This window comes from Bidens hawaiensis, unplaced genomic scaffold (assembly GCF_021521415.1).
Source record: "Bidens hawaiensis isolate Kalapana, Puna unplaced genomic scaffold, B.hawaiensis_p1.1 tig00025376_1, whole genome shotgun sequence".
Classification (NCBI taxonomy): domain Eukaryota; kingdom Viridiplantae; phylum Streptophyta; class Magnoliopsida; order Asterales; family Asteraceae; genus Bidens; species Bidens hawaiensis.
The window spans coordinates 16,969-89,057 of record NW_027494050.1 but is presented as its reverse complement, the minus strand read 5'-3'; the positions used below and the strand labels follow the sequence as shown (position 1 = coordinate 89,057).

The 72,089-nt window shown below is 34.7% G+C and overlaps 2 protein-coding genes and 4 pseudogenes across 6 annotated transcripts in view; 3 read left to right on the top strand and 3 right to left on the bottom strand.

Annotated features, from left to right (window-relative positions):
- LOC143571443 (mediator of RNA polymerase II transcription subunit 33A-like) overlaps positions 1 to 7,964 on the bottom strand; it is an 8,024-nt gene extending 60 nt beyond the window's left edge. The window contains exons 1-12 of the mRNA XM_077056867.1: positions 7,617 to 7,964; positions 6,120 to 6,230; positions 5,689 to 6,036; positions 5,271 to 5,587; positions 5,098 to 5,189; positions 4,124 to 4,484; positions 3,438 to 3,648; positions 3,077 to 3,191; positions 2,760 to 2,921; positions 1,665 to 2,304; positions 1,384 to 1,590; positions 1 to 1,305 (exon numbers count right to left, since the gene is read on the bottom strand). The exon at positions 1 to 1,305 is cut by the window's left edge and continues 60 nt beyond it. Coding sequence (XP_076912982.1) covers positions 185 to 1,305; positions 1,384 to 1,590; positions 1,665 to 2,304; positions 2,760 to 2,921; positions 3,077 to 3,191; positions 3,438 to 3,648; positions 4,124 to 4,484; positions 5,098 to 5,189; positions 5,271 to 5,587; positions 5,689 to 6,036; positions 6,120 to 6,230; positions 7,617 to 7,897 — 3,966 coding nt within the window. The 5' untranslated portion in view covers positions 7,898 to 7,964 and the 3' untranslated portion in view covers positions 1 to 184. The remainder of the gene's footprint in view (positions 1,306 to 1,383; positions 1,591 to 1,664; positions 2,305 to 2,759; positions 2,922 to 3,076; positions 3,192 to 3,437; positions 3,649 to 4,123; positions 4,485 to 5,097; positions 5,190 to 5,270; positions 5,588 to 5,688; positions 6,037 to 6,119; positions 6,231 to 7,616) is intronic.
- A 7,791-nt stretch (positions 7,965 to 15,755) lies between these two features.
- On the top strand, positions 15,756 to 19,423 carry LOC143571429 (E3 ubiquitin-protein ligase SP1-like). Of its 2 annotated transcripts, none has more exons than XM_077056859.1 (9): positions 15,756 to 15,875; positions 15,987 to 16,082; positions 16,164 to 16,301; positions 16,823 to 16,888; positions 16,992 to 17,104; positions 17,749 to 17,859; positions 18,343 to 18,386; positions 18,472 to 18,562; positions 19,147 to 19,423. In XM_077056859.1, the coding sequence occupies exons 2-9, from the start codon at positions 16,047 to 16,049 to the stop codon at positions 19,247 to 19,249; spliced, it is 702 nt and encodes a 233-aa protein (XP_076912974.1). In that variant the 5' UTR covers positions 15,756 to 15,875; positions 15,987 to 16,046; the 3' UTR covers positions 19,250 to 19,423. The 2 variants fall into 2 exon arrangements, with proteins under 2 accessions (XP_076912974.1, XP_076912973.1); XM_077056858.1 differs by having other exon boundaries at positions 18,454 to 18,562.
- Positions 19,424 to 31,603: 12,180 nt separating this feature from the next.
- On the top strand, positions 31,604 to 38,553 carry LOC143571437 (RNA demethylase ALKBH10B-like; annotated as a pseudogene). Its single transcript, XR_013142094.1, has 7 exons — positions 31,604 to 32,025; positions 34,849 to 34,978; positions 35,771 to 35,888; positions 36,201 to 36,316; positions 37,139 to 37,254; positions 37,927 to 38,099; positions 38,187 to 38,553. The product of XR_013142094.1 is annotated as an RNA demethylase ALKBH10B-like (transcript).
- Positions 38,554 to 39,345: 792 nt separating this feature from the next.
- Positions 39,346 to 46,425, bottom strand: LOC143571442 (sugar transporter ERD6-like 7; annotated as a pseudogene). The gene is made up of 17 exons (XR_013142096.1): positions 46,276 to 46,425; positions 46,127 to 46,189; positions 45,961 to 46,050; positions 45,179 to 45,238; positions 44,962 to 45,093; positions 44,803 to 44,878; positions 43,874 to 43,938; positions 43,660 to 43,752; positions 42,664 to 42,744; positions 42,500 to 42,583; position 42,309; positions 41,679 to 41,785; positions 41,511 to 41,570; positions 41,340 to 41,393; positions 40,643 to 40,702; positions 40,447 to 40,561; positions 39,346 to 39,461 (listed from the first exon to the last, which is right to left on the bottom strand). The product of XR_013142096.1 is annotated as a sugar transporter ERD6-like 7 (transcript).
- Positions 46,426 to 49,498: 3,073 nt separating this feature from the next.
- Positions 49,499 to 51,736, bottom strand: LOC143571441 (putative LRR receptor-like serine/threonine-protein kinase RKF3 pseudogene; annotated as a pseudogene).
- An 8,763-nt stretch (positions 51,737 to 60,499) lies between these two features.
- Positions 60,500 to 68,419, top strand: LOC143571440 (autophagy-related protein 18g-like; annotated as a pseudogene). The gene is made up of 7 exons (XR_013142095.1): positions 60,500 to 60,832; positions 63,856 to 64,320; positions 64,436 to 64,861; positions 64,997 to 65,239; positions 66,035 to 66,790; positions 67,560 to 67,796; positions 67,909 to 68,419. The product of XR_013142095.1 is annotated as an autophagy-related protein 18g-like (transcript).
- The last annotated feature ends 3,670 nt before the right edge of the window (positions 68,420 to 72,089 follow it).

Here is a 72,089-nt window from a genome sequence, read left to right as displayed (position 1 = left end):
GAGTTTAGTTTCTAGTTCGGTTTAGAAACTAGGTTAAAAACATGTCGATGTTACTGTTTGTAATAAATTTAACTAACGATCTGTTCGGTGTGTTGTCATATTGACTGCAAATATCTGGAAACAGAAAGCCGAAGCCCGCTTATATGTACACATATTAAACCTACCTCACGAATCACTGATTAACTTATATAAGAACACTATAACCCGAAGATTCAATAATCATTTCAGCGACCGAACCCATCGCATTCACTCCCGAGATCTCAAGAAGCGTCAAAGCCAATTCCTCCTCGTCCCACTTCCTTAAACCCTTGCTTAACCTCTTCAAAACCGTCACGTCAACCTCCATGGCCCACTTTGGCGCACACGTCACCATCAAGCTCACAAAACCCGACACATAAGCCCTCCACGTGGCTCTATTACACCCGAGTGAAATCTTCCCGTCAAGTGCACTCGCCATGAACTCCAAGTGGGCCCCAAGAATAGCGGGCCGTTTTTTACAACACAAAGAAACGGGCTCCACGCCCCAACCAAACGCCCCGGAAAGGACCGCGAAATACGCCAACGCGTAACCCATTAGCATCCCGATCATCCCGCCCGAATCACCTTTACTTTGATCCGATTTATGACCCGATATGAACCACGAGGGTAGTGTTTCTTTAATTAAAGATTGTATTAAGTTTAACCGGCCCGTTATCCAAACTAACGACGCCCCAAGTGAAGCTGCTAGTTTGATACGACCCATGGCTGCAGATAAAGAAACCTCACCGTATCTCATCACGAGCCCGTTCGACTTTTTAAGTTTTTCAACCGGTACATCGGTTGACACGATATCTTTAACCGTATGCATTAACAGTGACACGATTTCTTCAGTCATGAACATGACATCTCCAACACTACGATGGACCCGTAAGTAGAGAATACCAGGGGCCACAGGAGACATCCCGCCTGAGCTGTTGGACCCGAACCCATGACCAAGAAGACCACCGACACAACCTCCTGAAAAAGAGGGCGGTTGAGTGATGGCTGATTTAAAACACATCCTAAGAAGCTGGACCACCGCATTATTGTTGTGGTGGAAGACGGTTCGTGATGCAGAGAAAACAAGGTAATCAGTCCAACGTTTGGCTTTTTGGGCCCACAGTGAGGAAATGATGGCCATGCAGGGCCACGGGCAGTTCGCACCTAGGGTGTTTAGGGCTGGGGCGGCTAGGTTTAGAACAGATTCGGAGACTCGGTCAACTTTGTAGGTGATTGTGAGGCTTACTAGGGCAGCTAGGGGCAACGGAAGAGTTGGAGTGGTCCCCCCTGCAAAAATAATATCAAAAACTATAAACTCTGAAAAGAGTCAAAAGACAAAAAAGGTGATTTTGTAAAAAGCCATACCTGCAGAAAGACTTGGAACATCGACTCCAGTGGCAGATAATATTTTATTTATGTTATTCTCGACCATGGCTAAATTGGCTGCGGGACTTGGCCAATCGGTCCCGTTCATAGATGCTGGTTTCCAGAGACCACGTGTTGTTTCGGCTGAAAGGTAACTAACAATAGTTGCCATTGATGCAGGTAGAAAAATAGCAAGTTCTCTGAGTCCTGATATTATTATTCACAGCAATAAAATAATTAGATGTTTACACGTTTACGGTGTAGAATATGAAGATACAAACCTGTAATAAGTTCAGGGGGAGACAGTTTTCCATGTGCACAAGCGGTCAACGCAGCATCAAGCACAAAAGGAACAGCTTCTAGAATCTCCCAAGCGGGAAGATTAAGTCGATTAGCACAATCCTCGGGTATGGACCCACACGAACCGCTACTTCCGGAAGCAGAATGACTCAACGACGGACCGACTTTATTAATATTTCTAAACATCATACTCAAAAGCGCATCAAAAATCTGGTACACGGAAGTACCAGGTTTGAGATCAGATAAAGTTGAAGCCATACACACTTGGTGCTGTCGGTGCCAAAATGTTAACTTTGGGAAGGAATCCAGGAATATTGGTTCTGAGGATGACAAACTACTGAAATGTCCTCTTCGGGTTTTTTGGTTGTTGAGTGGATTGTTGCGTGCTAGTAAGAGGAATTCGGGGTTTAGTTGAGATCCTACGGGGGTGACATCACCCATCATATTTTCAAGAGGTGGCTGGTGAAATCTCCATAGTTTTAAAAGGAGAATAAACGCGTTTGAGAATACAGAAAGAGGAGACAAACGTTCCCCGTTTGGGAGAGTCCAAGAAACGGTGGTGGGTGAACATGAGCCAAACACCTCACATATGGGCATTAATACCCCAGCAAGATGTGGAGCCTGTAAAAATAGCGTATGCATTAGATAGCTTACTTTCAAATTTTGAGTTATGATTTTTGTATTGTTTTTTTTTTTGAATTTTTTAGGGGTTTTTAATTTTAACAAAAACCCTCAAAAAAATCATAACTCAAAATATAAAACAAAAAAAGTAAAAAAACTAAAACGTTTCGTCCATTGTCTTCGTAAAAAAAACGACCCGAAACCCGTTTTGACCCATTCCGACCCGGACCCGTTCTGACCCGAACCTGTTGACCCTAACCCGTTCCGACCCGAACCAAAACAACCCTTTTTGTAATTGACCCATTCCGACCCTAACCCGTTCCGACCCTAACCCATTCCGACCCATGACCCGTTTCGACCCAACCCAACCCATTTGCCACCCCTACTTTCAATATACTATAAAAAGCAAATAAGTGCAAGAATAATGAGCACAGGAATAACAAAAGTTTACTAACCAAACCATGTAAGGAAAAGATCTGAACACAGTCGATAGATGATATTCCAATAAGAAGAACGTTTAATAGAGGAGCATAAACGATCAAATGGCTCTCATTGCCTGAATAATCCACGGGAGTTGGAGGTGATAACAGCTTAATAATGAAAAATCCAGTATGTTCCTGTAAACATTTTCAACAAAAGGGTTTAAATTTCAAAAAGTAAGGGCTCAAGAAATACAGGTAGCAAAATAAGCAAGTCGAGCAGATGGTGTAAACTACTAAAATGTACAGGTGGCAAAGGTGTGAACAAAAAACCATGAGTAAGAAATAATCACCTGTATATTCCACCCGCGAGTTAAAGATGCTCCACATAGGACAGTTGCAGCAAAAATCTTCTCTTCTTCTGAGCCATTGATTGCAATTCCGTATATTTTCTCAATTTCTGCTAAGCTTCCATTCAATCCAAATGCTAAAATTCAGTAGCTAACCACAACTTAAAAATAATAATATTACACAAGCCTAAATGTTCAGTTATTTACATGGTAGTCAATAGTCATGCATACCGTCTGCTGACAAGCAACAAATAGTATAATACAAAGTAACAGATCTAACAGAACTATTGATCTCGTTCATAAGTTAAAATCACATAGGGTTAAAACATATAATCAATACTTTCAAAACAAAGGGTGAGCATACCTTGAAGCTGGTGTAGAAACCAAAACATGCATCATTTGAGAAGTTAAAGGAGACCCCTTCATCAATGTTGACCAGCCTGGTGTTTGCCCAGACATGGTACGAGGTATTTGGTTACTGTGGCCCTTGAAATACCCGGGCCATAAATATGTTGATGTGTCTAACAGATTCCTTGCGATACAAGCTTCTACGATAAGATGCCTCATGTTTACGGCTGCAAATAAAAGAAGTATTTGACTTACTTATGTTACTGATATCAATCCTTAAACGACTAATATTAATCCATAACTATATAATAATAATATAACTAATTATATGAGTTCTAACAAAACTACATATAAAATCTATGCGGCCTTTTGATCGATTTCCTTTTAAACTATCTTTTTAACCCTTTGACTAATTAGTAAAAACATAACCAAAATTAACCCATTTATAAGTAAATCGGCCACCTTTAATCTTGATGCAAGATAAAGATAGAAGACCTCGATACGTGTAATTTTTAATTGAAATGACTTACAAGGTTTCATGAGTTACAGATTTCGGCATGTTTCCTTTTAGACTAATTTTTATATTACCTATTTGACTCGTTAGGAAAAAAATAATAAATTAATTAAAAAACTCTGGGATTGACCCATTCATAAGTAACTGGATGGAAATTGCTACCAATATACTGATGAAAGATTACTCACCACAAGTGTTTGGCATATCATTTAAGGTGACACCATCAAGAAAACCACTTCCAACAGATATACCGGAGGCAACCAAAATAGCTTTTGCAGCTGCTTGGTTTGCTATGGAAATAACTGATGGTGGTGGAGTCAATAAACCTTCAAAATCACCCAATTGTTGTAAACTAGCAACTAGGCTTTTGCGACAGTTTCCAAGAACCTGTGTCTCATTCCCATGATGCATATGTTTATGATCGTTTTCCTCAAGCAAAGCGTTCTCCTCTTCATCAATAATATTACCAACTGCAAGAGTTGTTGTGCATAATAGCAGGCATAAACATGTGTCAAGGCGAGGTACTGGACCCTCAGCAGCTTCTCCTTCCTAAAATACCATTTTAAAAAAAAAAGGAAAAGAAACAACGCATGTGAGGCATCTAAATAAGTTGAGCTGGCAATGAGAAACTACACATTTTGATGTCTAACAAAATTATTAGAATGACTTCATGACTTGAACTAATTAATTGGTCATGTTAAAAAGCACATAATAAATAAACTAGTTTAATTTGTAAGATGCTTTTAACACCTGTGTCATTCAGACATTCAGTACACAAGAGCATCCCTTTTCTAAAAAGTCAAATCTCAATATAAAGTTTACAATTATGTTATATGTGTGTATACAGTACGTAAATGTGTGTGTGCATATAGATACAAAGAAATGTATATAGACTTAGAATCCAGTGAGAAAAAAAAACAAATATTTACGGAACATGAAAAAATAAAAACTGATTCACTAATTATTTAACTTTAATTTGCAAACGTATATATTTGAAATTCGTAAAAACTTTTGAATCAATGTTAAAATAGTAAATCAGTTTGCTCCTCACAAATATTTTGTTACTCCTTTGATTCATACATCACACACGTCCACGCATATTATATACATATATCTTATTTATCTATTTATAAATATATTATGTACTGTTATGCATTTTTACCCTTTGTACAAGCCGCAAAGCTGCAATCCATAAGCCAAGAAAAGTGTCCTGCCAGGAGGCCTGAGTAATTGCCTGGTGAGCTTTCAGGAGATCTGAAATACAAATCCACTTGTTTAAATAACATTTCAAATTATAAAATTTATATATGTGAAACTTCAAATAAAATTTTGTACCGGTAAGAGTTTCAGCTGCACTGGTAGTAGCCACTACATATCCATCCATAGTGTCCTCAAGAAATAAATCGAGTGGAAGCAAACGGCTAACACCATAACTTTGCCCTGGCCCTGCAGATGATATAAGTGATCCAGAAGCCATTACTGCATGAAACTGTTGCAAAGATGATGCTTTACATTCCTTAGACATTAGTACACGGTTATCTGATGTTAACTGCAAAAGAGCCTCAGGAGAAATATCTTTTGAATTTCTTAAAGCTGTCGAGTTTCCTACAAGCAGCCTCAAATGATGCATAAAAGATTCCCAATGTGCAGGCCTAGAAGTATAGATTAGAGGTGATTCAAGTTAACCATATAATCAAGAAAAGAGCCACGCACTAACGGAATATAGTAACATATTTTGGCACTTGTTCCTTACATATTCCGACGTGCCAATTGCAGAATTCTGGAAGTTACTTTATCACGGAAAATTTCTCCAATGATCTCAATGGCTGTTATGGTATTCATCGTGTACAGCCCTTGGTGATAATCAACTTTATGCTCTCCATAATTATTATGATCATCGTTATCCATGTCCACTGATTTGGTTGGCCATGGAGATTTCTTTTCAGACACTAGTTCCAGCAAGTTTTCATCATCGAGTGAGGCGTAAAGTAGCTCCCACACCACTGAAAATATAAATTCAACCAAAACAAGCCCAGGTTCACTGGATTCAAAACCAAATATCTTGTTGAGGTGAAGAGTGTCATCTATAGATTCCATGATCCTGCAATTACATAAAAGAATGACATTCTTATTATGTTCAAGTTATTTCCAAGCTCCCTAACCAAATAGAAACAAGAACCTTACTTGTGATAGTTTGGACCGTTAATTTCAGAAGCCAAAGGAAAAATGTGTCTTTTAAGGAGCTCCAAATAAAGCCTGTAGGCAGCGGGATGGCGTCTTCGACTTGGGATTACTCTATGATAACCAAAAACATTTGAATCAAGAAATAATATCTAACAATAAATAAACTGTACAAAAACCTTTTACTACAAATTATGCAGTGTAAACAGACCATTACAAATACCACCAATTATGAAACTATACCTCTTAACTGGTAGTAAGCCATACTTCTAGAAAGTAAGATGACATTTCAACTTAACTATCTGGTAATCTATTGAGTAACCTACTTTTGCCTTCTGTTTATGCATAAATAACCAATTTCATATCAGCTTAATAATGAACATAGTAGAAAAATTTATATACACTTGTTGTACACGGGAGCCTAGTGCAGTAGGCACACCCTTTTAGAATTCGCTATACGCTCACCATCACCAAAAGTGATTATTCCAACATCAAGCATCAATAACACATCCAAAAACAAATTCAAAAAACCCTTTGTTGTCAAATGCCCTTCCGGCGTACGCCTAGACCCTCTGGTGAGAGGTGAGGTGTAGAGAAGGCACCTCGCTGCCATCTATTATTCCAGGCGATCAAACCTACAAGCGAGATTTTGGTCTCCGCTAAGATCCCGACCAAATCCTGAAAATTCTAGCAAAATTTTAAAACTCCAGGCAAAAGGGTATGGAACATCCAAAAATGGCCTTGAATCAGCCTAAAACACGTCTAAAACCAAAAATAAGCCTAAAATATGTCTATAACCCCCGGAACTTTTACACCGTGGCACCGTGCGCCTTGCATATTTTGGGCCTTCCCTTTTTAAGTGAATTGCGCCTTTGACAACTATGCATACACCTAGTTTTATTCCAAAACATTACCTAACTAATCAGCATCATCATCATACTCAGTAAATCCCACCAATAGCAAAACTATGGTAGGGTTTGAGGAGGGTAAGATGTAGACAACCTTACCTCTACCACATAGGAATAGAGAGGCTGCTTCCGGTGAGACCCCCCCGGCTCGATAGTAGTTTTGCATCAAGCCTTCGACATAAGGCATATAACACTCAACCATTGGGACACTGGCTGATTGGTGCATGTACCCTAGTCTTTCAGCTATCAACGCCACCACACGATGCCTGATTAACCTTCCGCCACTTTTAACGTTATTTTCACGAGATTAGTAAAATGACGTCAAAATTAGTGCAATTTCACTTTAGCCCACCCGAGGAGGGTTCACACAAACATTACCGAACTAAATACCTAAAAAAATCACTTTTAAATCTCACATACAAATTTACAAATTTCAAATTACTAAATTGTCTACTTGTCCTTGTAGTATTAATACACTCAAAATACTAATATCACAATCTCAACTATTACACAGCTCCAATAGTGTAACAATAACACCAAAATTAATCAACAATTACAAAATCAATTGAATCAGTATAAACACAATCAAAACCTGTTCGACAACAACGCGAGAACGAGCATAGGCGGAACAACTCTAATCGACAACGCCTTCTCCAAAAACTTCCACGCAATCGGCACATTATTCGCCCAACAGATATGCTCCACCAGCAATTCAGCCACCGTAGTTGACGGCATGGACACTCCAGCTGACCACAAGCTCGACGAGAGCTCAACGGCCCACATCAACGGATCGGCGTTCTTAATATGAGCTGATTTCGTCATTTCCATCACTCCGGCGTACAGAGTCGTGGTCGCCGGTACCGTAACCGCCATGGTTTGCTCGGTACCAGAGCTAGGGTTTGTAGGTAGTTTGGATGAGGAGTTTTAAAACGATGAGTAATCGCAGAGAGATGAATGAGTGAATGAAGGTCGTTGGAGTGTGAGAGGGGTAATAATAATAATAATAATAATAATCAGAATAAGAAGAATAATAATCAGAATAAGAAGAAAATTAAATACACAGTGTGGTCACCGGTACGGAGGCGGGCCGGGTGTATATGGGGTGAGTAATTAATTATATGAAAAGATGGGTACAATCGTTGTTACGTGTACCTTTTTGCTTGAAAGAAAAATAAGAAGAGTCGAGAGAATGGAAAAGACTAGGTAACGTAAGAATTTTATTGACATGTTTGGTTATCATGTAGGTATGAAATATATTATTAGTTTTTATTTTTAGATAAGCTAAAAAACGTCGGAATAAAATAAAATTGGTAGCGAGTGACGGTGGGATGGTGGTGGTGGGCGGCGAGCAGTAATGGTGGTGGTGGGTGTGAAAGTGGTGGGCGGGAGCCGGAAGCGACTGTTGGTGGTGGTGATAGTGGGTGGTAGTGGCGGTGGAGATGGTAAGCAACGAGTGGCGGGCGGTTGATGATGGTAGGTTGATGGTGGCGGTAGGGCCGGCCTAAGGGGTGAGGCAGGGTAGTCGACGGCCATAAGCCCGACACCCTGTTAGGGCCGAATTTTTTTTTTAAAGAAAATTATATGTATTTTTATGAAACAAAAATATGTATAATCAATGTTTCAACATATTTATATAACCACTAGCTTAGTTTAATGGCAAAGAGGTATGACCTCTAACAAGAGGTTGTGGGTTCTAGTCTCATCTGATACATTTTGAAGTTTATTTTAATACAAAACTTTTTTGCACAACTCAAATCATAACCAAGTAAGTTCACTTAAAATTAAATTGTTTAAACTAACAAAATGTTTTTTTACTTGAGGCCCAAAAATTTTTTTGCCTTTGGCCCAAAAAAAAAATTCGACTTCTCGGAGCCGGCACTGGGTGGCGGTAGTGGGCGGGCTAGTAGGTGGTTGGTGGCAGGCGGCGAAGGCGAGTGATAGTGGTGGCAGGCGGCGGAGGCGGGTGATGGTGGTGGCTGGCGCCGGAGGCGGCAGTGGGTTGGTGGTGGTAGGTGGTGGTGATAGTGGGTGGTGGTGGCGATGGTAAGCGACTGGTGGCGAGCGTGGTGATGATGGTGGCAGTAGTGGCGGCGGTGGTGTGGGTGCTTGGTGGCAGGCGGCGAAGGCGGGCGATGGTGGTGGCAGGCGACAGAGGCGGGTGGTGGTGGCAGGCGACGGAGACGGGTGGTGGTGGTGGCTAGCGGCAGAGGCGGTGGTGGTGAGAGGGCAATGAGTAGTGGTGGTGGGAGAGTGGTGGAGGTGATATAATGTGAAAGATGGATGTAATGGAAAAAAACAAGGGGTGGATGGAATGAATTTGAGGTGTTTTAGGGGGAATGGAATGAGCATGGTAATGGGTGATTTCATTCCATCGACCAACCAAACACATATTTTTTCATTCTATTGTAATGGTTCATTCCATTCCGCATCTTATTCATGCATAACAAACGCTACCTAAGTAGTCGATGTTTAATAGTTGGATTCTAATGTCACGGGTTTTAAAATACGAAAAGAGGATTAGTAAGTAAGTAGGTGATGTTTACTAGTTGGATTCTTTGACCGAAGAGTTTTACCTTACCGTTATGTTGTGCCTTTGGGGTGAGTGATCACGGGCGCTGGCCTTAGGAGAGAGTTTTTCATGGATCAAAAGACGAGTTTATCCTAATATAATGAATTTAGTCAATAGCTCGTTTGGAGGATTCGTTGGCGTTCAAAAAAAAAATCTAAGGCTATGCGTAGTGGAGGGGCTACAAATTGGGGCGTTTTGCGCCGTGTGACGCCAGTCAGCAAGGGGTGAGAATTTGTTTTTGGGGTGTAACGGTGTAGGGGCTACAATAGTAATATAAAAATAAGATATATATAGGGTTTGGATCAAATACAAATGAAATTAACGTCCTAAACGTGAGAATCAAGTAGAGTAATTATATATACAAGTAGAGTAATTATGTAATTACATAATTACACACATATTAATAACATAATAATAATTTTCTTCTTCTTCCGGGGCGATAAGATCCTACCGCCCCGCCCTTTTTCGCCCCGCGTGAATTTGAAATCGATGCTCAGGAGTGTCGCGTACGTAGTGTGCGATAAGCTATTATAGGATGAGTATTTTTTTAGGAAAATAAGAACTTCAAGTGAATTTTATTAAAAAACATAGATATTACATCAACATAGCAGGTAGGCGAGCAACAAGCTGCACCGCCACCCCTTTCTGAATTGCAAACCCTAACCTGCTAAAAACATAACCCTGCCCCTTTGGAGTCGACACATTGCTATGCACAACCCGTTGGACCCTAGTTAGGAAACGGATAGCTTCCGGTGCCAAGGAGCCAAAGGTATCAAAAGCCAGAGGGACAAAAACATGTTGGTTCTCTTCGCAGGCTTTAGCATGTTTCTCCACCTTCTTCGTTTCAGCTATTTTCATTGCTTGCCCAGCTACAAACCCATTATCCCTCAAACCAGCTAAAGGAGATACCCCTGTGAGGTCAACACAAGCGTGTTATCCCCCGGCCCAACCAAAGACAAGCAAATCTGCCGGTCGTAGAGTGGATCTCCCTTCCGTGGGGTCTGTAAGGAAGTTTACGGGGGCTTCCTTTTTAGCTGATATCCCAGCTCGCCTTAAGATGTCCCAAAGAACGTCCCGCACCCAATCATGTCGGTATTTGAACCCAGGCATCTCCTTGCAATGAACCGCATGCTCTCCGAATTTATCCAAGCAAGCCTTACGGCAGATCGGACATGTTGCGTCTTCTGGGTACATTGGGACCATCAAACGGTACTTAAGAATGGCCCTATACTCAACCGCAGACATGCTTTGGCCCAAGCCATCAATCGGGATAACGGTCAAAAAATCTTGGGCATGAGGACCTTGTAAGCATTCAATAACCGCCTTCTGTTGGGGGGGACAATCCAAAAACTTCTCCCGGGCTCTGAGCGATTTTGCCAAAAAGGGCATTTGCCAAAGTTTTTTGAGGCTTTGGTGGGGGCGGCGTCCTTATTAGTGAAACCGCCAATGTCAAAGTCTGGGAGAGCGCCATTTAGGCGTTCCAGGGCCTGCACGTAGTCTGAGTCCAGGTCGACAACTCCGCTATTCCTTAAGATGTGATTATGTAGTTTCCAAGACTGAGCCCTCGACGCTACAAAAGCGTAAACCCCAAAATCATGAGCCGAAAGAAGGCCTAAACCCCCCAAGCGCATCGGTAAAGATGCAAGTTGCCACTGAAGATCACCAAAGAACGGGCCTCCACATACAACTATGTCTTCGATGGCTTCTCGAAGCCCCTTATCAAAACAGGATACCGCATCATCCATCATATGGGGGTGGCATGTTCGTAACCCAAAAAACAACTTAGCAACCCCCATGCAAGACCTAAGCAGGAGGAGTTCGATCTGGGGATCCCTAAGGCAAGGTAACAGTTTCATAAGATCAACCGCACGAGATGCTCTCCGCCTCGCCAACTCCTTAATAAAGTAGGGATCTCGACTAACAACCCCTCCAAGGAGCTTTACCCCTCTCTCTGGTCTACCAATCCCACTAGGGAAAAGCCCATCTTTAACTTTCACTCCATTACACGCTAGCCAAAAAACCTCGGTTTTCTTAATATTAAGTTGAAGCCCCAATGATGGCCCTTCCGAGCTGATAATGTTTAGGGCTTTAGCGACATCGTTGGCACCACCAATAATAGTCCCATCATCCAAGTACCAAGCATGAAATGGGAGATTACAGTCATTTTGTACCCAGAGAACAAGAGGGTGTAATGCTAAGGCAAAGAGGAGGGGCCCAAGGGGGTCTCCCTGCTGAACCCCAGTAGTAGCCCCTATACAGTCATCACCAACGTACAACCTAGCCGGCTGGGCATAAAGGAACTGGACCCATAGATAGATAGACGGGCAATGATGATGAACCTCCCGGAGAAGGGTTGTGCGGTCGACCATATTGAAGGCGTTGGAGAAGTCCACGGTAAGCATAGCTATAGAACCGTCCGCGTGAAAGGAGTTAAGAAACCGGTTCGCGCTGTGAAGCACCGCCTCTGCCCCATTAGGGGTCCCTACCCCAAACTGAAAGTCCTTTAAATACTGAGTCATTTCCTTCCCAACCATCTTCATAGCCACTTTAGAAACCAACCTACGCCAGATAGCCCCCACAGCAATGGGCCGAATTCCATTATCCGGCTTTAATAAAGGGGTAAGGGGGGCCGAAGCAATAAACTCAGCGAGCACCTTGGGGCACAGACCCCCTAGCCATAAGTTGACGACTTCAGTGATGGCTGAGAGCAGACCCGTGGAAGTCACTGATCCCTCACCACTAAGAGCGTCCAACAAGTGTTGCGCCCACATCCCGTCTCTCCCGCACGAGGTCCTTTTAGGAAATGATCGGATACATCTAAGCACACAGTCCCCATCCACAGAGAGAGTAGGCAGGGCGACAGAGCTAGAAGGTAAGGACGGAGGCAGCACCACTAGGTGTTTATCAATGAGGGCTTTCATGGTTGAATCTCCGAGAGGGGCAACCCCACTTGAGCATAATACCTTGACTGCAGCTGTGAAATGACCATCCCTGACTTTCCTGAGACATTGTTTAATATTGAGGCTGTTTTCAGAACCCTCCTCCCCTCCCACCTCTCTTTTAGAAAAAGTGCTTCCCCCCACGTTATCAAATAGAGAAAGAACCAAGTTAGCAAAACCAGATCCATCTTTCCACACCGCAAGTGCTTGCTGAATGCTACTACATTGCAAAGACTTTCGATTCCCTGACCTGCGTTCCTGCCTAGTGGAAGGTTTCATCACCCTTAAAGTACAGCGCGGCAACAATAGTAACTTGACCGAATTCTCAATCAAGCCTGGTGAATCCACTACCTTGCGTAAAGCGCATGCCAAAGTCTGAGCAAACGCCAAACGACAACTTGGGGGATGCTCTTAACCGTTTGAATGGGAAGGGAGAAAACCCGTTCCAAAAGGGATACATCTCCAACCACTCCTACAGATGGACCTAGGTCCCTATCCACAGACACACGATTAGGTTTCTGGATCCCAACGATGAATTCTCCAGCATCTCCAGAATCCACAGAAAAAGAATAGACACCATCAGCATGCTTGCACCCCCTGCTAAGGGCATGCAACGTCATGCACCTCCCACATAACCATTTATCCCCCGCCCGAAGGGCTTCCCCAACATCTATAAAAAGGGCCAAATCCTTGGAGATAGCATCTTTTAAAAGGTTCTTCCAAGTATCCGTTTTGAAATGAGTATCATTACAGAACTCTTAAATTATTTAAGAACTTTAATGAACCCTTGAAAACTAACGTTTTCTATGAATTTTTTTGTATGTTTGTGTTATTTGATTGTAGCTTTATCATTTTTAACCCTTGAAAACTAACGTTTTCTATGAATTTTTTTGTATGTTTGTGTTATTTGATTGTAGCTTTATCATTTTTATATCTATATTTACGATTACAATTTTAAAAATTAGTTTTTATACATATCTATGTTTTTTTTACACGTACGTAAACTTGTGATTAATATGTGTAATAATTTTTTTTTGTATAAAATTTGTTAAAACTACTCTTAAATAATGTTAATATATAAAAAAATGAAAAAATGTTTGGTTGTTAAGAGTTCTTAATTTTTTTCGAGTTCTTAAATGATACCGACCCTATATATATATATATACTATTTGTTTGTTATATTATTTCTCATTGTTATTGATTGGTTGATTGATGTTTTTAGGGATGCGGAGGCTCTCAAATCGGTGACTCGAGTCAATCAGTTGAAGGATTTGGGTTAGTTATTCCATTATTCTGGTTATTTCAATATCATTAATTAAAGTAATCAGTTAGATTGAATGGAGTTAGAATTAGGTTAGGCACCTTTACAGTGCGATAACCGAAAACCGACGTAACTGAACCGAAATTAACTGAAAACTGAATTAACCGACAATCCAAACTCATCCGAACCATTCACATTTTTATATATAACTAGCTTGTGTTCCTCAGTTTCGATGTTTGGCCTTGCTTTTATAACCAAGCTTATAGTTTTTTTAGTTGTTTTTTTTTACAAAATAAGCTTAACTTGGTGTTTGGTTTAGCTTTTTAAGCTTATGCTTATTAGCTTATACTAGACGGGTGCCCGCACGATGCAACGGGTGTTTGAACCTGCTAATCACGTACAAATATAAGTGTTTATGGTTCGGTTAAAACCTTGAAATTGTTTAAATCGGTCATTGGTTTATATCGGCAACCGGCCATATGAAAACAGAAAAGACTGTAAATTAACCTAATTGCAATATGATTCCTTTTGTAATATTTGTTGTTCTTATTTCACGTCTTAGATCTTCCATTAATATTTACCATTTATGTGGCTAAAATTATCATTTTTTATTTATGATCATCTCAAGTATCATATTATGTTGGTTTTTAGTTAAAATTGACGGTACAGTTAAATTATTAATTATTTTAAACTAAATTTATTATTAAAGTTTGAACTGTGAAACCAAACTGGAACCAGACCGTTAGTTACGATTCGGTTTCAACTTTCAATGGTTGAGTTTGGTTTTGGACGACAAAAAATCAGTATTAACGGTTGGACTCATAAGTTTAACTTAAAAACCATCAAAACCGACACTGAACACCCCTACGTAACATATTAATTTATTTAAAATGAAAAAAAATTACAACAATATCATATCCAAATAAAAGAGAATAAAATGCTCGTTTTTATGGTGCAATTTGTTTATAAAAATATTAACATATGAAAAGGCTATAGTCGTTTAAAAATCATGGGTGGGAAGTTAGTTTACAAGTTAAATTAAAAACGTAATATGGTTAAAGATGAGGGACCAAACTTGTAAGTTGAATGAATTGTGTTTAAAAGACATGTTTACCCTTACTAACACATGTACCTTATACTTTAAGTGTTGTAAATTACTTAAAAATGAGTGTCTTAATTTGCCCTTGTTTGGTGTATTATATATAGTATAGATATAGATAGGCTAATTTTAAGAAGCTTATCTGAAGATGGTTTTTTAGCTTATTTGAAGAAGCTTATTTGTGTAAGGGTATAAACATTTACCTTCATTTCATGTATATATACCTTCATTTCATGTATTTTTAAGCAAATATTTTAGCCTAAATTTGGTTTTGAATATTAACCGAAAGAAAAACTAACCAAAAACCGATTAGTTAATAAAATTGATCAACCAATGGCTTCGGTTATGGTTTTGGCTAATAACAGAACCGAAAACCGATTACTTGTATAGGGGTGAGCAAAATTCGAACCATTACCGAAAACGAACTGTTAACTGAAATTGTCCATAACTGAACAAAACTGACTGTTATGGTTAGGTGAATACTATTTACCAACCGCTTGGTTAAGGTTATGGTTAACGTGTCACCGTTAACTAACTTTACCGGAAACCAAACCGAACATTGTATATTTATGTTTTTTCCAAGTTTTATATCTCGGTTTCTAACTTTTTATACCTCTATTCAGCTTTGAACATTTAATTGATGCTGCAACTGTCTATAACATAGCTTTAAACATCATACTCTTGCTTTAAACAGGCAAATTTTATCTTCGAAACTAATAGTTGAGCTTGGAACACCATAACTTAACCAATTTCAACTAGAACCGAAATGACTTTGCATAGCCCTTACTTGTGAACATCAAAAGAGTGATTAAAAGTTTTGGTATGTAACTAATGAAAAATATGTTCTTTCCATTTCAGCGCATCTACTAGATACTGCAAACAAAGTGTTGCCTTTTGTTGTGACAATATCTGGTAGAGTCAGTTCAGATACTCCAATTAATTGCGAGTATAGTGGTTTGCGAGGAGTGATAGTGGAGGAAACGGTAAGGAATGCATACACTCGTTTTTAATAATAATATGTCACTTTTTTCGTATATTCTTTACTTTTTATGTGAAAGTCGGTGACATGGTACTTACTCTATTACCATTTGCAGGCAGAACAACACTTTTTGAAACATAATGATGCTGGTTCATGGATTCAAGACTCTGCCCTCATGTTATCGATGTGCAAAGAGGTCCCTTGGTACTTGGTGAGTAATGCTTGTCTCATCGTTTTTTTCTTTCTCCGTCTTTTTTGAAATTTTCTTCAAGTTTTGATCGTTTTGATTTAGGATGATGGAAGTGCTCGTGTATATGTTGTTGGAGCTCGTGGTGCTGCAGGTTTGGTATTGACTGTTGGAAGTGAAGTGTTTGAGGAATCGGGAAGATCACTTGTTCGTGGAACATTAGACTATCTGCAAGGTCTCAAAGTATGGAATATGTTAATTTATTTAATTCTTATACAGTTAAGCATGCTAAGACTATCCACTATCACAACCCAAACCAACCCAATCATTTATTAAAAAACTGATTTCTCTATCTTCCACCTATACAGCCAGACCCAATTCAATATTTACTCACTATCACAACCCAACCTAAACCAAAATTTTATTAAATAAAATGCTTCATTTTTTATAAAATTTATATCGAAATGTTCAATATTTTTCTATAAATAAATCGTGTTACATTTTTTAAAAAAAGGTTAAAAGTTGTAATTTTCATGAAAAAATCAAGTTAGATATAAAAGTTTGGTTGCAAACTCGGGTTGCTGGAACAACCTAGGTTGCAACCGGTTGTGGATAAAAAGAATTTCCAATTTTTTAATTAAAATGTTATTTTGTCATTTTGTGTCACCTTGCAACCGGTTGTGATAAATGGTCACCATAGTGGATAGCCTAATAAATTCACAGTTTTAATTATTGCTTATGGAAAATGTTTTATTGTTTTGAAGATGCTTGGAGTTAAGCGAATTGAACGTGTTCTACCAACAGGCACTCCATTAACTGTTGTTGGTGAGGTACAGTGTTTTCTACTAGTGAGCAACTCTTTTTTTTGGGTTTATTTGTAAACTATATTCTGCTGTCTAAAAATTCATTTTCTGTTTTCTACCTAAAACGCAGGCTATTAAAGATGACATTGGAACTGTTTGGATCCAACGACCGCTCAAAGGCCCGTTTTATGTCTCTCATAAAAACATCGATCAACTCATTGCAAATCTCGGGAAATGGGCCAGGTTATGTACTGTCAATAAAAGTGTAATTCGTTCATTATGGCATCATGCACATGTGTTCATAGTAGTTTATATATTGCTTTATCCTTCTTGGGAGATGTGAAAGTTTTAACACATTTGGGTGTGTTCTATTTTAAACGGGTTAGATTTTTAGCTTAAAAAGGAACTAAGCAGTTAATGCGGAAAAATATCGGATATCGGTCAAGGACCGATATTTGAGATATTGGTTATCGCGGTGAGATATCGGTAATTTTTATATCATGTAAAATTCATATATATGGCAATTTAACACTAATAATTCAGTATACTCTCCTACCATTAAAAATTTAACCTTTTGCAACTTGCAAAACTAATTGTAGCAAGTACAAACTGATTAAGAGTTTAAGACTTAAAATAATAACATTGAACATTAAAAATTCATAATTAAGACTTAAAACGAGAATATCGGTGATATATTGGTCAAATATTGGTCAATATCGCCGATATTCTCTGTACCGATATTTTACCAAGGGACCGATAACCGATATATCACCGAGTGATATATCGGTGATATTGACTGCATAAAAAAGGAATGGGTTAAATGGGTTGTTTTCATTTTTTTTCTGGCATCGAGTTTTGTCTCTTTACTGACTTCTTGGTCTATTCAGGTGGTACAGGTATGCTTCAATAGGATTTGCTGCATTTGGTTTTTATTTGATTGCCAAACAAGCTTTTCAATACATAATGGAAAGAAGACGTCACTGGGAAATGAAGAAAAGGTATTAAATTTACAATCACTTTAATGGTTGTTCACTTGTTTGGCAACTAATATGCTTTCGATTACAACTTTCTTTTTCAGCTTGTTACTTAGTATATTTATGAGTAGTTTTTGGGTAGTGTTTTCTTAAGTTGGATGCTTGTTAACTGATCGATGCCTTACTTAGGACCGAATTTAGTCAGCACATGAATATAATGGTTAATATTACAATTTTTTATTTTATTTATATTAGATATTTAAAAAAAAAAAAATAGTTTATATTAGATCTTAGTCACTACTGTTTTGATATGTAATATTACTTTTAAATAGCTTAATAACAAACTTACATGGTTGTTATGTTTGTTGACTAGGGGAATTATTAACTGTGATTCGATAACCAATATAGAACGGATTAAAATTTATTGCAGCCTTTAAATGAGAAAGCCTTTTAGGACACTGGACACTCCATTTACGTTATGTATTTATTTATTTTTAATATACACAGAGTTCTTGATGCTGCAGCTAAAAGAACAACTTCAGACATCGAGGGTCAGTCGCTCAGTTTTTTGTTTTAATAAATTAGTTTCTTTATAAAATTTATCTTACCTAACTTTAGGTTCAAATGTTAAAGCAGAAAATGGAGTCAATGGCACCCGAAAGGATGGACAACTGCCTGATATATGTGTTATATGCCTCGAGCAGGAGTACAATTCCGTTTTTGTCCCGTAAGTTTTATAAAACCATACCTTCTCTTCGGACATGTAGGGCTGTTCAAAAAGCCCGCAGCTCGTGGCTCGCTTGAAACTCGCTCGAAAAAGCTCGATTCTAAATGAGCTCGGCTCGATTTCTAAACGAGCCGAGCTCGAGCCAGAGTTAGCTCGGCTCGTGGCTCGGTCTTAGCTCGACTCGTTGGCTTGTTTAGACTAAACCCTAAATTTTAATATCTATATATAATAATAGCATACCAAGAAATAAATAAATAAAAATTATACATATATTATGCCACTTGATACCTAAAATTTTATAAAAGAATAACTAAAATAAAACATATAAAGTTATAAATTCTCATGTTTATAAATTTTATATAATATGTATGTTAATTTTAACTTTTGTCTTTTATATATCAAAATTTGTGAAATACAAAATAAAAAAAGTAATAAATAAAAAAATTAAAGGAGCCCGGCTCGACGAGCTCGACTTTTCAGCTCGATAAAAAAGAGCCGAGCTCGAGCTAGCTCGTGTACAGCCCTACGGACATGTAATATAAAATCACATTTACAACTTATAACCGGACTATGGTTTTTTTTAGGTGTGGTCATATGTGCTGCTGCGTGACATGCTCGTCACACTTGACAAGTTGCCCATTGTGTCGAAGTAGAATCACGCAGGTGGTGAAGACCTTCCGTCACTAGGGAATTGTCTGTTTGACAATTGTCAAAGTCAAAGTTGATGCTTTTGTTGACCATGTATTCAATATGTGGTCTTGCGAGTTTAGAAGCTGTATTTCCGTCTTTTAAGATTCTTATGTTTACCCAAATGTGTACATATATTTCATAAAGTAACTTTAGTGTATGCTTGACTTTGAAGCTTCTATGCACACCATTAGGCGCTAGGGTAATGAAAAGGTTGGTTATGTCATAGGGGTGCAAACGAGCCGAGCTCGAGCTCGGTTCTTTCTATTTTCAAAGTTCAAGCTCAGCTCATGAGTAGATTTTCAAGCTCGAGCTCGGCTCAGGCTCATCTCGTGAATTATTTATCAATTATTTTGTATTTACTTTTAATTATTTTATATTTTTTTCTATTATAATTTTAAGTATAAAATTATATATATTATTTAGTTATTTATATTTATTTTTTTATAACATTATACATATTAATTAATAAGTATTAAATATATATTTTCAAGAATTATATAAATGAGAGGCTCGTTTAGGCTTGCGAGCCAGCTCGAGCTCGATAAGTGAAGCTCGGGGTTGTTTATTAAGCGGGCTTGCTTTTAAGCTAAAGCTCGTGCTCGATTAAGCTCGGCTCGAGCAAGCTTTGTAACGAGTCGATCTCGAGTAGCTCGTGAGCAGCTCGACTCGTTTGCACCCCTAGTTATGTGGTTTGGGTGCGGGTTAAAACCAGTCGGGTCAGGTCAGGTTGGAGGATGAACAAAATTTGTCTTATTTCAATAATAATTTCAACCTTAATTTGATATTTGGAGGATTTATTATTTTGAAAACATTTTGTATGAATTTCGACACTCTTGGTACGGGCTATTTTATGAGTTATGGAATCACATTCAGAGTATATTGATGGTTTATTCGAAATCTCAATATGAATATACGATAATTCAAAATTTCAGGAACTTTTGAGTGTTTTTTGTGTAAGTGTCAAACGCTTAATCGAACAAAAGTAGTGTTTTTATAAGCAGTGAATCGTAAATTTATTTACACCTTTTTGAACCAACTTATTACATCTAATCTCGTTCATTTAGGGTCCAAAATTACTGTAGTCTGTGGGCGTGGCGTAAACACCATCATGTCCCAAAATTACTTGATGTAGTATATACCCGTCATGAATATTTAGTTTTATTTTGTTTTCTCTTGCTTTATTAAAAGCAACATTTGTTCTAAATGAAAAATTCTGCAAATTAAAACTAAGTCTCGTCTTGAAAGACTTTTATGCCACACGTTATAACGTTAATACTTCATAAGTAATAACATTTTCATCTGTAATAATATACTCGAAAAGTGTCATCTATATTATAGAATATGTGTACTTGCTACGTTGTTTATACATATCAAACTATATTAGAGCGGGGGAGTGGTCCCATTTTCCCATGTTTTCTTGCATGCAACGTCGGCCTTTTCTTTTCCTTATTTTTTCTCATATGAGAGGGTGTTTTTGAATTATTAAAACTTTTAATAATCCAATTATTTTAGACTTGGATCGGTTCAACCCTTTAGCGAAACAATCTCAAGTAGCTCATGCGCGTCTCTACTCGTTTACTCTATACTTTTTAGGGCTGGCAATTTATACACGAGACACGAATACACGACATGTACCTACACGACTTTAACAGATAACATGCTAGGCCTTAACATGTTTCGTGTACTAAACAGGTAGGCACGAATTTACATATTAAATTTCGTGTCTAAATAAGTAAAAACAGATTATCAGGTTAGACTTTTATAATTAAATATATATATACTTACAAGTTATCTTAAACCCTAAATTCCTAAAACATTCTCAGTCACTATTTCTCAGCCGTCACCACTCACGAACAAGGGCGAAGCTATGTGGGGACGGGGGATGGCCCCGGCCACTGCCGTTTTCTCCGTTGGTAGGGTAAATTTCGTGATTTTTCTTGAAAAATTTTATAGGTTTTAAGCACGGTCACCCCGATGTATTTTTCTAAAATGCTACCGGTCACTATTGATTTTTTTTAAATATTTTAGGTCTTTGCAATTCTTCTTCTAGGTATTCACCTTAGGGATGAGATCGGTACCGTACCGGTGCCGGTACCGATACCAAAATATTTGTTTCGATACCGGTATTGAAGGTAAAATTTGAGATATACCGGTACCAAAACTCAAAACTTTGGTATCCAATTATTTTTAGACTTGGATAAATATTTTTTTAAATATTTTCGGTACCAAATTTGTACCGTTACCGGTATCAATACCGAATTTGCTTATCCCTACTCACCCTTCCTCTCGCATCATCATGGTTAAAAATATTTTGTTTTTTTATTGTAAGAACAATTGTTTGAATAAATGAAGAAAAATTAGATATATAGATGTCATATTGTTTGATCCGACCGACCCGACCCGACACGAATGGATTCGGCCCTGAAAATGTTTGAGTCCGTGACTTCGGTCACCCCCATGACTAAGCTCAAGCTTCGCCACTGCTCACGAACATTCCCTCTCTGGATTTTGTTTCACTAAATAGGTTGTCAAATAGGTGTTTCTAAACAACTCTTATCATGTATTATCGTGTTTTCTCATGTATACTACGTAGTAACAGGTTCGTGTTTGGGATATAGGTAAGCAATAAGTTTTCATGTCATGTACATGTATACACATTTCGTGCTCATGTCTTATCGTGTACCGGTATACAAGATATGCCAACCTAACACTTTTAATTTGAATCATTAATTAATATGAAATAGTTTTATTAAATTCTTAATATACACATAAAATAAAATAATACACGTACATAAAATATAATAGTTAGGGTTCAATTTGTGAAGTGTAAAAAGTTATGGACGTCAATTGTGCATGGGAGTTTAGTATATATAATACTAGTTTTTATCCCCCGTATTACGGGGGTTATTTTATATTATTTGTTTTTATTATTTATTTATTTTTTGAATTTTTTTATTATATAACGTTAATAATATACTTATGGTTTGATGATAAATTGTTTCACAAATAAGTGATATGTTATAACACGGTTTAAAAGTTTTGTGAGATAAATTGTTTCACAAATAAATGATATGTTATATATCTTTTTTTAAATAAATCAGTTATTAATTTTTACTATATCTCTAATTTTTATATCAAATATTTGGTGAGATTAGTTTTTAATTTATTGAGATGTTATAACCCATTTAAAAATATCTGGGTTTGATAAGACCCATACCCATGTATTCGGGTCAAATGCATGAGAAGCCTCAATTTAAAAATCAAGCAAATCTGGTGACTCCAAAAAAAGGGGGAGCGACCACATCGTAACACATAGGATTTTTATGTTTTCGTTTATATATATTATAGATAATAATAATAATTTAGTTACATACATAAATGAGTAGAAAGATAATTATCAAGATTAAAACCCTAATTATAAAAATCTTTCTTTCCCTAGAGTTTTGAGTTGACAGGTTAATGTTGAACCCAAAATATATAAATAATCAGGTATACGTCAAATAATTCATAATATTCATTTATGAACTTTATTTATTTGTTTGTTTGTTATTGTTTGTTACAGTAATGTGGAAAGATGTTGCTAGTTATTTAGTTTGGTTAGGTACTCCAGCAGGTGTTTTTTATCTACTCAGCCAAGCTTACGAAAAGTAATTAATCGTGTTGCATGCGTAATTTTATCGGCTACTTGTTGTTCGTGTTGTTATTGTTGTTGTTTGATCGATGTTTTCAGGGATGTAGAGTTTTTGAAATCGGTAAAACGAGTGGATCATTTGAAGGATTTGGGTGAGTCATTCGGTATCTTTTAGTTTGTTAATGAGATTAAAGGTAGAAATATGTTTAGATAATTTGACATTGGATCATTAGAAATGATACAATACTTCCTATGTATGCATTGTTGGTCAATAAGCCAATGCAAAGGTGTTCAATAAAACCCAAATCCATATCCGAATCCCAATTATCAGAAAATTCGGATTCAGATGGTGATTTTGAAAATTTTCATAGAGTTCGGATAATTTTTTTGGATATATCGGATAATTTTTCAGATATATTTCGGATAGCTGAATTGGTTTTGGATATATCGGATTTTTATGTGTGTTTTAATATAAAAATCATTAACAAGCGGATTATGTTCGTTTAGGTGTGTTCATATGTGTTGCTGTATGACATGTTCGTCACGTTTCACAAAGTGTCCGATGTGTCGAAGTAGAATCAGGCAGGTGTTGAAGACCTTTCGGTAGCTTAGTGACCCGAAAATTGTCGATAATTGTCAATAGTCTAAGTTGATACTTTTGTTTATCATGCATTTGATTTTCTCGGTTAATTTTTCTTTTTTCTGAATACAGAAGGTAAACATGCAACAAGCTGTGACAGCTAAATATATAATTTGCAAATGTAACTTATGCATATGTTTGATTTTTAAAATGGTTGTTTACTTGTTTATTTTGAAAATGGTTTATGCGGTTTCAATGTGCGATTTGAAACTTAATCAGATAATTCAAAAATTGAAGAACGAGAGTGTTTATATTGCTTACGCTCTATTCCCAAGTTAATTTAAGGGTGGAATAGAAATGAAATTGAAGGAAAGAAAAATAACCCGTAATAAAGCAAAGTTTGTGATTCCATAATGTGCTAAATTTTATGAGTGGCTTGTATCTCATAAAAGACAGAGGAGGGTAGGTTGAGATGGTTTGGGCATGTAAAGAAGAGGCAGGTAACGACATCGGTTAGACTAATGGAAACCTTAAAATAGAAATTAAAAAAGAGGGGGGGGGGGATAGAGGTAGACCCAACTTGATTTGGGAGGAACGGATTAGGCAGTAGTTGCACATCCTCTCAGAGGACATGGTCAGTTCGTGGAGACGTATGATTATGGTTAAGGATTTTTAGGGGTTAAAGCTTTTGTATGTTAGCATTATCTCATAGGATTAAATCTTTCTATATTTTAGGTGGATTTTGCATGTGATTATCTACATGTTTTATGACTATTTGTGTTCTATGATATCATATGGGTCTATTTTTACTATATTGGTACATGTATGTTTGTATGTTGCTTGCTTTGGAGCCGTCGGTCTATCTGGAAGCAGCCTTTCGGATAGAGGTAATGTTTGTCTACATCACACCCTCTCCAGACCCTGCTAGTAGCTTTGACTATTTGTAGGATTAACTGGGTATAATTGATTAATTGTTAAATTTGATTCGAAAGACTATTATTTCAATAATATTAAAACCCTAATAATTAAACAATTTTGAAGGTTTTATTGTTTTAACCATGTACATGTTTTATTGTTTTGAACATATTTTGTATTACTCTTGACCTTCTTGATATATTTCTCAATCGTGTTATCGTTTGAGAAGTATTTCGATGCGTTATTTGAAATCTCAACCGAATAATTTAAAACGTCAAGAAAGAAAGTTTGTGTTTCCACCAAGTGCATAACCCGATTTTAAAATATTTATGAATCGGTGTGTCTTTTTACAGGACGGATAACACCTAATACCATATGCAAGTTTAAATTAAGTCGCCCGTCTTGAAAAACTTCCATAAGTAATAATATCTCTTTCATAAAGTAATATTAGCATATCATTTGTTTGGTAATAGTATACATAAAAAGTCTCAACTGCACTAGAGAATATATACTTAGCCCTATTGTTTATACATCTCATGCTTGATTTGATATAAATAATTTCTAGATTTCAATTAAGCATATTCGGATACCTAAAACAATTTCAGGTGCCAATTTTCATATGTTTTAATTATCATTTATGTTCGATACGTTTCTATCCGATTAGTTTTGCGATTGTCAACGTCAATCTTATTAAACAAACGTGTGAATTAGTACTTGATTCTTTATGAAAAAAGATAACTATGAATGTATAACGAACCCAAATAGCCACTACTACACAAATGGGTTAAAAACGAACGAATATGGTTGCCAAACTAACGACTGTTTTAGCGCTCAAAACAAAATCAGTCACACAGTTAGGCACCGAAACCAAATCGGTCACAAAATTAGCGATTTCCCAATTTCTTATTGGTTTATGGAAATATTTTTCTCTCTCTTTTTGTGCACGCATATTTTCGCATTTAATTAGTTTCAGGTACAGGTTAACCCATGAATTCAGGTCATATCTCTTCAATATGGTAATTGTCTTTTATGTAAAGCAGATAAGAATATAGCATAGTTCACTATAGTGACCCAGTAAAAAATATTAGGCACCATTAGTTATCCAAATGCATAAAGCCTTCTAAATCTTTACAAATAAAACATTTTAAGTATTTGTCTAATCACACACAACACAACCATTATATTTGTAAATTCAAAAATATATACAAAAGTAATATGTTTGACAAAATAAGTGTTGTAAATATCGCTAGTTACTAGTCGAGCAGTGGGGTGGGGTGGCGACTAGCGTTTAATCTGAATTAATCGGGGATTAATCAGACTTTATCGGGATTAATCAGGATTAATCGACAATTAATTAATGATTAACCGGCGCATAGTCAGGATTTTTTACAACTAGTATGTTACCCAACGTGCCTATTTGTCCGGGTTTCTTTTTCCACTACCTTAAATCTGTGACATTTTGCGACCGTTAGCCCTAACGATAGTGATATTCGGCTTTAACCATGGAAATTGTCGGGACGGTGGTGTCATACGAGTCACAAACTAACCTCGGATAGTCTAGTCGAACAGTTAAATTTCCGTTTTTTGAACATGATCTCCCCTATATATTCTCAACTTTTGTAGTTCAAAACTTCAAATCAAGCTTTTGTGTAAAGCTTTCTTTGAATCTGATTCTACACACTTAATTAACTAACCAGTTGTAGCACAATAATAAAGGAGAAAATAGCATATGATCCTTTACCTATAGCCAATGACCATTTTAGGTTTATAAACAAACATTACATAGATATATTTAAGCATTAATTAATGCACATATGCCCTTAAAGAGAGAATCTTAACTCTTAATCAAGTGGTTTAGCTTTAATCTTTACTAGAGGTGTCAATTGGTTCGGGTCAAAATAGGTATTTTTATATGAGTAGGCTCGATCGCGTAGAGTTGCGTACAAGTTTTAATCTATTTTTAGAAAGCGAATAATTATATTTTTCTAAGAATGTTTGATAGGGTGAAATAAGACTTTCTAACGAATATCTTGAAATTGATTATTTCATTTTGATTATTATTGAGAATGCGGAATTACCTAACTACCCTTAGGCGGTGTTTGGGATTCCTTATTTTACCTCCTTATAACTTTTCAATAAGTTAATAAGTTACAAAAATGTAACTTATGAAAATTTTCCTTTCACAGTATAAGCAATCCTAAACACCTTATTACTTTTCACAGAATTAATAAGTTATAAGTTAATGAAAATAAGCAATCCAAACACCCCTTAATATGAGTTTACCAAATTATATCTCCGCCTTACCACCACACCATGTCACTTGAGAAAATTATTTTTAAAAATAATCTCAAACTCTCATTTAATGCCATAATTATAATTTAAAACATTACTTTTACAATCATAATATAAATATGTAAGTAAATGATCTAATGGGTTTTATGAATTATTGGATGATTTTAAGTTGTTTTGACATGTTTATTTTCAACCGTCTTTTTTACATTTTGTCTTTTTGTCTTCTCTATCAATATAAACATTACCTTTTACTTGATTATTGAAAGACGCTAGTTTAATAAAACATAGTACGAATCTACTTGTTACATATTTTTACAATTTTACACAACTACTTTTGACATTTTCAGCCTTAACAACTATTAATCAAATGATAACTAAAGGTTGATTGAATTTACTCTTTATTAAGCATCAAACACCACTTTAAATCCCTATTAAATACCCACACATTGTTACCAAAATCCCACAAACCACTACTTATTTTATCCCAATGGCCAAAAATCACTCACACAAAAGTTTTGCTAGAACCTCATATGAGAAGATATCTAAAGTCACCTTTGGTTTTTCACGTAGGAATTCTCAAAACCCAAAAACCGACAAATCAAATGCGTCCCAGACACTGGTGTCCGCCTTTCACCAACCAGTTCACAGTGAAATGATGCCAACCCCCAAACCCGAGTCTTTTTCTCCCCGTGAAGTAAAACCAACTAAAAGATTTGTTCGTTTTTCATCTAGTACCATCAAGAGAAGCGAAGATAAGGAGTTGACCGCTAACAAGACTTTTAGTGAAGAGAAGTATAATAATTATATAGAAAATACGAAAATGAAAATGAGAGCGCCTTCGAATGTAACAAGTGGGAATGTGATGAGTGAGATCAATGTAACGGGCAGGAAGGTAGGTGGGCGAACGGTTTCTAGACGTGAAAGCTTCAACGACATGTTTTCTAGTTATATTAACCGAACAAAATTTAGGTTGAGAGCTACATCTAATGTTGGTGACTCTAGTAAGGATATAAATAAACACTTGACCACCGAGGAAATAAGTTAAGGTGGCACCGAGGCGGAACATGGTGGCTAGGAGGTGACCATCTCTTCTTTTATGTCTTGTTCAAAAGTTGTAATGTTTTGTTTTGTTTGGTTTTGTGTTTATAATTTCATGGGCTATATGTAGTATATGTATACTTTTGCTATCTTACTATGCTTGCCTCTGCGTACCTCTCTCTATGATAATAATATTAGAGCATATAAAGCCTATAGCTCCTATGTAGATATGTTTATTGGGTACCTTTATTTTGAGACCATGACTTTATTATTTTCTCTATACATGTCGATTAATCCCTGATTAATCGTTAGTTCCCACTTAACTGATTAATTTTTGGTTAGTCGGTCAATGGTCAATTCCAACCAAAATCGGCGGTTTCCGACGAGATTCCGACCAAAATAAGCGGTTTCCGGCGATATTTCAACCAAAATCAGCGGTTTCCGGTGAGGTTCCGCCCTAAATCAGCGGTTTCCAGCCAAAATGTGTTTATGTATGTATAAAGTTGAAAATTACATCTAAAAATATGTGCATGTATATACAAATTTGAAAATTATGCATTAAATTTAGATCCGATTAGTCTCGATTAATCTTGATTAATCCTGACTAATCGCTAGTCCCCACTATACCGTCCGACTAGCAATTAACAATTTTTACAACACTGCATATGGGTTATTTGTTTAGTGAGGGATCATGAAGCAATTTGTACCACGTCCTTTGTCTAATAACTTTCCCCAACTTATCAAAATATTTATTATCAAAAAACAATTTATATATCACTAAGATCTTATTTAAATAACAAATTTTACAATATCATATAATAAATTTTGTTGGGTTTTCTTTGAATAAAAATCTCTCGTCTTTCAAAAACTTGTGAAAAAATTAATGTAATCGATATAAATACATATCTTGTTGTCTTTCGTTCAATTTCTAGCTTCTTACTAGTTGGTTATTAATAAAATTTGCCGTTCCAAAAAAAATATATAAAAAGTTTTGTGATTTGGTGATATCTACTATTATAATAAATAAAAACCTATTTGTGCCACTTGGCACCTAATTATACTATATTTGTGACACTTGGCAAATTTTTGTTCAATCATTAAAAATGTTTTTTCTTTATTTAAATTAAAAGGATAATCAAAATTGGTAAATAATTTCGTAACTGGCTCTTTCTTTAAATATGTCCCTCCATTATGAATTAATTATTTAGTAATTAATAATAATAACTAATAATAATGGTGTAAGATTATTGTAATTTTGAGACTCTAAGAATAGAAGTATCTCTACCGGACATGAGTCACATGAGCGCATATTATTCTTCCAGTAATCATCATCATCATAATTATTTAAAAAAAATACAAGATTAAAGGACTTAGCTTAAAGAATCAGTGCTCGGTTTTTATCATTTAAGTATTACAGTAATATTTATAATTAATCATATTATATATACAAGTGTTCAATTCAAAACTAATTTGAAGTAGAAAATTGTGAAATTCGCACATGCACTTATACATCATGCGTTAAAAATATAATCACATGTAATGAAAGAGAGTATATATGTCTATATTTGTGTTTGTGCCATTTTGCAAATTTTTATTTTCAATCATTATAACTCTTTTTCTTTAAAAAAGATTATCAAAATTGGTAAATGGGTATCCCGTAACAAACCTTTTGTTATAAAAAAGTTTATATTAATTTTCATATAATTTATAACACACATGTTGACTTTTCGTGACTCTCTAAATCATATATGACGTAATTGACTTTCTCCCTTAATGATATCATACATATAATCTCAAGCAATTCCATTGATCAAATTACAGTTTGAAATTTTATCTAGATAATAAAAAATCAATCACATAATCTCAAGCTATTCCATCTATCAAATCTTAGTTATGTCGATTTATCTGTAAATACTTTCATTTCTCCAAAACTCGATAATAAACATCTAAGATTTACGATTTGTTTGCATGTTTGATTTTGGTTGATTTTATGATAATCTAGGTTAACGTCTTAAATTTTTTTTCCAATACTATTGAATTTGTTAAATAATATTTTCTAATTTTTATCACTATATATGTGTTTTTACTGACGATTATGTTACATTTGCTTATATCAGTGGATCTTTGAACCCATAGGGTTCCCATGTAATTTTCAAATTGGAATAAATTTGATGTAAATGTTACGCTTATGACTGATTTTGAGAACCAAGCACTGATACATTTGTAGAACATGTGTACTTTGTAGATATAATCGGTGAACTGTGCAATATTTTGTCTTTTTATATTATAAACAAAACGGTGTTAAAGATCTATGTGTTACTTCTTATTTGTGTAACTAACTTATCTGCAAAGTTGATGTACATTATTTCTTTTAAAGAGTATATAAATAAAATAAATATATGTATTCATTTATGGATAATCATATGTATTTCATAGTTTAGCATGAGTAACTATTTTGTTAAGATTATATTAGGTTGTCCATTTGTCACAATCATCCGATCACCTTTTTGCTAGTTCCTCATATTTTGTTTTTAAATCAAATATATATAATTTAATGTTACTAGCATAAGCACACACTTGTACAAAATTTTTTAGTAGGACCAAGTTTCTTTATGGTTGTGATGTACCCCGAAAGATTTTATATGAAAAACATGTTAATACATTTGTTTTTTTATACTATTTATGAATCAAAATATTTGACTAATGATATTCTTTTCTTATATAATGGGTGTTACCTATTACGCTTGCATAATCATATATAAACAATCTTTTTTTAGATTTTTGATAACCTTATCATGATTTTTTTTTATTTTGTAATTTGTAATTTATTTGACTTTATAAAATCTATATATTCATTTATTAAAATCAAAATATTATTTATCCAACCCGTATATCACACGGGATACTAACCTAGTAAATAAACTAAACCAAACTTCATTTATCTACACACAAATATCTTACATCATGAAAAACAAGTACAGTGGTTCTTTTGACTTGATAGGATTTTGACCAGCCAAACTTTCTGCCCAAGTTTACTATTTGAGTTGATATGATTTTGACTAACCCTTAACTTTCTCCCCAAGTTTGCCACATATTGCCAGTCTGCCCCTTTGGTTTACCATCTTACATATTTAATCCCTGAATTTTGGGTGATACATTAATTGTCTCTTAATACTTTTTATTTAGCACAAGTCAGAAAAATAATATGCATCACAAGACATTTTTTTTGTTAACATTTGTATCCAACAGTCGAGTGACACCGTATATTTCAAAATATAACATTATACATTTTGGAAGGTTAGACGCTAAGCCAAAAAGTGAGAATCTCAAGTTGTTTAACCGCTGTAGCATTCAATTTTTATCCAATAAACTAGAATGTAAACAAGACAACTAAGCCCGAGATCGACTCTCTTAACTTACTGAGAGTTCAAACCGTCTCTTATATTATTTATTTATTAACTTATATATATTTATTATTTTTTTATATATTTTAAATCAGAACTTTATGTAACATTACATATACTATTTAGTTACTAATTTTATCATAAATACATAACAATAACTATTAAACATATTAAATAAAAACTATATAAAAAACACGCTTGTTTACGCTTGCTAGCCAACTCATGCATGGACTTATTTATTAAACAAACTTATTTTTAACCTGGTACTCGTTTAATCTCAAAATACAAGTCGATCTCAAGTACAACTTACGAGGGCCTAAATTGGCTCGTTTACACCCCTACCAGAAACTAAATTTTAAAAAATAAACAATTTCAATAATTAATATCCACAAACAAACAAGACTAGAAAATGGTTTCTTTGTGTGCATGCATATATATACACACACATGAAACATCTTCATTATAATTCATCAATATCTTTCACTCTCTCTAAACTCTCCAAACCCTCAGCAAATCACTATTAACTTCTCCAATTACTAGCCGAGAGCGTAAACATACAATGACGCCCGCATCTGATGTTTCTCCCGCCTTGTTGGACTCTTTGCCTGGTATCCAACAAGGCGGGAGCCAACAATGCAAACATCGCCTGGTTCCAAGGCGAGTTTGCTGCGGCGAACGCGATCATTGACGCGTTGTGTGATCACCTGTCTAAACTAGACAATGGTGATCAAGTACGAGCCGGTGTTCAATGCTGTACACCGGCATCGGATGAACTGGATCCCAGTTCTTCACATGCAGAAGTATTATTCAATCGCTAACGTCGCACATGAGCTCACGAAAATTGAGGTTAAAGATATTGATAATGATCGTTGTAATGGATTTGATTCACCGAAGAGTGAAGTAACTGATGCAGGTAATATTATTATTATTATTATTATTATTATTAACAAACTAATTCTTCAATAATACTGCTTACATACATATTTTTTATTTATTTATTGTATACATATTTTTTATTTATTTATTGTATACATAATGTCGTACAATTTATTGAGTTGTTCTTGAGTTACTCGAGATCAGATTGATAAAAAGCTTGAAACCTGAGCTTTTACGAGCTTGAGCCTAAATAAAGCTCATTTAGTTATCGAGTTCGAGCTCGAGTCTTGTATAAAAAGTTCTCTATGCATTAACGAGCTTTTTGTATTTTTAAGTTTTACGTGTTTTAGACTTATATTTATTAATTTCGCAATGCATAGTCGAGCTTTGGCTTGATTATAGCCGGCACGAGCTCGGGCAAAGTTTAGGCTCGTTTAAGATTTGTCTAAAAGTAATTAAACGAACCAAGCCTGAGCTTGAGGACTCGAATGTCTGATTCATAAATTAATTAATTAATTAATAAATAAATAAATAATAAACGAGTAAAGTCTGAGCTAAATACTGTAATGCACTAATGCCAGCTGGTTAGATATATTGATATCGTGTATTAATTATATAAAGTTAATAATTAATACATAACAAAAGAGTCGAACCTAAGTTTGAGAAAACGACTCACGGGCTAGCTATACCAATACCATTATTAGTATAAACTTATAATGATTAATGACTACTGCCTCGTTTAAAATTTTTCAAAACACGTAAATAATTAGTTAATAATATAAACGAGTGAAGCCTGAGTTTTAGAAAACAACTTACAAGCCAAACTCGAACTTTATAAAAAATCAACAATTTTTTTTCAATTAACATCTGAATTTCTTTGAAACAATATCTTTAATTGTCGTAACTAAATCAGTTACCGAAACTTGAAAATTTTTAACCGAACATAATTAATTTTTGTTTTCACAAATATCAACGGTATAGCTGACCAGCAGGCATTTCAGTACATATTCTAGATATGTGTGATTATTTATTTAGTTTCAAACTTTTATGGTAATTATTTCATTGCAGTCATTGTGTCATAATCCATTTTTATGGGAAAAATACTAAAAGTTGACTAAGGGGGTGTTTGTTTTTCCTTCAAACATTTTCAAGAGAGCTAATGTCTGCAGGCGCGCAAACATTATCCTTGAAGACTGTTTGTTTTTTTTTAAAACGGATATGATGTTATCTTCTTTCATCTTAAAAGAAAAGCAAGGAAACCTTGCTTAAAACATCTTCACAAAAAAATCCACTCCTCCACCACCGTCCACCACCACCCACCGTACGCCACTGCCGCCACCACCCACCGACACTACCCACCGTCCGCCGCCACTAACACCATCCACCACCACTACCCACCGTCCGCCACCACCACCACCCATCACCACCGCCGTTCATCACCGCCACCACCGTCCACCACCCACCACAACCGTTCCATCACCACCACCACCCACTGTCGGACACCATCACCGTCAACTACCATTGTCCACCACCCACCAAAACCGTCCATCACCACCATTACCGTCCGCCGCCAGTACCACCATCCACCACCATTACCCACCGTCCGCCACCACCACCACCGTTCATCACCGCCACCACCCACCACCACCGTCCACCTCCCACCACAACCGTTCATCACCACCACCCCCCACTGTCGGACGCCCTCACCGTCAACTACCACCTTCCACCACCCACTGTCCACCACCACCGTTCACCGCTTACCACAATCGTCTACTACCACCCACTTCTGTAGTTCGTACACCACCACTCACTTTCGCTCATTATGCAGACAATATCCAGTTTATAAAACAAACAGTATTATATTTTCAGATTACAGACCTTCAGACCACATCTTCAGTTGCAGACATGAAATCAGATTGCAGACAGTTTTTGTCTTCAAAAATAAACAGCAAGTATTTAGAATTTTAAACAGTAAATAAAATGATGACACGTGGAGAGTTTGATCTTCAAATATTTGGCGGTTACACGTAAGGCTTGATCTTTATCCTTTTGAAATTAAAAAATAAATAAATAAATAAATTTATTGCTGATTGCATGCATGGGTGTGCATGTAAAACCGAACTTATGGTTCAGTTTTGGTTTTGTAAGAAATAAAAATCGAACCAAATCAAACTGAATTTATAGACGAATTGTGTTGAGGCGTAACAGTTGACTGCACATTTCAAGTCCCGATCGATAATCAAACACAAATTAAACGACCAACTCTTGTTTATATAAATCCCAAAATATAATTCAAAAACTTATTACAATCCCTCAAATCTTAACTCAGTTTGACTCTTAATGAACTCAAACTCGATTGCATCTCGTGCGTTCTATAATGTCTAGATATACCTTGGTTTATATAAACTAACATAACTTGCTAGTAAAGACATTAGTGGTTATAATAACAAAACAATTATGAAGCATAACCAATTATGACCTACTTGTCAATATTGGTCCTTCAAATTCACCAACTTGTGACTTGGAGTCCGAAATTACGTCCAACAACATCTAGGGGTAAAGACTTTCATAAAAATTTTCATAGAAACAAGAATGAAGTTTTCATTCTGTCGCATGAATTAGTAACTGCATTCAGATTCTGCATAAACTGGCAGACAATCCCTTACAGTTTTATCCCACTTCTACTTCTCGTGGGGCCTCTCTTACAGCAGCATGCTCGTGGGTCTGGGATTTAATTGTTTTGTAAGAATTTAATAAATATGTAACTTGCGCATTTTAGCCCATTATATTAAATCTATGTTGTTTATGCATGAGATTTTGCTTAATTAAAAATTAGATGTAAAGTTTAAATATATTGTAGGATCTGAAGATGTGCAGCCACTGGTAGAAAACATTAACATATGTTCAAATCTTGAAGATTGGGAGACTAGGAGGACTAAGATCAAGATGACAAAAGGGTTCATAGCCAAGGAGTGTGTTGAGGGCATATGGTGAATTTTTTTTTCTTAATATAATATTTTATATTTCTTAACCTTGATCATGAATGACTCGACTCGGGTCGGGTCAGATTGACTTGTTTGACCCATTTGACTTTGACCTGTCTCTTTTAGTTAATCTTTTTTGTTTGACTTGTTTCGTGTAAAACATAAACCAAATCGACCCATTTATAAGTAAACAGATTTAAACTACAACATTTGTTTACATTTTATTTGGCTTGTTTTACCGGCTCGACCCGTATGATCCATCCAATTTTAGTTAATATTTTTCAAAATAAACACTAAACATGTTAAAACTTTCAACCCGTTTGACTGGTTTGACCATTAGACATGTCCCTTTTTAGCATGGCCGTCTCCGAGATTTTAAGTGCCCAAGACGAATTTGAATAATTTGCCCAATATAATTTTTTTACCCGAATTTGATATTGTTCATTACTGATTTATTTCAATTACTAGGCTGAGAGCCTGAAATCTAATAACATTTTATTAGATTGTTTAATCACTTAATGTTTAATGAACTTGTTTATATTTTTAGGTCCTTATTGGTGTTTTTTATCAACCATTTCAATTCAATTTACTAATACCGGTTAAAAAATATATACGTATATTATATAAAACTTTTACATTAAAAAATTTGTGCCCTTATTGACATCGTGCCCTAGACTGTGGCCGAGCCCTGCATGGGGTCTAAGACGGCCCTACTTTTTAGCTTTGGCGTGTTCAGATAAACATAACCCAAATTAACTCATTTATAAGTAACTCATTTGAACTTCTATTGAATGACAGGTGAATGCTGTAAGAGGCTTGAAGTTGTATGAGAACATACTCTCCACCACCGAGTTAGCTCGGTTAAATGACTACGTCAATAAACTCCATGCTGATGGCCAAAACGGCGAACTCTCAGGTGGACTCGTGATTCGTGATGCTTTTATACATAAACTAGTACTCATTCCTTTAGCAACTGATGTTTTAAAATAGTATAAGATTTGTAGTTAAACATGCATTTACTTTGAATAATTTACATAAAAGACTTAGGACCTTTAATATTAATAATGGCTCAAAACACCTTAGCCTCTATAACCCTTCCTTAGAATTAGTGCATTATGAGAATTTTATTAGTTTGTAATGCTTGTTTTGATGTTTAAAAATTTTCAATTATTGCAAGGCTATAAGTCCCTTCTCTTGACTATTTCGTGTTATGATTTGATGTTCTTAGGCGAGACATTTATATCGTCAACAAGCAGTCGAAGGCGATCAAGGGAGAGCTTATTCAGTATGGAGCTCCCATTTTTGGCCAGATAATAGATGGAGTTACAAACAAATCACAAGACAGTAAGTTGTTTCAAAATTATAAATACTAGAGTGAACTGCAGTTTTCGTCCCTGTGGTTTGTCCAAATCTGCGCTTTTAGTCCAATAGTTTCAAATTTGCAGTTTTCGTCCCTATGGTTTCATTTCACTCGCAATTAAACCCGAATTCATTAACTCCGTTAAGTCTGGTCGTTAAACCCATCAGCGTGCCCCTCACGTGAGGGGCATTTTTGTCATTTTTTTACAAAAATATACCCGAGCTGTAAATCGCAAGAGCTCCTCACGTGAGGGGTTGGGATGTGTTTGAGGAAAAAAAAGACAAAATTGCCCCTCACGTGAAGGGTATGCTGATGGGTTTAATGACCAGACTTAACGGAGTTAATGAATTTGGGTTTAATTGCAGGTGAAATGAAATCACTGGGACTAAAATCGCAAATTTGAAACTATTGTACTAAAACCGCAGATTTGAACAAACCACAGGGACGAAAACCGCAGTTTACTCTAAATACTATATATATATATTGTAACATAACAAGTTATAGGTGGCAATTTCAACCTATTTAACTATAAATGGCTCTTTTTTTATTATTTTTTATTTTTACGACGTGATGCCTGATGCCTAGGCATACGCCCTCAGCCGGAAGGCTTCGGGCGCAACTTGCGTTCAAAAACTTGTATTCAGTTGGGCTAATGTTTATCTGTGAAATGAAACAAGTAAAACATGTTTTGGGGTCAAAAATAGACCAAAATGTATATTCTTATTATTTCATGAAACCTCCAAATCATATATTTTTTAGAACAATATGTGCATAACATATTCGCTTAGGTATCAACATATCAACAGGTCATATTGAGCCGATTCCAGCTCCTCTTGAAGGCGTCATCGACCACTTGGTTAAGTATCGTTTGATTTCTGAAGACAAACGACCAAACAGCTGCATCATAAACTTTTTTGACAAGGTATATTTACATCAAAACTTAACCAACTTTAATTCGGTTACAATGCAGTTGATATATAACAATGAAAAAACCATTGCAACATTGCCATGTCACCTTTTTCGGTTATAACTGGTCAACTACATCAAATGGTGAAAAAATAGTTCATTACATATATATAGAGTAAACTGTTGTTTTCGTCCATGTGGTTTGTCCAAATATAAGGTTTTAGTCCAATAGTTTCAAATTTGCGATTTTCGTCCCCGTGGTTTCATTTCACTTGCAATTAAACCCGAATTCATTAACCTCGTTAAGTCTGGTCGTTAAACTCCTCAGTGTGCCCTCACGTGAGGGGCAATTTTGTCTTTTTTCTCCCCAAATAAACCCCAGTCTTAATTCGCAAGCCCCCTCACGTGAGAGGCTGGGGTGTATTTGGGGAAAAAAGGACAAAACAACCCCTCACGTGAAGAGCACGTTGATGGGTTTAACGGCCAAACTTAACGGGATTAGTAAATTCGGGTTTAATTGCAAGTGAAATGAAACCACAGAGATGAAAATCGCAAATTTAAAACTATTGGACTAAAACAGCATATTCGAACAAACCACAGGGACGAAAACCGCAGTTCACTCTTACATATATGTAATGAACTATTTTCTTTTATCTTTTATGTAACAAACTTTTAATTCATAATAAAGTTTGTTACATATATGTGGGGGGAGTTTTCACAACCGTTTTCGAAGACACCTCGTGTCGACGAGCCAATCTCGACACTCATTCTCTCAAAAACAACAATGGCTTTCGGGCATACTTTAGTATGCGATAAAGACGGGAACTATAAAGGACCACTCACATTTACTCTCAATGAAGGGTAACAAACATTTAAGTATTTAACACTATTTGTCTCGAGCTCCAAACCGATAAAATGTTAGTTAACCGAACCTTATATAACTCGCAGGTCGCTCTTAGTGATGAGGGGAAACAGTGCTGACGTGGCTAGACACGCCACATGTCAATCTCCAACTAAGCGAACCAGCGTCACATTTTTCAAAGTCTTTTTGGACGAAAAGAACTCATTGTCACCACCAACTGAATGGGGTCCACCACAACTGCCGATGCTAGCCCCGGTCCACCCAATGGCACTGACCCCACAGTGTCTGACTCGTGGTGGGACCGGGGTTTTCTTACCGTGCAGTGTTGGGTCAAGGAAACCACAAAAGAATCTACCTCCGCGAGCCCAAAAAGGACGTCTTCTCACGAGTAAATCCTCGGCTGAATCGGGCGATGTGGACCCCACATCTGGCTCAAGTACTAACCACCTGTAGGCAATGTGATCAAGTAATATCTAGCTTATTTATGTCTTCTTTTTCTAGCAATCAGCTGTAAGCTTAAAACTGTGAATTATTAAAATCTAGTGTCAATTATTAATATATTAAACTCCAGGGGCTGTTTTTGCCAATTCTCATTGTACAATAATCGCTTAATGTACAATAGGTCAAAGACACTCAAGCCAGGAAGAAAAAAATACACTCTATGTTAAAATCCAATACGCTCAAATCCATATCAGTTTTCCATAAATACGCTCAAAAATCCAAAATATGCTCAGAAAACGTTTTTCGTAAGTAAAAAATTGATCGATAACGATTCAAATCTGGTTTTTTTTGTTTAACCGATAATTAATTGGATATATATTGACGATTTCGAGATCATGTGATTTAATTTCATGGATCAGTTTCATGAAAAGATGTATTTTTGTACCTAATGTACGCTAATTAGTTATTGTATTCTGTTTGTTATCTATATATATATATTTGATAAGTGACACTAGTATAAAAAGTTCTACATGGTGTGATGGTGATAAATATTAAAATTACTACTGCACATTAAAAGTTACATTAATGAAAATGTATGATCTTTGAATTTATGGATTTTCTATATGAATCTTTTTTTTCAAAAACCATTAGGACAAACTTATCAGGATAAAAGCCACAACATTATTCATTAACTTACCAACTGAAAATGAAATGAAGCAAAAAAAAACTAAAACTATGAAAGTAATAAACAAAAGTGTGGTCAAACAAGCCTAAGAACAAGTTATATATGTCTAGCATTTTTTTCTAGCTATTAATGGCAGCTTGTATCTGTTCCAATGTTCTTCCTTTTGTTTCGGGTACCATCTTCGTCACAAACACGATTGCACCCATATATACCGCAGCGTAAATGATGAATGTCCCTGTTACCACACCAAAAAATATATATACATGTCAACTGTACTCGTTCTATTATGTGTAATATACATGTATCCAACTCTGGACACTGGCTCATAGGCCTGTAAGTGAACCAAACGTTCGGTGAACTGTTTGGTGGGAAACTCGTTTATGTTCGTTTATTTAACAAACGAACGTATATGTACAGAAAATTTGTGTTTGTTTATTTAAAACAATGAACAATGGCACATGTTTCGTTCGTTGATTTATGTTCGTGAACGCTCGTTTATGTTCATTTATGTCCGTTTATTTATGTTTGTTTACGTTCATTTACGTATGAGTGAACTGCGATTTTCGTCCATGTGGTTTGTCCAAATCTGCGGTTTTAGCCTAATAGTTTCAAGCGTGCGATTTTCGTCTATGTGATTTCATTTCACTTTCAATTAAACCCGACCCAACTAACCACGTTAAGTCTGATCGTTAAATCCATATGCGTGCCCCTCATGTGAGAGGCAAATTTTGTCCCTTTTTTCCCAAAATACATCCCAGCCCCTCTCGTGAGGGGGCTTGCGAATTAGGGCTGGGGTTTATTTGAGGAGAAAAATGACAAAACTGCCCCTCACGTGACTGGCACGTTGATGGTTTTATTTAAGTTTGTTTACATATTTATAGCAAATAATTAAACTTTATCTAGAAGAGTTATCTACTTAATGGTTTTATATTTGTTCATTTGTGTTCATTTAAGTTTGTTTATCTTTGTTCAGTTATGCTCATTTATGTTCGTGAACTGTTCGTTTAGATTTTAATCAAACAAACACGAACATGTTAATTTTTTAAATAAATGAACACAAAATATGTGTTCGATTAAGTGTTCGTGTTCGTTTAAAGTTAACTGAACGAACACAAACATACACTTGTCATGTTCGTTCGGTCCGTTTACAGGCCTAGGTGTAAACAAGCCGAGCTGAACCCGAGCTTGACTATGCTTTGATTATTATCCTATAATCTTACCATATGAACTCCAACTCAAGAGAAAGTTGAAAGTGAACGAGACCACCCAAGCACCGAACCAGTTAACCAGAGTTGCGAGGCTTCCAGCCGCTCCTTTTATGTTAATCGGGAACACCTAAATACATAATGCCCATACGATCCGAGTTAAAAACATATTTTTGTTCACTAGATAAACATGATATCGATTTTATATTACCTCGGACATTATAACCCATGGAATCGCTCCCATTCCAGCTGAAAACGAGACTATATACACCTATGTACATGTCACACAACATTTTGTCAGTAGATGATAACACTTTAGTGCTTGTTAATAGCTTATTGTCACGCCTCGCCTAAAAGCTTGTGTGTGTGACTATATATATATATATATATATATATATATTGAAATTTAAAACTTTGAGAACCATTTTGAAACACAAAAAATATCTTTTAAGAAAAATAAAAAAAAAATTATAAAACAAAAAAAACGCGAAAATAAAAAAAGTAAAAAAACCAAAAAATTTTATTTTTCATCCCGGTTTCATAAAAAAATTTTAAAAAAATATCGGTTTAGCAAAATTATGCATATATGTCTAATACGTATTTTTTAATTTTATACAATTTATTATTTATACACATATGTACAATTAAGATAAATGATAATGTACATATGTGTACATTATGTAAATCGAGATTTAATAAATATATACGTATGTATAATTTGATTTTTTTTTTATGAAACTTGAATGAAAGATAAACTTTTTTAATATTTTCGTTATTTTTTGTTTTATAAATTTTTTAAATTTCTTTTAAAGGTTTTTTTTTTTGCCCAAAATGGTTCTCAAATTTCTCAATTTCAAAAAGTTCTCTTAGAATCCTTATATATATAGATTATATGACTCGAGAATTACCAAAATGCCCGTTATTGCTAATGCGGGTACTGCTGAGAGTCCAATTTCATAAGTCTGGCCATAATACAAGATAACAATACACAATATATATATCACATACATTTAAATTTTAAAAGATGAATAATGAAGTAAAATAAAACATGATATAAATGAATTGGAGTGTTATGTTACCTTCAAGTAGAATGAAAGTGATGTTGTCAAACATCCTAAAACTAATCCGGTAGCCGAAACCTGAGAAAATATAGTTAAAACATGTAAGTAATAAGTATATGTAACAAAATGTTTTATGTTGTTGTGTGTTGTGTGTTGTGTGTTGTGTGTTATATGTGTTCTTGTTACCAGTAAAAGTGGCTTTCTACCGGCTTTGTCTAGAAAAAGTGCATTTAACGCGGTAATCACTATTTGTACCAACGCGTAAATTATCGTTCCAAGATCACCAGGAAATCCTGAAAAACATAAAATATAAACCTTGGTACTTTATTTGTAACTTCTGACCTCTCGTACTGATCTATAGGCTATATTATTTGTTTTGTCTACAAGGAGCTCACATTATTATTTTATGTTACTAAGGCAAAAACTTCTCAGTGGGCACTCATCGTAAATTGATCCCACTCGTCACGCTTACTTTTTAATTGAAGAGTTCTCCTAGGGCCAACTCCGAGAAAGCAAAAAAAAAAAAAAAAAAATTGGGTCGAAGGCGAATTTTTTATCTTGGGCCTTAAGTAAAATGAGCATTTTGTTGTGTTTAAACAATTTAATTTTTATATGAGTTTACTTGGTTATAATTAGGGTTGTGTAAAAAAACATTTATATAAAAATAAATTAAACATGTCTCATATGAGTTTAGACCAAGCTAGTGGTTATTTAATTGAGTTTAAACATTAAATATACATATTGTATTTAATAAAATACATATAATTAAAAAAAATTCGTGCCTAGCGGGGTGTCGGCCATGTGGTCGTTGACCACCCTGTCACCCCCAAGGGCCGGCCCTCCGTTATCCTATCATTCACGGTCAATGTGTACAAAACGCGTTGGTGCTATTTGGGGTCAATATCTCTCATGTCGTTAGAATGCTACATGGTTTTTCTCTAAGGTGTCACGATATCACTTCATATTGAAGGACATGTTGAACGTGTTAGGTGGTATGTATGTATAACCGCGGACTCAAAAATGCTACTCGTGTAGAAACAAATGCCGTTGATTCCTCCAAATTGTTGACAAACCATTAACCCGACTCCTATCTTCACATCACAAACAAAAAAAGGAAATGTCATGATTCTTGTTAATAATATTCGCCTATTCGGCAACAATATGTACTTACAATGACGGATCTTGAGTATCTTCTTTGGAAAAGATCCAAAAGTTTGGTTTTCGGAAGCTTCTCTAGCGTTTCTATGTAATCCTGCAAACATTTTATGTAATATATGTGAATATTAAGGTCGATATCTGTCTTCGAGATTTTAGATGCCTCAGCGAGTACTAAAATATCGACGATAAACAAGCCATTTTTTGGGCCCTCTTTGCTAGGGGTGTGTGTGGTGCGATTCGGTGCGGTTTTTGGCTAAAACCAAACCGAAAACAAAAACTTCGGTTTTTGAAGTTTTTGAAACCATTCGGTTTCGGTTTTTTGGATATCGTTTTGGTTTCGATTCGTTCTCGTTTTTCGGTTTTTGCCATTTGAGCTTGAAAATTTTAGGCCGAAAAAAGTTGACAAAAAATAATGAATTTAGGTATAGATAATTTTGTTAATTGTAAAATAATAGACTATTATACATTGATCAAACATATTTAAGTTACATATTTATTAAATTTTTATAAATTGCTTACAATAAAATATAAAAAAAACAAAAATTTAGCAATTCGGTTCGGTTCGGTTTTTTTGGTTTTTTTACATGCAAAACAAAAACCAAACCGTTAGTGCGGTTTTTACAAAAACATAAAGCCAAACCGTCGGTTTTTGTTTCAGTTCAGTTTTGGGTTTGGATTTTTCGATTTATTCAATTTCGAATCGGTTTTTTCGGTTTCTTGCTCACCCCTCTATGGATGTTTTTATGGACTTAAAAATTGTATATTTGAACAATTATTATTGGGTTAAAAAAGTAGGCTTAAAAATTGTATATGTGCTTATTTATTTATTAATGTTTTAAGAAAAAATAGACATGTATTGAAAATTCCGGGGCCCGTCGAGGCCAAGGCTCGCCTTGCCTCCAGGCCGGCCCTGTTAAGGTTGTGTAGAGAAGTTAAATAACACGCTCAAAGTGTCACTAGACGTTGATAGTTATTTGTGAAACAGCTAAACATGAATAGAACTAAGAACCTGGATTTCATCGGCCTCTTCAGATATATCAGCATCTTTCCCTCATAGTTTCCTTAGCGCAATATGAAACTCTTTTTGATTCCCCGTCTTGGCCTGTGCGTTTGTTATATTATTAGGTACAATAATTTCGAACGTCTAGTTTATGAATGAGTTAAAGGTTACATTTATAAGTGAAATTACATGGAAAATCATCAAATTAACAAGTAGATCTTACCAACCATCTCGGGGACTCTGGTATGAAAAACAATCCGGTCACTAAAATAATGCATGGAACCATTCCTGAAATCACACGACTTCAAATCCATCATTATTCAAGGCTTAAAGACTAAAGAGTAGCTAAATCCTGACCAATGACTTTTATCCTAACTGTTATAACAAGTTCGAACAATGTGTGTCGAGTTGGTTGTTACTAACTATTTATATATTAAAATATGTTTGAATTTGCGTTACATTTTCCATATGGGCGTGCAAAAATAATCAAATCTGAAACTGGACCCGAAATATCCGAAATTTCAAACCCGGAGATTTGGATATCTTTATCATCTGAAATATTTTAACTTTACTGAAATTATAATTTGATTAAAATTATTGATATATTATTATATTTTTTTATAACAAAATTTATATCTTAACTCTATGATTGAATTTTGTTTTGTTACATAGTTTTATAAAATTGTTATTATGTGTGAGGTTTCTCATTAGTTTCTCAAATTTCACAACACGTTAAATAATAACTACTTGACAAGATCTATAATATATTAATAAGTAGTTGGTGTATGTTACACGAGTCTATGAACTAGTTGTATTAATATTTTAGTTTTATATTTTCATAATCAAATATAAGTAATACATTAATAGTTTACAATTTTTTTATAAAAATTACATAAAATATGTGAGGTTATCAGTTCGAATTCTGAGTCCATCCAAGTTTTCGTCCCACCATTTTTCACGCCAGAGAGTTATACTCTTGTGGTGGCACACGACCGACAAGTAGTAGCAGCAGACAAAGAAACGCCCAAGCCAAAACTTTGAAGTCAACGTGAGTCCGTTTAAGACTACATAGTCTAGCCAGAGTGGGGTAATGGGGCAAAGTGCGGTAGCCTAAAAAAAATAGTCGTCGTTCCAAAAAAAATAAAATGTTACCTATCAGTGCCAAGATCCTCCATGATACCATCGTCCCGATCACAAACGAGAATGACACTGCCGCACATATCATAAGCTGCATACACGCGTATTAGCACACACACATTTTACATACGAAATTTTTAACATTTAACACATTTTATGTATATGGACCGCAACCTGATTCGTTGCTGTCAGCCTGCCACGTAGGTTTTTGGGAGCAATTTCCGCTATGAACACGGGTACAACATATGAAAACACCCCCATAGCGTATCCCGTCGCTAATCTTCCCATATCTAACACCACAATCCCCTATTATAAGCGTAAAATATCTTTCGTTAATCCATTAATGACACAAATTAGTTAAAAAAAAACACTTATGACTTAACTTACATACCTTATCAAGGTAAATTGCTAGCCATCCGGTTAAACAGAAAATACTTGATATTCTCAATGCCTGTTTATGTTATTAGATTCCATGTTACATGTATATATGCTAACACAGGCATATACTTACACTACTTACATGTACATCACATAAATAGATACACTTATAAACAAAGTTATGTTATATCATTATTAATCAAATTTTCCATAAAACAATTTCAATTTTTCTAGGTTTATTGGATTTGAATAATCATTATTAACTGGTATTGGCTGATAATAATTCCAAGTCAGTTTATCGCCACTGCCCACTTGCGATCCCAAATTTAAAAAAGCTGGCCCCAATGGTCCCCTGTTTAAAATAACTTAACGACGTTATGTTTTTTTTTCCTGAATTTCCATCGGAAGAAGGATACGTGTTGATTGATGTAAAACTTAGTTCTAAACGGTGCACCAAAACGCCGAAAGAATGCTTCAATTCAGGTGTTTGAACTTCCAATTAACAAAAATCAAACCTTTTGGATCACTGTTTCGAGCTAAGGTTTACATCAGTCGATTTGTATCCTCCGATCAAAATCCCTAAAACATTAGTTTGAAATTCAAAAATATATATAACGCTGTTAAGTCCTTTTTAATGCGCGGGGGGGGGGGGTGCGTTTGGGACCAACTTTTTTAAATGTGGGACCGTCGGTGGCGATAAAGTGACTTGATATTGGTCAATACCATTTAGTAGGGATTAATAAATCCAATAAACCATAACACCTCTATTACTTCAAATGTAAACCTACAACTTACCCCTTTGCGACCAACAAAATCCGCAATAGGTCCACTTGTGATTGCCCCGATCATAGCACCAAATGTCAAGATCGACCCAAATAACGAATACTACAAAACAACCAATATAGTTTTTCAACTCTACTAGCCTACTATATTCGGATCATGAGTGTACATTTGTACTAACCTCGGCTAGTGACAAATTCAGATCTTGTGTGATGGATGATTGTGTAGGCGATGAGTAGCCCGCCTAGTAAACAAAACATCATTACATCAATAACAATTCGCTCTACGGTTTTAGCATATGTCAATAGTTTTTAATCTTTTATAACATACACATGATCCAAAGGCGAAAGAACCACAAAGAGCAACAAATGTGGTGAGATAAACCATGAAGTTGCTTTCGTGGTTTCCATCGATGGTTTGAGTTACAAGTGGAGTATGCATATCATCTTGAGCCATGATATCGATTTTCGACGTATGAAAGATGTGCAAGTGAAAGATAGTTTTGTTTTAGTGAACTTGAGTTTATATATGAAGGTGAAGCAACATGACACACAGTTTGTTGTTTTATCCTTTGTCATGAATGTAATTGACAGCTAGATAAAACACAACATGACAACATGCTAACTATTTTTAAAGCTTTGATGGTTGAATGTTTTATTATTAATTATTATACACTTGGAATGTTGTTTGGTACTTAAATCTAAGGTTAGGTGGTGATTGTAGACTTTTAGTGATAAATTTTGTCACTTAAATAAATTACAAATTCAAATTTTTTTAGAGATATTTTCTTCATGGACAATTTCATGTAATAATAATCAAGTTTTAAAAGTGTTTTAATTAGGTCACTCAACTTTAAAAAGTGTTTCAATTAAGTCACTTAATTTTCATATTTTATTAAATTAAATGTTTTAAAATGTTTTAGCATTTTTATTTTTTGTTTTACATAAGAAATCTTTTTATCTTTTTTTCTTTTTATGTTGACGTTGAGTGGTGACGTGGATTTTATATTTTATATTGAATTTTAATATAATTAAAGTTTTTCAATTTTTTTTAAATATATATTGCAAATTCCGTCCCCCACATCTTATCCTCCATTTCTTTCTTGACACACAAAAAAATCGGTGAGACTCGATTTGAAAATTTAGTGACCCGATTTGAAAAAAATATGCATGAGTTGACCTAATTTGAACACTTTTGAAAGTTGGTTAATATTCTGTGAGATATTATCTTCGAAGATTTCAGTTCAGATCAAATTCCTTCGAATTTCTATTTCTTTCACAAAATTAAAAAAATCTCCGAATCAAATGCACCCTAAAATAATTTCTATTTGCCGCGGGTTGTGTAGTTTTATTAGTAACTCCAAAATATTTATTTTCGTTATGATTTAATATTATACATTTTGGGTTGCAAGGCACCATATATATTAGTAAAGTTTAACAAATACAAAGTTATAACTATTGAGTTAAAAAGTAAACAAAGTTAATAAATATCTTGGAAAGGAATAATTGGTAATTGCAACTTGCATATAGTTTACTCAATTTCCGGTTGCTTTTTGTTGTCTTTATGTTTGATATCAACTTTTCATCATTTAAAATTATGAAATAACTAATAATAAATTTGCAGAGATTTTTTTTAACTATGTCATTTTTAATATAATTAATACATTTTTAGATCTCAATTTTGCAGCTTAGATTATGTGCATTATATATATAGGGTCGAGATACTGTACAATAATGTATTAACGTACAATAAGTACACGAGATGCTCAAAGGCAAAATACTAAAACGCTAAAAAATGCTCAGCCAAAAAATCTAAAACGCTCAGCCAAAACCTAAAACACTCATAAAACGCTCAAAAACAGGTTTCATGAAAAAAAGTAAAAAATTGATCGATTAACGATCTAAATCTGTTTTTTCCGGTGAATCGATTATTAACTGGGTGTATTTATAATTCCGAAATGTTTAGATGTGATTTTATGGATCAATTTCGTGAATATATGTATTCTTGTACGTTAAGGTACATTAAAGATTATTGTATTGCATCTTTTCTCTATATATATAAACTAAAAGTCGGGATAAGTTATAGATCAACTAGATTATGTGTCAGTAACTAATATGGAAGATTCGTTGACCGTTAAAAAAAACTAAAATTATAAGTCTTAACGACAACTCATGGTTAGGGTTGATCGTCTTACGATGACGTTATTCATATTTAGGCTTGTAAGTTGTCACCATGATTTGTGTTGATAAGTAATAACTAAGGTATGATCATGTTAATAATTAAGATATGATCACATTTCATTCAATATTTTGTATTAACACGAAGCTTAAATGATGCTGGAAATCAGGCATTTGTTTGTATTTATTGAGTCATTTACTTGTACAATATCATTAGCTCCTTGATATTAGCTAGTAATCTAGTATCAATATTATAAGTTGTATCTTGCATCAATAATAAGATAACCTTTTCAATTCTAAATTTTATTCTTATTCCATCATTATAAATTTGTACCCGACTAGCTTTTGTAATCAAGATCCTAATCATATGCAATTCGAAGTTAATTATCGATTAAGGGGCGCACATTTTCCTCCACTCTCACACTCCTATCCTGATGATGCCTTTCAAACCCGTCTCTCTTCCACATCAGTCCAAGAACTCTTACACTTGTCCTAGTTGGAGATGCTTTGAGTTGTTATATAAACGTTTGTATTTTGCACAATATTTTGTTCATATTAGTATTTATATTGTTCAATTGACCAGAAGGTCCAAAACTACATGGATAAGTAATAAGTATGCAATTTTATATTTATCTTTCAATATTATAAAGTATGCATGTAATCTTGATGGTTTAATATTTGCAATGATTTTAATCTTAGTGTAGAGTGTTGTAGATAAACGTTTTGTTTTAAGTGTTAAATCCTCTTATGTTATAGTTTTCTTGAGAGTTGAGACCAATTACTTTTACTTTAAATCAAAAGTTATTTTAACCCAAACCAAAATATCATATTTTTTTTCTAAAACAGCTCATCTTGACACAAACTTGATATAACCCGTCATCCCGCCCGGATCAACCCGCTTGTTTTCTCATGTATGTATCTGCATCACTATCACCCACCTCCTAATACCACATTCTTCACTTCATGCCGAAACATCCGAAAATTGGAACCCTAACTGTCAACGGGGCGATGGTTTTTCATTTATTTCAATTATATTTGGAGTAGATTAATGACTTGTATACGATGTGATATCGTGTTTTAGTGATTTCTATGTTTTAACTTAAAATAACTTTAGTTATAGTAATCCGATAAAATAACAAAAGAAAAAAAAACATGTAGCGTCTTATATTTAGAAACATTAATTAATATAGTTTTTAACCCTTAACCTACTCGTCTAGTGGTATACGTCTCTTATTATAAATATGAGTTGGCGAGTTCAAATGTTTGCAACCACATATTACTCACTTTACAAAGGAATCCAAATTTCAAAGTTCAAACCCACCACCAGTAACTCTAATACAAAGAGAAATAAGTCAATTGATAAATCAAAGTGGAAATTTATTGCAAAAAAAACATATAACAGCCAACAAAATCTAACTAACCTCATAATATACAAGTGTAACATTCAACTCAAAATCTTCACATTACTTGAGTGAAGAACCAAATCAGTAAAATATACAACCAAAAAACACGAAACGTGCGTTATCTTCCACCAGAAAGTCGGGCTTTCTCATCTTCGACCTCATCATCTTCCTCTTCCTCCTCCTCCACCACCTCCTCGGTGGCAACAGACCGCCCGTCCATCTCAATTGTATACATTTGATACCCTCTAGGAGTAGACAAATGACCCGACCCGCTTTCACTAATAGATCTCTCAATATCCTCAATACCTGCTGTAAGCGGAATTGGTCTTTCGGGTATTGAAGGAACCGGTAAATCCATATCCAACATTTTCAAAACTTGATCCATCGTTGGTCGGGCGTATAATTGTGGGTGAGAAGAAAGAACCGCCACCAACACATACTTCTCCATGGTCTCGGGTGGCCCAAATTCCACCATCTCATTATCAATAACCTCTAAAGGCGTACCGTTTCGCACCATTGACCAAGCCCAGTCGGCTATAAGAATCGGTTGACCATCTCCACTTTCTATAAGAGCCTTCCTCCCACTCAAAATTTCCAAAAGTACAACTCCAAAGCTATAAACATCACTTCTTTCTGTCAACTGACCGTATAACGCGTACTCTGGGGCCACATACCCCATCGTACCGGCTACCCGGGTACTCAAGTGAGTCGCACCTTCCGGTGCAAACTTAGCCAACCCAAAGTCAGCAACCTTAGCCTCGAAATTCTCATCCAAAAGTATATTACTAGCTTTAATATCCCTATGAATAATCCCAGGCTGCGCACCATGATGCAAATAAGCCAACCCACGCGCCATACCCAACGCGATTTTCCTACGTATCGGCCAACTTAACCTCGCCCGAGCCACTTGACTCCCAAACAAATGATCATACAAACTCCCATTCTTAACCAAATCCGTAACAATAATCCTCTGATAACCCTCAAACTTCGTCGTCGCAATACAATACCCTCGCAACGCCACCAAATTCACATGCCGAACACTCGCAATCACCTCCACCTCGTGCGTGAAACTCGCGTCACCGGCCGCCGAACAGTTCTTAAACCTTTTCAACGCGACCTCCGAGTCGTCAGGTAACACGCCTTTGTACACGTTCCCGTAACCGCCTCTCCCGATTATATTCTCTCTAGCGAAATTCCTAGTCGCCTCCTTAATATCATCTATCGTGTACTTAATCAAAGTCGTACTTTCGGTAATCGCATCCAACACGTTCGCGTTAGCATTATTCGCTTCAGGTATTCTAGATCTACGTTTTCTATTTTTTATTAACTTTCTTCTTCTTCTAAAATAACAAAATCCGATACTAATAATAATAATAACAATAATAGCCGTAATGGTAACAACAAGGATAATAACAGTTTTGTGCTTACTCTTCGATTTAGCTAAATTAATATCTATAGCGAATAAGCACAAAGACGTACCTCTATCAGTAGGACCGAGGTAATTAACAAACGCGGCCGCGTAAATAAACGGATACGCACGGCAGTCCGTAAGGTTTCCGACGGACTCTCCGTTCAAATGCGCCGCTTGTAGATTCGACAACGCGACGGTGCACGACGAGCATGACGAACCGGAGAGTGACTGGTTACAGGCTGTAAGTACTGTATTGAATAACGACCCGTTAACCGTTTGTTCAAACTGTTGACGGTTAGTTATGTTCATGCATCCAGGAACGGCGATCCAGTTCGTTTGGAAGCCGCAGTTACGGCGGATGTTGAAGTTAGGGTAGAAGTCTTCGGTTAGGGTTTGGTATGAGTTCCAGCAGGATTCGGCGGTGGTTGACGGCGGGATGAAGGAGTTTGTACGGCGGAGGTAGTCGGATTCGACTAACCGGAGGCCTTGTTGGACGTAGCGGCAGGCGTTTGGAGCGTCGACGGTAGGGCGGTCGGTGCCGACGAAGCGGCGGATTATGTCGAAGTTTAGTGGACATGAGACGGTGTCGTTTTGGAGGAGACTCCGGTGGTGGTTGGTGGCGGTGGCGGTGGTTACAAGGAGGATGATTAATAATAGGAGGAGGTTCATTGTACAAGTGGTGAAGCGGGATGTACTAGTGGTGAAGCGTGAGTGTAAGGAGTCCGGTGATGAGGGTGTTTTTGACTTTTTATATGATGTAGAGTTTTAAGTAGCCATACAAGGGTGACTTAAATCGGACGATAGGGTGCAAGGCACGTGGCTTTGTTGTTATTTATTGTTATTTTTTTAAGGAAAAAAGACGACTCATAAGCAGTGATGCAAAATACCTTGATTAATCGCTAATCCCCACTTCATTGATTAATTTTGGTTTAAAAGTCAAATCCGGCCATAATCGACAGTTTCCAGTGAGATTCAGACCGAAATCAGTTGTTTCCGACGAGATTCCGGCCAAAATCATCTGTTTTCAGTGAGATTCTGACCAAATCAACGGTTTCCGGCGAGATTCCAATAAAAACCAGCGAGATTCCAGTAACTTTTCAGCCAAAGTATGTTTGTATATGTATAAAACTGAAAATTTATATAAAAATGTGTGTGTATAAAATTGAAAAATATACATTAAAGTCTTATCCGATTAATCGCTAGTCCCCACCCCACCACCTGACTACCGAATAACGATTTTTTACAACACTGCTCATACGTCTATGATTGTAGACAACGCTGGGTAATCCAAGCTCGTCATCTCTTGTTTCAGAGAAAATCCGTCTCAAAAAACCCACTACGATAAAATCCGGTTATAATCATATTCAAACAGGAGACTTTGTTACCTTCGTATCAATGTCTTTGTTGTTACGGCCCACGTTATGTGTAATTAAGTATTCTCTTGGTTTCTTGTTTTGGTATTATTTAAAAAGTAAATAAAATATTCACACGATTATGCTTTAATAATTGCATGAGAATGTTTAAATATAGTTGGATATGGTTATTATAAATGATAATGTAACTATAACATATAATAATATTTTTGGTCTCTTTTTATCCGTATAACAAGGAAGAATATGGTTCGATTCAGATTGATTATGGGTCAAGATCAAACATATTGCTTCTGGACTATAATAACGTTTGTGTTAGTGAAAACATATTGATTAGTTTGAGTGCTCAAGAGATGGCTCTATTAATTTGGTTACGTGTTGATTTTGATTGTGTCTATGACTCTATTCAAGCTTATCTATGTTAGTAGTTTTGATTCGTGAGTAGGGCTGTCACTTTTACCCGAAACCCGAAACCCAACCCGAAAAAACCCGTACGCGAACCCGAACTAACCCGACTCGAAGAACCCGAACCCGAGAAAAGACTAACCTGAACCCGAACCGAAGTAATTCGGGTTGGTTCTCGGGTTCGATTTATAAGATTTGGGTCAACCCGAAAAACCCGAATAACTTTTAGTTTTGAAATTAAATATATTTTTATGCATAATATGCTAGTCTTAGTCACTAAAGTTATCAAAATCCGGCTCTAAGCGACTGTTTCATTTTAACTATTATGGATCGATTGCTTATTATTAATTTATGAATTCCGTTTATTACTAATAACAACCGTAATCGAACAACCAAATCACGTCCAATTGAATACGATTATGGTTCGAGTTAGTTTTACTCTTCTTTTGAATTCTAAATTGTTTTATCAAGTTAGGTTAGTTTATTATTCGATTATATGTGTTATAAGTAACGAAGAATATGTTGTTTTAATTTTAGCATTATAGTTTTTTAATTTTTTTTGGTTTTGTGTTTTTTTTCTAGGATACTCGAAACCCGATTAACCCAACCCGAAAAAACCCGAACCCGAAAAACCTGTGAGAGATTTGGATTGGGTTTCGGGTCAAGATTTAAAACTTTGAAACCCGAATAACCCGACCCGAACAACCCAAAACCCGAAAAACAAACCCGAAGAACACCCCTATCCGTGAGTAAAGGTGCATCTCACTTGTTTGGATAAAGGTTACCATAACCAATATCAAAGATATATAAGCAAAACAATGAAGTTACCGTAACTACATAGAATAAAGAAATATGTTATTTTTATAAATTAAAGTTTATTCATATGAAACTTATGTTTATATAAATACTAGTTTGAGCCTCTCGTGTTACGGGATTTTATTCAAGTTTTTGTATTAATCATTTTGCTATTTTATGACAATTTATTTTACTTTTTAACGCAGTTTAGTTTTAATTTAATACATATATGTTAGTTTATTATTATAATTTTTAGCGTTTGAGTTTTTTCAATTGATATGTGTAGGTTTTTTAGTTTTTTAACTAACAAACATAAACGGACACGAGCATGTTGTTTTTTAAATGAACAAACATGAACACAAATATTTGTCTAATGAAAAAGGCGGTGTTAATGTAGTTGACAATGGTGGGTAGTATCGGAAGTTAATCGGCGATGAAGATGATAGACCAACAACAGAGAACATGTAAAAGAGATAAATTAAATTAGGGTTTAATGATAGTGTTTACCAATAAATGAGATCTTATAACTCATTTGAGGGCTATTAGGGTTTGGTAAGGCCCATAGCTCGTGTAAATTATTCTTTGATGATTAAGGGGTTATTTCACAAATAAATGAGATATTCTAACCCGTTTAAGAGTTATCCGGGTTTAGTGAGACCCATGACCCGTAAAAATTATTGTTTGATTATGAAAGAGTTTCATAAATATATGAGATGTTATAACCCATTTAAAGACTATCCGGGTTTGGTAAGACTCATACCCGTGAATTCGGGTCAAATGCATGAGAAGCCTCAATTTAGAAATCAAGCAATATGTTGGCTCTACAAAATGAGAGGAACAACCTGAGAGCGACACCTATGATTTTATGGTAGACAATTATATAGATAGTTAGATGTGTTTTTTTCTGGTTTATAAAATAATGATAATTCATAACTACGGTCCTGGTGAATTTTTCTACTGCCAGATATTTTAATAAATACCGGTACCATTGCTCGCGTTCGCGGCTCCTGCCCGGGTATGGGTATGACTGAGGTGGATAGCGACAACGGTGTTGGTGATAGGTGACGGCGACGATGGTGGTCGGTGGTTGGGGTGATGCAAGGTAAAAGAAAGAATGGAATGGGAAAAAACAATAGGTATTTTTGGTACTTTAGAGGGAATAGAATGGAGAGGTAACATGTAATTTTATTTCATTAACCAATAGAACACTTCATTTTTTTTATTCCGTCACACTTATCCATTTCATTCATCTCACATTTTTGCATATCAAAAACTACCCTGATTATTTTTGACAAGTATGAAATTATAGTAAAACATTGTATTATTCTTTAGAAACGTGTAACTCTTGTGTCTTGTCTGCTTTTATCTTAAGTCAAGACATGTCTATACATATCTGTATGAAGCAGTAATTTCAAAATTCATTCACACATAGAGGAATATATTTGTCACCATCAAACTATATATTATATCATGACAAATATAAGATATTTGTAGTATATGAATCAAAAGATACCAATAGCTTACAATGTACAATTAAAGGTTAGAAAAGCAAACAAAAATATTTTGTTTGTTTTTGAGTAAATAATTTAGCAATTTATATTTATTCATATAGATACATGTGCTGAGCATCACATTGGGTTGGAAGAACGTCCAAGACAACCTTATGTTGACATATTCCCTTGTGATTGGTCAGTTTTTTGTAAATTAATAATCCAAGTTTCTATTGTTTTTCATACTATATATATACCACATTCCTTTGTTATTGTTATTTTCTACAAACATGGCGAGGGTTATTTTGAAAACCATTGTGAGTTTTAAGAACTTTAAGAACTCAATTTTAAACCACACATTTAATTAAATGATATGAAATATGTGGCTTAAATTAAATTTAATTAAAAAATGAAGCAGAAGAGAGAATAAGTATTTTTGATAATTACACAAGTTTAAACGTTAGTTACACATGTGTAAACAGTCGATTCGGTGTGTAAAAAAATACCGTAATTTTTTTACATCACTTACACTTACGTATTACACACGTGTAAAAAAAATTTTGAAAAAAAAAATTGTTACGTTGAGTTCTTTCGAGTTCTTAAAACTCAAAGTAGTTCTCAAAAGAAATCAATCCCTACAAACATTGTGTCAACTTGTTGGAACTTTAAAGCATATGGGTCGTTTTTTAAAAGCCATATGTTCTTCTTTGTCTCAAATGTTTTCATAAGGTTACCAACTATTAAACCTGTCATCTTACCAAGATCATACTAGTTTCTAAACCAAATAAGATCATAAATAATACTATATAATTAAAAAGTGAACAATTTTATCTTTTTATATAGTTTTACAATATTAATAAAGTATATCATTTCTATTTGAAGTGTGAACCTATTTCAGCCCACGACACCAAGCAAAAATATTATTTCACCTCACTTCAATCCAATGCATGCAAAACGATTTGAACATGGGCCACATGGCCACGAAATTAAAGAGAGAGAGAAAAAGAAAAAGGAAAGAAGACAAATTGTTATTAAAAAAGGAAAAAACGAAAAAGAAAAATTCTTATTAATCCGATTGACGGATACAAAGAAATATATCATTCTTTCGTGATACATGACATTGAGCTATAGTTGATCAACATACTTGCCCCGAGTTCCACTACTCCTACTTGCTCGCTTCCTATACTCTGACGTACCACCTGGACGGTGTGCGACAGGGTACTCGCATGCGCACATGGGAGGCGAGTTGAGTGCCCCACCCAAATGCTTTAGATTTCTCTTTTACTTTTACATTACAGCTAATGTTTTTATGTATGATACTACTATAGATGAGCTAAGCTACTTTGGACAGTGGTTGACTCGAGCCCTAGCATGAGCTTCATCAAGTTTGCGAGCAGAAACGAGCTTACACATATATAATAACGTTATTTATTGTAATGAATATGTATTACCTGATAACTACAATAATATGCATAATTATAAAAAAATAACTATATATAATTAAATATGTGCGTAAATAAAATGATTAAATAACTAATAAATACAAATGAGTTCTCGAATTTGAAAATTGAAAATGATCTTACAAGTTAAACTCTAGTTTTAAATATAGAACTTGAAATAAGTCAACCTCGAGCTCTCTTAAATTAAATCAACTGAGCTTGAGATTTACTCATTACACTTTTACCTTTTCCATGATATCGATTGCCAGTTATCTCATGGGTCAGGTTAAACGTATAGATTTCTCTTTTACTTTTACATTACAGCTAATGTTTTTATGTATGATACTACTATAGACGAGCTAAGCTACTTTGGACAGTGGTTGACTCGAGCCCTAGCATGAGCTTCATCAAGTTTGCGAGCAGAAACGAGCTTACACATATATAATAACGTTATTTATTGTAATGAATATGTATTACCTGATAACTACAATAATATGCATAATTATAAAAAAATAACTATATATAATTAAATATGTGCGTAAATAAAATGATTAAATAACTAATAAATACAAATGAGTTCTCGAATTTGAAAATTGAAAATGATCTTACAAGTTAAACTCTAGTTTTAAATATAGAACTTGAAATAAGTCAACCTCGAGCTCTCTTAAATTAAATCAACTGAGCTTGAGATTTACTCATTACACTTTTACCTTTTCCATGATATCGATTGCCAGTTATCTCATGGGTCAGGTTAAACGTATAGATTTCTAACCTCGAGCTCTCTTAAATTAAATCAACTGAGCTTGAGATTTACTCATTACACTTTTACCTTTTCCATGATATCGATTGCCAGTTATCTCATGGGTCAGGTTAAACGTATAGATTTCTCTTTTACTTTTACATTACAGCTAATGTTTTTATGTATGATACTACTATAGATGAGCTAAGCTACTTTGGACAGTGGTTGACTCGAGCCCTAGCATGAGCTTCATCAAGTTTGCGAGCAGAAACGAGCTTACACATATATAATAACGTTATTTATTGTAATGAATATGTATTACCTGATAACTACAATAATATGCATAATTATAAAAAAATAACTATATATAATTAAATATGTGCGTAAATAAAATGATTAAATAACTAATAAATACAAATGAGTTCTCGAATTTGAAAATTGAAAATGATCTTACAAGTTAAACTCTAGTTTTAAATATAGAACTTGAAATAAGTCAACCTCGAGCTCTCTTAAATTAAATCAACTGAGCTTGAGATTTACTCATTACACTTTTACCTTTTCCATGATATCGATTGCCAGTTATCTCATGGGTCAGGTTAAACGTATAGATTTCTCTTTTACTTTTACATTACAGCTAATGTTTTTATGTATGATACTACTATAGATGAGCTAAGCTACTTTGGACAGTGGTTGACTCGAGCCCTAGCATGAGCTTCATCAAGTTTGCGAGCAGAAACGAGCTTACACATATATAATAACGTTATTTATTGTAATGAATATGTATTACCTGATAACTACAATAATATGCATAATTATAAAAAAATAACTATATATAATTAAATATGTGCGTAAATAAAATGATTAAATAACTAATAAATACAAATGAGTTCTCGAATTTGAAAATTGAAAATGATCTTACAAGTTAAACTCTAGTTTTAAATATAGAACTTGAAATAAGTCAACCTCGAGCTCTCTTAAATTAAATCAACTGAGCTTGAGATTTACTCATTACACTTTTACCTTTTCCATGATATCGATTGCCAGTTATCTCATGGGTCAGGTTAAACGTACCCCCTAACAATTTTAACAATTTTAATTGACAAGTTGCATCCCCTCCCCTACACTTTCACTTCCTTTAACAATTTTAATTGACAAATTGCATCCCTCTAACATTTTTTAATATTAAATCAAAAAATATAAAGTTTTTATTTTTATGTAAAAATATAAAAATGTTCTTAAAAACTAAATAAAAAAAATTATGTACAAGAAAAATGTTATTTAAAAAAATTAAAAATCATTTTAATTATATTTCTCTAGCTAGTTTATTCATGTTTTATAAAATATAATTAAAGTATAATGGTGTAATGTCTTTAAAAAAACGATACAAAATGTATTGTATATTTTTATATTTTTTATTATCAAATGTCTTTCCCCACATAAAAAAAATCAAAACAATCTGAATTTTTTTTCGTTAGGTTGGTGACATTAGATTAATGACACTTAAGAATAAAACCAAACTTGTTGATCAAGTTATATATTATTTAATCCTTTTTATTTATTAAAAACGATTTTAGTTGTTTTAAAATAATAAAAAAAACGTTTTATAATATATATAAAAAAATCTTTAAAAACGGTTTATTAAACTAATGATGGTAAAATATAACAAAGTGAAAAAAAAAGGATTTAAATCATATTAATGTGAAACTTGAAGGAGTGGGTATATTTAGTAAAAATAGAAGGAGAGGGGGTACGTTTAGCAGCACCCTTATCTCATTCATAAAATAACCAAACATTCAAAACTATATTTGTTCACTATTATATTAAAAAAATACAAAAGCAATTATAGTGTATATGTTCATTCATTTCATGTAGTACAAAGAAAAATACTTATCAAATAATAACATAAACAGTATTACCAATGATTATTGATAAGTATAAATAGTAACAATACCGTTACGTCATTTATCTCATTATCTAACCATCTTCATCAAAAAAGGCAATAGGCAATTAATATAACTCTTTAAGATACTTTTCCCTTCTTCTTTTATTGAAACTGATTAGGTAAAGTTCAATTTTTAACTTTAAATTCAAATTTGAAAGATGAGTTTTTTGTCACGAAGCTGGAATGGAGATATTTCACGGTTAGATTTTATCAATTAACACATAACTTTAAGTCATGTTTTTTAATAAACTGTAAAACAAAATATAACTTAATAAAAAGTTTATATAAAAATGAAAAAAATTCAGTCAATAGTAATGAAGTTCAAATAAAAGTTGAAGAAAGAGGTATAATGATAAAATAAAAATTAATAGCAAATAAAATTTATAATTGTTCAACTTAAGTATATATGAAATCATGCACAAATAATCATTAAATAGTAATCAAAATTCATATAATGTCTTTATTTTCATTTTAACATTTTTCAGAAAACTAAATAACATTGAAAAACATTAAAAGCCAAGCAGTTTTTTCATAAAAATATATCGAAGGACTTTAATAAAACACGAAAAAAAAATGTTGAATAGTATCAACGTGTATGTCTAAACCCTATCAGATGAATATTCCCTTTCATTTCGTTGTTATCTTAAACCATCAAAGAATAACACACACACACGTAATAATCCCTCTAGCAAAATTTATACCATATCTTTTCCTCTTCAAAACTAAACTCTTAAACACAAGTTTCGTTTTACCCAATTCCATTAATTACATTAATTAAAGAAAAAGGTCACCTAAGTTTTCAATAACAAATTCTGAAGATTAAAACAATATCACTACAAATAAACTATAACTTCTCTCCGGGCATCTTATTCTTTCATTAGAAAAATTTTATGTGAAATGAATTATTATTATTATTACTATTATTATATTGTATGTATTTAGTCTCATCGTGCGTTACGTCAGGAAGCTAAACTCTTGCGGATGCACAACAACTGTCAAGTGACAGCCGACGGTATAAACTCTAAAGCCAACGTATGCCCGAATAAGAATATAATCTAGACATAATTGAGCAACATGACTCTTCAAATTAGACAATGCGATGACATAAACGTTAACACTCAAGAAAGTAGTTTTTAAAAACACACACAAATAAAGTATATGATGTATATTGATATACATCCACTTATTATTATTATTATTATTATTATTATTATTATTATTATTATTATTTTAATATGTTGAAAGTAATCTTACTTTGTGAAGAAAACAAAACAAAACAAAACCAAAATCAACTCAACAAACAATCAAAGCCTTCTATGCAGAGCGCAGGATTTGGGAACTGAACACCACCACCACCACCACCACCACCACCACCACAAGTCAAACCTAAAACAAACCATCCATCAACACACTTGCGATTACTTTCACGCATCAATCAAACTCAATCAATCCGATTACGCTCTCGGATGATCACACACTCATCGTCAGCTACGGCGGTTAAACACGCTGGTAACCAACTTACTAATATTATTATTATTATTATTACTCAGGATGAAGAAATCGAAGCCGAAGAACAACGGATTGTTGCCTAATTCGTTGAAGATTATATCGTCTTGTATTAAGACTGTTAGTACGAATGCTAGCACCGTTGTACGCTCCGCCGGTGCTTCTGTTGCCGCTTCATTTGCTGCGTCTGCTGATGATCACAGAGATCAGGTGTTTATTATTATTATTATTATTATTATTATTATTATTATTTGACCTAGATCGATTTTAACTAATTTTATATGTGTTGATTAAGTTAGGTTGAATGATTGAACGAAACAGTTATTTTAAGGTCGTTAGGCTTGTTGATTAGAGATGTGTGAAATTGTGAACTTATTTGAGAACTTACGAGTTCATTTCATGTCTATTATTATTATTATTTGACGTATATCGATTTCATATTTTCAACTAATTGATGATATGTTAATTAAGTTAGGTTGAATGATTATATTAGCGTCGTTAGCCTTGTTGATTAGAGATATGTGAAATCGTAACTTATTTAAGAACTTACGAGTTCATTTCTTATGTGCATAATATATATGCTTGTAAATTATAGTTATTATGTGTAACCGAGAACTTCTTCATATGTTAATGAACTATACGCTATTTAAGTTAGGCTTGTTGATTAGAGTTATGTGACATTGTAACTTATTCGAGAACTTACGAGTTCGTTTCGTGTTTATTGTGCATAATATATGCTTGCTAATTATAGTTATTATGCGTAACCGAGAACTTCTTCATATGGTAATGAACTATATGCTAATTAAGTTAGGTTGTATGAATGATTGGAAGAGTAGTTTTAGCGTCGTAACTTATTCGACAACTTACGAGTTCATTTCATGTTTATTGTGTGCATAATATATGCTTGTTAATTATACTTTTTATGTGTAACCGAGAACCATTTCATATGTTAATGAACTATATGCTAATGAAGTTGGGTTGTATAAATGATTGGAAGAGTAGTTTTAGTGTCGTTAGGCTTCTTGATTAGAGTTATGTGAAATTGTAAACTTATTTGAGAACTTACGAGTTCATTTCATGTTTATTGTGTGCATAATATATGCTTGTTAATTGCTGTTTATTATGTGTAACTGAGAACTTCTTCATATGGTAATGAACTATACGCTAATGAAGTTAGGTTGTATGATTGAAAGGAAGAGTAGTTTTAGCGCCGTTAGGCTTGTTAATTACAGTTATGTGAACTTGTAAACTTATTTGAGAACTTACGAATTCATTTCATGTTTATTGTGCATAATATATGCTTGCTAATTATAGTTATTATGTATAACCGAGAACTACTTCATATGTTAATCAACTATATGCTAATAAAGTTAGGTTGTATGATTGAACGGAAGGGTAGTTTTAGTATCGTTAGGCTTGTTAATTACGGTTATGTGCAATTGTAACTTATTTGAGAACCTTAGAATCTGGAAAATATGCTTGTTGATTACAGTTATGTGCAACTGTAACTTATTTGAGAGCTTACAAGTTCATTTTATGTTTATTATGCATAACATATACTTGTTAATTAAAGTTAATGTGCAATTGTAAGTTATTCGAGAACTTACGAGTTCATTTTCGTGTTTATTGTGCATAATAGGGCCATAGAATGCTATAGGAAGTATTGAAATCTCAAGAGTGTGCTTGTAAATTACAGTTATGTGCAATTGTGAGATTCATTCCATGTGTATTGTGCATAATAGGGAAATAGAATGCTATAGTAGGTAACAACGAGAGCAGAATCCGAATCAGACTTTATAGTTAATTACCGTTATGTGCAATTGTAAGTTATTCGAGAACTTACAAGTTCATTTCGTGTTTATTATGCATCAATAGAATGATGTAGTAAGTACTGGAATCTGGATAATATGCTTGTTAGTTATATTTATGTTTAATTGTAACTTGTTCGAGAACGTACAAGTTCATTTAATGAATTCATGTTTATTGTGCATAATATATACTTGTTAATTACAGTTAATGTGCACTTGTAAGGAGAACTTACAACTTCATTTCGTGTTTATTATGCATAATGGGCAATAGAATGCTATAGGAAGTTTTGGAATCTGGATAATATGCTTGTTAATTACAGTTATGTGTGATTGTAAGTTATTCAAGGACCTACAAGTTCATTTCATGTTTATTGTGCATAAATATATGCTTCCTAATTACAGTTATGATGTGCAATCGTAACTTATTTGAGGACGTATAAATTTATTTCATGTTTATTGTGTATAAAAGGGCAATAGAATGCTATAGTAGGTCTTTGAATATAGACATATGCTTGTTAATTACTTATGTGCAATCCTAAGTTATTCAAGAACCTATAAGTTCATTTCATGTTTATTGTGAATAATAGGGCAATAGAATGCTATAGTAAGTCTTGAATCTCGAGAATATTCTGGTTGATTACAGTTATGTGCAATCATAGCTTATTCAAGAACCTACAAGTTCATGTCATGTTTATTGTGCATAATAGGACAATAGAATGCTATAGTAAGTGTTGGAATCTAGATAATATGCTTGTTAATTACAGTTATGTGCAATCATAGCTTATTCCGGAACCTATAGGTTCATTCCATGTTTATCGTGCATAATTGGGCATTAGAATGCCATTATAAGCCTTGAAATCTAAACAATATTCATCTATAAGAGTTATAAATCCATATAATGGATGATACAAACACAAATAGATTTATACCATGGTCCATGGATACTGAATTATTGATGTATGAAAATTATTTCTTAAACCTCTTTTGTTAGTTGCATTAGGGCGAAACAATGCAACTTGAATGCTGATAAAGAAGGCGCCATATCTACAACAAGCAGTAGTTATCATAACCTATATAGAGTGTGTTATTCATAAAATTTAGTAGAATTTAGAATTCAATAAATTTGTTCTCTTGTTCATTACTTACGGAAAATATTTTGTTTACAACAGTCCATAATGATAGATGTTAAAGAGCTCCTATAAGGCAGTAGTGTTATGATGCTTGTGACCAAACGCTTTTATGCGTCTGATCTATTACTAATGTTTAGGAAAGTGTATCGACTTTTGCTGATTAATGCTTCAAGTATGCGTGACTGTGAACCAACTAACCATGTAATTGTTGTCCAATTTGTTAAGTTTTGAAACAACTTATTCCTACTTCTAGACGCATGGAGGTGCTTATCTTTACATTTTAATGTTAAACCAGGTAATATGGGCCGGGTTTGACAGATTAGAAACCGGTTCTGCTTCCTTCAGACACGTCTTATTGCTTGGTTATCAAACTGGTTTTCAAGTCATTGATGTTGAGGATGCTTCTGATTTTACTGAGCTCGTTTCAAAGCGTGATGGCCCCGTCACTTTCTTACAATTGCTACATATTCCCAGAAAATCTAATGGCAATGAAAAGTTCCTACAGTTACATCCATTACTAACGGTGGTTCCTGGTGATGAACCTACCAGGTCAGGGCTGGGTCAAAACCAGACCTACTTGAGTGCACCGGGTAGGGACGGTTCAGTGATGGCTCAATCAGGAAGCTTGGTGGATTCTCCTACTGCTGTGCGGTTTTATTCCCTTAAGTCAAATTGTTATGTGAAGGTTCTTAGGTTCAGGTCAACTGTTTTTATGGTCAGATGCAGTTCTTTGATAGTTGCTATTGGTCTTGAAAAGGAGGTAACATGACAATTCATTATAACAGTTTTTGTCATTGAATTTATGAGTTATTATACACTACATGTGTAATTAGTTGATAGCTAACTTTTTATATGTTATATCTGATTTGCGATAGATACACTGCTTAGATGCGGTCACACTCGAGACTAAATTCACTGTACCCACGTATCCGGTTCCTCGATCTGGAGGCCAAGGAATGGTTGGAGTTAACTTTGGGTATGGTCCATTAACTGTGGGTCCACGGTGGTTAGCATATGCTTCAAACAAGCTGCTTGTTTCTAACACGGGCCATTTAAGCCCAAAGAACCTTACTCCTGTTATTAGCCCGTCAACCTCACCCAGCAATGGTTCTTTGGTGGCTCGTTATGCAATGGAATCAAGCAAACAGTTGGCTGCAGGAATAATAACCCTCGGTGACAAGGGGTATAAAACGATCTCTAAATATTATCCAGACATGCTTCAAGACCGCCCGATGCCGCCTACAAATTCAAATCCAAATTGGAAAGTTAGGAATTCTTCAGATGTAGATAATGCTGGAATGGTCAGTCCTTAAGCAGTTTCAAACTTTATAAAAATTTTCCACAAATGAGCGCTTACAATATAATTATATAAATATTAACAGTGTTTCCAATTTATATAAAAGATTGTAGATTCTCTGATGCCATTGTTGTTGCAGGTAATTGTGAAGGATGTTATTTCAGAAGCAGTTATATCGCAGTTTAAAGCTCATTCCAGCCCACTGTCTGCTTTATGTTTTGATCCAAGTGGGACCCTTTTGGTAACAGCATCAATACATGGTAATAATGTAAATATTTTTCGAATTATACCGTGTACTCGCAACACTTCCAGCAACCAAGTTCATGATTGGAATTCCTCTCATGTGCTTCTTTACAAGCTACACCGTGGCATAACATCAGTTGTAAGTATACTGTATATGTGTATTCCTTACAGTATGTTATTTGTCTAGACGAGCAATTCTGATGCATTACCCGTAAATGGTTTACTTTGGGTTACATTTTAGGGAGGTGATTGTAAAAGCGCCAAAATTTGTTCATACACCATATAATATAAATAAATACAGTGTACAACATCACAAAAGTGTAGTTATGTATGGATATGTTTTGGTTATGTACAAACCATCTCCCTATATATTTTATCCCTAACGGTCCTAACAGATCAAATGGGTAAAATGACAAATTTTGGCTAAAACAGAAACAAGTCAAACAGCCTGGAGGTGGCATATTCAACCTGTTTACTTATGAATGGGGCAATTTAGATTATGTTTTAACAGATAAGTATGTTAAACTAGCTAAAAAGGAAATGAGTCGAATGAGTCAAAAGTCGTCCAATGTGTATTATTTATGCATCGAACTTCTTAAGTTTAAAATCATCTTGTTCAAGTAATTAGTGTATTATTAAACTAATGCAACTTTGGCATCTAATTTGACACAATAATGACTTAGGAAACTATTAATCTTGGACAATAAGTGTTCCCACCTGGCCCAGCGAGACCCGTTCTATTTTCAACTGTTACATGCCCTGCCCATTTTGTCACCTCAAATACAGCCTCGTCTTTTTTTAAGCAAAATTGTTATTTTAAGAGTATACTTCAAACATATATACTTATATATCATGCAAATTATGTATAAGATCTTAAGATAACGAAGCCCATTTTGCCACCTCTAATTTTCGACTTCATAATTTTTTTTGACAGGTTATCCAGGACATAAGCTTTAGTTGCTACTGTCAGTGGATTTCTATTGTATCATCCAAGGGTACTTGTCATGTGTTTGCTCTATCACCCTTCGGTGGTGATGTGAGCTACCGGGCTCAAAGGTCCCACGGTCAAACAGTCAACCCAGTTCAGTCTCTACCATGGTGGTCAACTCCATCATTTGTCATAGATGACCAACCGTTTCCGCCTCCTATTCCTCTTACCCTTTCAGTAGTGGGCAGAATAAAGAATAATAACGCAGGATTTCTTAATTCCGTTAGCAACACCGCTTCTTTTTTGGGAAAGACAAATATACCATCTGGTGCTGTTGCTTCGGTTTTTCACAATTCTACAACTTACTGTAATCAGGATATTTCTAAAAAGGTCAACTCCTTAGAGTATCTGCTAGTTTATACTCCTTCTGGACACGTAATTCAGTATGACCTTGTTCCGTCAATGGGGATTCAACATATTGATGTTGGTTCAAGAAGTCAACCTGTTTCATATCAACCGGGTCAAGAAGAGGAGTTAGGGGTGGCATTTGAGTCTCGTCAATGGTGGCAAGTTTCTAGAAGATTGGATTCTCCAGAAAGGGAGGGATGCATATCTGCAACGTCATTATATAATGTTTCCGTGGGAGGTCAAAAGCTGGTGAAAAATGATTCTGTAAAGCAAAATGATAGAGCCCATTGGTTTCTATCTAATGCTGAGGTCCAAATAAATTCTGGAAGGTTACCATTGTGGCAAAATACCAAGGTATGAAGGGTAGTTTAAAATTTAAATAGTAGCATTGTAGCATGTTGGTCCATTAATTATACTCATTAATTCGGTCTGTAGGTTACTGGTTGAACTAGTAAAGGGCAACACGTGCCAATTTTATGTAATTAATTCTGCTGACATGGCATTTTTGTTAAAAATGAAATAAAAATGGGCTTTTTTTATATTAAAAACTTATTTTATTTTATTTATGATGTGGAAATCTTATATAACATTTATTATTAGTTTTGTTTCTCTAGATTCTGTTATTATGATTTTTTTTTAAATTCAGTTTTTTAAAATGTATCTGGCTAGTAAAGTTATGATAATACTTTCAATTCGTCATCTTCATTGAGCAGCAGCTAATTATTAAAAATAATTATAGAAAAAAATAAATAGAAGTATAATGTATTTTTTCTAAGCTTTCAGGTGATCTTTTTAAATAATCAAATTAGCAAATTACCATATTAGCCTATTACACAAAGTGACAAAACCTATATTACCAGACTGGGCCATTATTGTATAATTACCGGAATGGACGGTTGACCATGAGGCAAATACGTTGCTATTTTATGACGTTTGCCCTAGAAAACATGTGGTCAAACCAGAACATTACAAAACAAGTGGTCAAACCAGAATCAACTCCGTTCTATTTCCTGCTGATTCCAATTCCGTGACATATTCCATTCCTTCCATACAAAACTCAACTTACCAAAAGCCTCCTTAATTGCATTCTCTATTTGGTACTAATTCGTTCTTATTGGCGCAGGTACATTTTTATGTGATGAAATCTGCAAATGTGGAAGGATTTGCAAATGGTGAAGCTCTGATAGAGACCATCCAAGTAATAAATACTAGCTCGGTCTTGTTTCTGATTTGACTTTCTTGTTGACTTGTTTCTGCAGAGCATATACTGCCAGAAAAAATCCCGAGAAGGCCAGTGATGAATCTGTAATCTGTCTTTCAAAGCCAGCATCTGTTAGCTCCACTGAGAGTTCGGATGGAGGCATGATTAAAAATAATTTGCATGGTCAATATTGTTTCTAAAAGTATCATAAGTTACATTATTTTGTATCAATCGATCATCTAATATATATTTATTTTAAACTTAATTTCAGGATCATCCCGAAGGATTGATCCAGTGAATTTGCTGGACCTTGATCCAGTGAATAGTGGGAAATCTAGTATGCCAAATAGTTACAATCTGAATGAACTATATCATGACCCAAGATTCTACCAAAACCCTAAAGAATCAGCATTTTCCTCTTCAGATATATGCAAAACCGCCACGTGTCAAACGATTGGGCAAAGTGGCGGTAGAATTATGAGCACGCCTTTGTTGACTACCGACCACTTTGATATTGAAGAGCTGCCTACCGGGGCGAATAAACCAGTGGATTTTGAAGGGTGTTTTCAGGAGGGTTATTGTAAGGTGGTTGAATTTGATGGTGGTGGGACCCTAACGGGCGGTGCAATGGATTACGGTGAAAATGATGAAAGTCAAGAGAATGAGGGGGAAGAGAATGAATTGCTTGGTGGCATGTTTGACCTTTCTGAAGAAGGTAAATACCTATCTTAACTTTTCCATTCAAACCTAGTACTAGAGGTGGCGAAATGCCGAAATCACGGGTTTAGTAATGGGTCAAAATGGGTTCAAATCAAAACACGTAATTTAAGACCCGAGACTCTTCTTGCCAAAAAAGCAAGTGTGGCGGACTGACGTCTGATATGATAATAAAAACCTATATTATTTCAGTAATATTTTTACTTCTTGAATAAAAAAGGTTTGTTACACTAAAAGGCAACTTGTTTTCACCTTTTTGTCTTAACATTCTTGAAGCAAATTTTTTTTATCATTGTATGCAAGTAATCTTTTATACTCCCTCCGTCCCTTTACAAGTGTCCTGGTTTGAAAAACACAAAATTTAAGAAAGTTTGAATGATTGCATTTTTTTTGCTTAACAAATGACTATAATGCCCTTGACATATATAAAAAGACAAAATTTAAGAAAGTTTGAATGAATGAATTTGTAAAAGGGTAAACTTGGAAATTAGTTAATAAATTTTGAAAGTGGACATTTGTAATGGGACAAACTAAAAAGGAAATGTGGACACTTTCAAAGGGATGGAGGGAGTAACTGGTAAAATGGTGGTATGCCACACCGTCACGAATCACGATATCAAAAACTCGTGGCATGTCATCATTTATAGCTTTTAGAGGAATTATACTTGCAAGGGTAATAAAATACGCTATAATAGGAAGTAAACAACACAAAACGACAATTTCGGACAATGTCAGATCAACTCGACTCGATCCTAATTATTTTGAGCCGTTATAAATAATTCACCCGTTTTGACCGTTTACCACCTACCTGATTTGCGGGTTGTACTTTCCAAATTCAGCATTAGAAAGAGTTATATTATTTGACCGCCATAGTCAACATCTAAAACAGCATTATGTCAACAGGTTAATCAGCTGCAAGACGTGTTCAAATCCATCAAGTCGGAAGCGTTTGTCGTTGTACGTAACCATCCATCCTTTCTCTTTTATCTTTCTCTCATGTATATTTGTGAATAAACGACAGATTTTATGGTAACGGTGGGGTCTGGTATTGGTTTAAAGGGGAACAGAGTCTTATTTGGTTCACTCATGCACTCAACTTTTTAAGTTTGCTTGTGTAGGTGTGGTCAGTGTGAAAGTTCTCTATAAAAATGTATATAGTAAATCTGCTCTGTACTTTTACTGTTCAAAAAGAAAAAATTAATTTGAAATTTAGAGTTTGCTAATAATAGTGTTTTACGTCTTGGGTGTGACGGGTTGGGTGTTCTTAAACTGTTGAAAACGACCAAACTGGCCAAACTGAAGGTTTGGCAGGTTTAGTGGTTCGGTTTGAAACTTGGAATTGACCATGGTCCATGTAATCCGAAGCAACCATGTAACTTTTATTATTTGTATACATATTCGTTTTTATATTTATAATATTTAGCTATGTGCATATGTTATAATGATGAATCATCTGTATCACTTTAAAAAATGCAATACGAACTAATGATTTAAAAAAAAAACAAGGTTTTAACTGTCAAACCGTAAACAGAATTGTAAAAGCGGTTGGCTTTCCTGGCCCAGTCGGTTTGTTGTTCTTTGACATTGTAGTTAGTGGTTCAAAGTTTTTGCTTATTGAACGAGCTTATTTTTAATTTAGGCTTGAGATCAAGCTCGAGCTTGTCTAAGCTTGGTCCGCTCAAGCTGTTACAACTGATCTTGAGCTTCTTAGCGGTTTAGCAAGTGACAAGTGTGTAACGATTTAAATGGATTTTGATAGAAATAGTTGATGTTATGTTTCTTCGTTTTAGTAAAATCTTTTTTAATATAAGTCGGTATTGACTTTAAAAGTATGAAAGTAAACGGGTGATATTCACCTTGCACTTCTTAAAAGTGCCGCGGAATGTACTTGTAACACAATCGCTAGTGAAAAAACAATCCTGGTCATGGCCAATTGACGGTCTATGAGGGGGCCTTGCGTGTCATTGTCTCTGTGTGGTGCTAATGGTGAAGTTTGGACGAAAACGCATAAAGGGCCAGTCAACGTATAAAAATTTTCATAAACGGGATGGGGGTGTTAAATTCTCTAGGCGAGGTCGCGATAATGAAACGGGGTAGCCTAGGTAAGTTATAAATGTACCTATTATAGGCTATAAAATTGGGTGCGTTAACAGACACACAACTCTAATCAAAATTGGTTCCATATATAATTTTCCAAGTGGTTGATTATAGGGCCTAAGGCCTATTGTGGCCAATAAATTGAAGTGAACGTCTTGCCATAAAAATCAATAAACGTAATTAAAGACCAATTGGTTCAATGACAGCCCCATGGCTTTCTCTTTTCTTATGGGAGATTGGTGTAGGGTTGTAATGTAATTTGTAAATGAACCAAATGTCCGCCGGATGTTTTATCGGCAAGAAGTTTGTTTATAATCATTTGTTTAATAAATGAACCGGACATGAACACAAAAAATTTGTTTAGTAAACTTAACGGACGAACACGGACAGAGGTCGTGCTTGTTCAATAGTGTTTATGAACAACCGGTAACATCCGTCCGGTAATGTATAATACTTTGCAATTAATATGTTTTATTTCTTTGGTTTTCTACCCAATTACCCAGCCCTTATGGCCTCATATATAAACCAAGTGAAAAATAAAACAAACCTTAATCGTTTATAAAGTCGTTTACGTATGTTTGTCCATTTTGTCCATTAATATTCATTGGTGTCCGTTAGTGTTTATTTGTCCATTAGTGTCTGTCAATGTTCATTTGTTAATTAGTGTCCATTAAGGTCCGTTAGTGTCCGTTTACAATATTAAACGGACACGGACAAACTTAATTCCTTAATGGAAAGACACATGCACAAATTTTTGTTTGATAGAGTGTTCGTGAACCGCCCGTTTGTCCAACAAAAACTTAATGGACAAACACAAACAATATCTCTTCCGATTTTGTTCGATCCGTTTACGGCCCTAGAGGTTGAGGTTCGAGTTTCGTTTAAAACAATTTGCAAAAGTAATCCCGAATGTCCGTACCTTTACTATTCCAAAAAACAGTCAATAGACGTGGATGTCTCTCCAAAAACATGTGTTGGATATTCAACAATGAAAGATATGACCAATAACCGTTAGTTGAAGTAAAAAACAAAGATATCCATCATTACTTGCTTTCAATCTTTTCTTCAATCAATACACGTGTTGAAGATATCTTTTACTTAATTTATACCAAGCGTTTCTTTACATACATACTATTTTTATTCTCATCATTAATGTGTTTGTTTATTTTATTTTACTCAAATTTATAAAAAAATTGAAAATAAATAATTTAATATTGTGTGTATTTACGATAATAATCTTACACTTAAAAATTACTGCCAACGGTCCAACCTTCCGACTATTTTTTTCTCAATGGACCTCCGTTAAAAAATATTTACCGAACTTAAAACCGGGTTTTTAGGGCATTTGATCGAAGGAAAGATACAAGTCGACTGATATAAAACTTATCTCGAAACAATGATTCAAATGGCTTGTTAATGTTAATTGGAAATTAAAACACCTGAATTGAAACATTATTTTGTCGTTTTGATCACCGTTTCGAGATAAGTATTAAATCAGTCGACCCTTCCTTCGATCAAAAGCCCTAAAACATCGGTTTGAAATTCATAAAAAAAACTTAACGGCGTTAGTGTTTTTTAACGGATATCCATTGAAAGAAAAATAGTAGAAATGTTCGACCATTGCCTAAAATTTTAAAA

Coding starts and splice junctions, on each gene's coding strand:
- LOC143571429 (XM_077056858.1), top strand. CDS start 16,047: ATGTTATCGATGTGCAAAGAGGTCCCTTGGTACTTG. Junction 17,860..18,342: donor CACTGGGAAATGAAGAAAAG/GTATTAAATTTA, acceptor TAATATACACAG/AGTTCTTGATGCTGCAGCTA. Junction 18,387..18,453: donor AACAACTTCAGACATCGAGG/GTCAGTCGCTCA, acceptor ACCTAACTTTAG/GTTCAAATGTTAAAGCAGAA.